Source organism: Calliphora vicina, chromosome 4 (assembly GCF_958450345.1).
Source record: "Calliphora vicina chromosome 4, idCalVici1.1, whole genome shotgun sequence".
NCBI lineage: Eukaryota > Metazoa > Arthropoda > Insecta > Diptera > Calliphoridae > Calliphora > Calliphora vicina.
Window position 1 is genome coordinate 11735334 of NC_088783.1, and position 72089 is coordinate 11807422.

General features: G+C 28.3%; 1 protein-coding gene across 1 annotated transcript; it reads left to right on the plus strand.

The window, feature by feature from the left end:
* The first annotated feature begins 19779 nt into the window (after positions 1–19779).
* oc (ocelliless) lies at positions 19780–56331 on the plus strand. The gene is made up of 4 exons (XM_065507804.1): positions 19780–20069; positions 40242–40480; positions 45253–45407; positions 55076–56331. The coding sequence occupies exons 2-4, from the start codon at positions 40303–40305 to the stop codon at positions 56222–56224; spliced, it is 1482 nt and encodes a 493-aa protein (XP_065363876.1). The 5' UTR covers positions 19780–20069; positions 40242–40302; the 3' UTR covers positions 56225–56331.
* The last annotated feature ends 15758 nt before the right edge of the window (positions 56332–72089 follow it).

A 72089-nucleotide genomic window follows, 5' to 3' on the forward strand; every position in this document is an offset into this window, starting at 1 on the left:
TGTGACGCTTCTTATATAGCCTTCACTAAAGTATACTTTAAGATAAAGATTGAAAATATTTTTGGAAATAAATTTTTTTTTGTGAAAATATATTTTTTTTTTAATTTTTTCTCTGAACAAAAAATTTGTAGTTGAATAAAATATGGTTTAAAAAAATGTTATGGTTAAAATTTTTTTGTTAAAAATATTTTCCACGATTTTGACCCGAATTACTAAGTCTTTAAAATATCTATCATTCGATATCCATATTGTCTATATTAATGACTAAGTAATGCAGAAGATATAGTTAAAAAAATTGAGGTAGTCGTTGTTGTTTTCTTATATCTCAGATATTTGAGAGCTGCTTTTATCGATTTTAAATAGCATCCGAATCGTGACTATTGGGGATTACGGAAAGTTGATTTCAACATTCAGACGGATAGACTGATATGTAACAACAATGTGACAATGTTGAAAACAATAATCGGGGCACGATTTGCCTTATCATTTAGATTTTTCAACGATGTTGGTATAATTTGGCAAACGTAGGAACGACGTTTCAATAATTTCAAATGTTAAATGCTTGATAATCTTTTTCGAATTAAATGAATTCAATTATTTCCGAATAAAAACAATCTATAACTTGATTTTTATTTTTTTGATTTTTGGCAAATATATTTTAGTTTAAAATAATTCAAAGTTTTCGAAATGGTTTCGAAAGTAGTTTTTTAAATGGTCTTTGATCTACAGTAAGAGTGGGAAAACTGATCTGCGATATGACACCTACGATCTTTTCGTAGATTATAGCCAACCAATTTCTTCGACTGAATTCTAAGCAGAGTGCAACTCATGCATTGGCTGAAATTTGTTTAAAATAGACTAATTTCTGAATAGTTTTTTAGAAATTCCCGGCACATTTTTGTCGGGAAATTTATAAAGTTTTATTTCTCCATAGATAAAATAAATTCGTTGTGATTTGTTGCCAATCGAATGATTCGATCATATCCATAAACAGAAAATCATTTCATTAACTAAAATTTGTCAGCCACAACAGATAAATTTAGTAATTTCATTAGCAATAAATTCAGTTATCACCAGTTAACTGTTGGTGAAATTTTAAGTTCTAAAAGTAATTATTAAGATGATTCATTGAAATCTCTAAGGGTATTCGTTTTTACCATAACGTAATCTTAGTTATTAAGACCCCGTTCACATGTCACATGTCTATCTCACACCTTTGTCTATTGTGATTTCCAAAGTGCTCTCTCTTTTGAACCGAACTTTTCACATGGAGGCACGATTAAGCTGTTTAATTAGAGTAATGCTTGTATAAGAAAATCCTATATTACGACCAATAACACGGTGCTACGATGGAAAAAAACATGGAAAGTACGTTACAAATTGTGTCTACAAATTTCAGAAACACCCTCAAATTCAGAAGTTATTCTAAAAAAAACCGTTTTCATTGATGTTCGTCAACTTATCGACCTTAACTCAGTCAGTTTTTGTCCGACTTTAAATGTTATAACGGGTTTGGAAAGAAAACCGATCACGCTAAAAAATTACGTGCATTTTTTGATATATTTGTAAGTTATAAGTATTGTTTTTGTTAAGAATATCTAAAAGAAAAACAAAATTTATCAACTTTTTTGATTTTAGTCGCTTTTCATTGCTTATTTTAATATGAAAGCTTATAAAACTTTATAAAAATTTAGTTCTTAACAAAACATGGTTTTAATTATTCAAATCGGATGAAAATTGTAAAGGTTATTCAGCTTTTCATTAACACCTTTTTTAGTATTTTCTTCCCCAGCGCATATTAATATAAAAAAACTATACATAAAAAATAATATTTGTAAAATTTTGAATTTACAAGATAAATTTTTTCGAACTTTTTTCGAAAAAGTTTAATAACTTTTGCAAATATAAACCGATTTTAACAAGTAATAATCATGTTTGTCTATATAAAATAGGTTTTCATAGAAAAAAATTTAAATAACTATTGTTGAATTTGCAAAATTACGAAAAAAAATATAAAATAAACTTTTTATAAAAAAAATTTTCGGATACATTTTATGAAAGCTTAATTCTTTGCCTGTCCACAATTGTTTAAAATTTTTAAATCGGTATAAAAATGTGTGAGTTAGACCTACCCTAAAACGGTTTTTTCAAAATATCTCAAAATCTTTGAAAACGGTTTTAGTATGTCCTCACCTAGGCCTACAACTCCAAGGTGAGGACATCATTTTGTAGCAGAGTTTAAGTAAATTTATTATATGTTTATCATCATATCTTTTGAAATTTATAAATAAAAATCATTCTGCCAATTGTTCGTTCTATTGGTTCTTATTAAATACATATATTATGTACTCAGAATAATGATCAAGATTATTAAAATAAGAAATCCTATATGTGACAAAAACACCCACAATAATTAAAGAAAAATCTTACCAAATTCACATAAATAAAGATACATATTTGAAGATAACTCCCTAAAAAAGACAATACATTGTCTCTGACAGTTAGTAGCCATCCTTTTACTCCTTTTATTTTTTATTTTTTTTAAAAATCCATTAAATTGATTTTTATCTTCCGAAAACCTTTTTTGTTAAATAATCAATAGAATTGTGCTCATAAATTTATCATATCACATCGATCAAAGTTGCTCATTGATTCTGTAGATACTTTGCGGTCAATTATGATGCCCATTAGTTTGTTGATGTTAATGTACCTCCTCCTTCTTATTCTTCAAAAATTATTTTAAAAGACTTTAAGTGAACAATGAGACATTGAAAACATTTTAATTACTAATGGAGGGTTTAGTGTAATCGATACTTTTTTTTTGTTCATTTAGTATTTTAGATCTAGATTTACTTGGTATTGTGTGTTTTTTCTTTTTTTTTCTTAAATAAAATTTTTAACAAATAGAGTGTTTTCATTGGAAAACTGTTAAAAAGAAAGGCAAGAGTCAGTCACAGTCATTAAGTTGTAGCTAATGTGTGAAGAAAGAAATTCTAGCTGTATAATTTGGGGTAAAGGTTAGAAGAAATGATTTAATGGATTTTAAAACTAGGAGTACAATTAAAAGAATTCGATTTTGTGAAGAAACCAAGTTAAATTATGGAGTTGCACTAATAATTTTGGATTTTTGGGATGTATATGTTCACAAATGCTTACTAATGTACTTACTAGTAACTAAAAAGTAAGAGTATACATAGCTATAAAACAGTTAAGAAATTAAACAATTTAATTTAATTTCCTCAACAACTTATAAACTTTAATTGAATTTTAATTTCAATTTCATTTTCTTACAAATACTATACATATTTCTTCATTACTTTAATATTTAATTTCTGCCAAATATGGGTGACAACTATTCAAAAGAAAAATAGACATTTTATTATATACGACAGATTATAAGTCTACATGTAATTGAAAATTATTTAAGTTTGTACAAGAAAATGTACAGCGTATATTTGTTTGCCCATTTCTTGAAGTTGAGAAATAAATTCAATATTTTTTGTTAAATTTTCAAAATACAAACTCATACACAAATACACATTCATATATAAATAAGTATTTGTTATTTGTTTGCACTCTTTTGTCTTTATTGAAAGGTACCATTTTAATATTTACTACTATATATTCATATATATTTTTATTTATTTATTTAAGGTTTTTTTTTGCTGTTTTTTGCAAAATAAAAAAAAAATTTGATATTTTGTGCGCATGAATATTTTATGAGTTTTATATAAAAGAAATACAAACATCATATAAATATTGTGATACAGACTTAAATACATACATATAGTTACACTCAGAAAGTATAAATAGATGAAATATAAAAAAACTAAATTTTGGTACACTTCAGTTTGAATTTTATTTTAAATAAATTCTTAAATATAGATAAATAATTATATATTTTATGATTATTATTTCTTTCTTTCAAAGACAGATAATGCCTATAATAATTATACACTTTATTTTGATTTTCTAAATATGTCGCGTTCGCTATTGTAAGTGTTATTTTTTATCAAAAACAAATGTTTTTATTAATTTAACATAATTATTTATATGTGTACAACGTGTGGCGAATGATGGTGGAAGGCAAAATTGCGGTTCTATTTAATTAATATTGACGCCATGAAGAGCTAACGAAATTGGCAAAAACAAATAGCAAGCTGCTGAAATAAGGCAAAAAAAAAGTTAATCGAAAGGGAAAAGCAGTAAAATAAGCAGAAAATGCGTATTCAAGCACTATATAAAAAGTATATTGAACCACTAACACTCTGCTACAAAATGACTCTTTTTGTCAGAACTTGAAAAGCCACCTACACGCAGAGAAAAAATATAATTGGGCATGGTTACTGTAACCATTTATATAGTGTTACAAGTTTTTTAACTATATTATAGTCACAGTAACCATTTACATGATTGTGGTAACCATAATATGGTTAACTTACGATTCACATAATTGTCTCAACCATATATATGGTTACAGTAAACAAATATATGTTTGTGGCAACCATATTTATGATGAATAATTTTATCATAATATGTTGTTCTCAGATTATGATAAGCCTTAAGCCGAGAGCACCATAATATGATAAGTCCTTCATCATATAAATGGTTGTCACAAACATATATATGTTTACTGTAACCATATATATGGTTGAGACAATCATGTGAATCGTAAGTTAACCATATTATGGTTACCACAATCATGTAAATGGTTACTGTGACTATAATATAGTTAAAAAACTTGTAACAATATTGAAATGGTTACAGTAACCATGCCCAACTATATTTTTTCTCTGCGTGTAGTGGAGGTTGTAGGCCTAGGTGAGGACATACTAAAACCGTTTTCATAGATTTTGAAACACCCTCAAAATTTTTAGTTATTTTGAAAAAACTGTTTTAGGGTAGGTCGTAGTACTTTAGTACCTCTAACTCACACATTTTTAGACCGATTTCAAAATTTTAAATTAAAATTAAGCTTTCATAAAATGTATGTATAAGATCTATATTCCTAGAAATTGATTAAGTTTTTATAAATAGTTTGGCTTTCTTTTTTATTTTTTTCCTAATTTTTCAAATTCAACAATAGTTATTTTAAATTTTGTCTATAAAACCTTATAGTTTAAAGACAATTTTATGTAGATATTAGTTGTTAAAATCGGTTTATATTTGCAAAAGTTATTAAACTTTTTCGAAAAAAGTTGCACAAAATTTACCTCGTAAATTAAAAATTGCAGGGCGAAAATACTAAAAAAGGTGTTAATGAAAAGTTGAATAACTTTTACAATTTTCATCCGATTTGAATAATTAAAACTATGGTTAAGAACTAAATTTCCTTAATACATTGATATAAATTTTTATAAGCTTCCATATCAAAATAAGCAATGAAAAGCGACTAAAATCAAAAAAATTGATAAATTTTGTTTTTCTTTTAGATATTCTTAACAAAAACAATACTTATAAAAAAATGCACGTCATCAGTTTTCTTTTTAAGCCCGTTAAAAAATTTAAAGTCAGACAGAGACTGACTGAGTTACATATCGATAAGTTGACGGACATAACTGAAAACGGTTTTTTCAAAATAACTTCTGAAATTGAGGGTGTTTTGGAAATTTTTTGACACAATTTCTAATGTACTCAGCAAGCCCTGTAACCTACGCTAGGTCGTTTTCCAAGTTTTTTCCATCGTAGCACCGTGTAATTAATAAATACGAAGCTTTTGTTAAAATTACTTGTACAAATTCTTATAACAAACGTGACGGAAAAGTAATGTCGCCTGCATAATCATGCTGTAAAAAACTAATACAAATATTTCAACATAACTATTTTCAATTGAGAGCCACATTATTGTACATTAGTTTAAAAAATTATGTTCAATTTTTGTAGCGTTGTATGAACGTATATTTATCGCTAATATATTGGAAACATCAAAACGGCAAAACCAAGTTTTTAAACTAAACATGGTGCACTAAAATACTATGGAAACAAGAACCAAACATGTTTATGATTTCATTATTATGTCGCGTTAATGTCGTGCGAAATACATAATACTAAATGTTCTAAAGAAAATGAATACAGATAATTCAGCATGACGACGTCAAAGATATAATGTTATACTTTAGTGGAACAAATTATGTTACTATTCGCAGATGTTTCTATTATAGTTGTATTTTTTGCCGCGTTCTTTAATCGCTAAATATAGTGCTATTAGTTGTTAAAACTTTAATAAATAAAAAAAAAATTATATAAAAAAGTGCTAAATATTTATCAATTAAGCTATAATAAAAAGGTCAAATATATTCTACTAAATAATATTACTAATTAAACTATTTTAAGATCTCATTATTATTTTTACATTAAATAAGTACTAATGTCACGTTCTTCATCATGGACATGTCCTTATTTGTAGTGTAATATAAATGACGATTACCCAAATAAATGCCAATATTTAAGACTTTGTTCATAATATTAGGTGTATGACTTAAAAATGCGGGATTTACAATAGATGGCATATCTTTTGAAAGCGGTATTTGTTTTTATTAATTTAATTAAGGGTGCATTGCTGTCATTTATTCTTACTTAGTTATTGAACATTATAGTATAAATAACAACGTTTTTTATGCTTCTAAAATTTCGAATTTTGTGTCAACAAAGCGTCATATGCGGAAAGTTTTGCTTTACTTCATTAATTTGGAATAAAAGTGCTGCTGAAGCACACCGATTGCTCACCAAAGCTTATGGTGAATGTTCTTCAATATGCGAGAGATGCTTTGTGCGGTTTAAAAGTGGAGATTTTGCTAAATATCTAAAGATCGCCCAGGCCAGCCAAAAAAGTTTGAAGACCAAGAATTGGAGGCATTACTCCATGAAGATTGTTGTCAAAATCAACAAGAGCTAGCAAAATCATTGGGAGCTACTCAATCTGCAATCGTTTACAAGCAGCTCGACCTTGATTTTGTATGTCAGAAATGCAGCTTGAACACTATAAAAGAAAATCGTGTTTGCACCGAATCTTTAATTGAGATAAAAAATGGATCCATTGCAATAATCCGAAGCGTAGGAGATCGTATGTGAAGCCCGGTCAACCAACCAAATCGACAAAGCAAAATATCCATGGCGCTAAGGTAATTCTCTGTATTTTCCTATCTCTTATGAGCTGCTGAAATGTGATTAGACCATCCCAGGACCATCATGCCACGTTCGACCACATTATGCAATACATGTTAAAAACTACACGCAGAGAAAAAATATAGTTGTCCATGGTTACTGTAACCATTGGAATAGTGTTTTAAGTTTTTTAACAATATTATAGCCACAGTAACTATTTACATGATTGTGGTAACCATAATATGGTTAATTTACGATTCACATGATTGTGTCAACCATATATATGGTTACAGTAAACAAATATATGTTTGTGACAACCATTTATATGATGAATAATTTTATCATAATATGTTGTCGGGAGCAACATAATATGATAAGTCCTTCATCATATGAATGGTTGTCACAAACATATATTTGTTTACTGTAACCATATATATGGTTGACACAATCATGTGAATCGTAAATTAACCATATTATGGTTACCACAATCATGTAAATAGTTACTGTGACTATAATATTGTTAAAAAACTTAAAACACTATTTAAATGGTTACAGTAACCATGGACAACTATATTTTTTCTCTGCGTGTATTTAGAAAGAAGTGGTTAGGAAGTTTTGCCTCAATCGTCTTATAGTCCAGCCATTGCCCCGTCCGACTACTATTTGTTTTGGTCGATGCAGAACGCTCTCTCTGGGATATGCTTCACTTTGGAACAGAGTATCCGATAATATTGTATAAATAATTAATAAATTGTAACATTTAAATATTGAATTTTTTTTCTTCTATTATTGCAATATATATTATGATTGAGCTACAACTATAATATGTTTATATCATCTACTATGTTTATAAATAATCATAATATTGTGCTATCTTATGCATAATTAATCCAGAGGGGTTGAATTAAGAATTCCCCCCCCCATCAAAATTAAAAAATGAACAAATTTTAATTTAATCACCCCCACCCCAAATAGTTCATCTGGATCCGCACCTGAATTGACAACGAAGCTGAAATATTGTCTTTAGTTTTTAAATTTTATTAGTGAAAATATTGTGATACAACCATAATATGATTATATAATTTACCATGTTTATAAATAATATTTTATTTCCAATAAAAAAAATTATAACGAGGGATTATAATATGGTTAAGTATGATCATATTATACTATTTGAAGATGTTAAATACAATTTGACTGCAACCATAAAATCCAATCATGATATGACCCTATTCGATTATGGTTTTTTGTTAGCTTTTCTTAAATCCATCATATCATCGGAAATTTCCTAAAAAGTTTGTTTAGATGTGGTAAAATAGGTTTTTTTACCAAGTTTTTACCATTATTTTAGCTGAGTGTTTATATTTGCTATATATGAGAGTGTATATAAATATTTATATACATATTTATGTACATATATACACTTTTGTTGTTTAAGTACGGGTAAATAAATATATATGTATGTATATTTATGTATGTGTAGTATTTTATTTATTTATTCATGTATACTTGTATATTCTTTTGTATTTATTTTCAAGTAGTAAGAAAAAATCTTGTTTATTACAAAATATAAAAACACAAGAACAAAAGTAAATAATGAACACAAAAAGGAAAAAAAAAATATAAACTAACCAACCTTCTTTTTATTAACAACAAAAGATAAAATTATTAACAGTCCTCAACGACCAACATAGGTGCTTTAAGGTGCAATGTTGTGTTATAGCAGTCAAAATTTTACACATTTTTTGAAGCATGAAAAAGCGCCTTTTTTTGAAGTGCTGGGATACTTCAAAGATTAGTTGCTCTATAAATTTCTACTATGAGAAAGTCAAGGTTTGTATGTATGTAATTATAGCTAATATTTGATGGCTCAAAACGTTGCCTTAACTTATGGTAACCACTGTAAACAATAACTTTGGTAGGGTATCTATAAAAATCAAGCAAACCACCCACACTATACTCATACACTAGCAACCACAAGCAAATACTTAAACAAAAAAAAATAAAATACATACTTCAATGAACAAAAAGAAAAATATATAAAAAATATGGAGAGAAAATAAAGACATACACGGATCGATAGAGTAGTTACAGAGTATTACATACATTATTAAATACCAGAATAAAATCCAACAATGGAAAATGTCTTCCATCTTCAAACCATCTACATACACCCACCCACCAGCTCTTGCTCGGGCTCAAATGGAACATTTTTAATGGATCATGAAAACTACATGACTTGCATGGTTTTTTCTTCTACTTTTTTTGTTTAATAAAACAAAAAGTTTTAAAGAATTATCTACTATATGTTGGTATAATCACATTGACTTGTCCATGTCTGGTCACAACATTGTTTTTATCTGCAGCAACATCCATACTGTTGGAATAAAACGGAAAACTTTTAAAACAACTTAGTTTTCCTTGATTTTCATACACTTTTACTTTTTGTTGTTGTTGTTGCTGCTGTTGTTTGTAATGTTTTCCATATTAAAAGATTTAAATTTGTTGTATTTTCGTTTTTTTATTTTGTTTATTATTAAAGTTAATGTTGGCAAAAAAGTCTAGGAAATTTTGTTTAGAAGTTTTTGCCAAACAAACTAATGAATACTGTATTTTTTCTAGATAAAATTTCTATGCTTTAAGAGAAGTTTAAGAGGAAAAGCAGTGAGAGAAATTTTAGGGAAATAAGGGAGAAATTACTAAAAAAAAATGTATAATACAGTTAGTGAAATACAAAAATGGGAAATTGCTTACACCAAGTGACATCTCAGACTATCAAATACGATACTTAATAAAAACTCTGAGTCACTGCTTTGTTCTCACATAAAAATCTTATTGAAATTTCCTAAATATATACTTCAAACGTTAGAACTACAAAATCAGCATATTTTTAATATTAATGATGTATTTTCGGCTGGATTTTTTGGCCTATTTCATGTCCTGTTAGAATATCAGAAAACACATTTCAAATTTTTCATATATAGGATCTTTCATTTAAATAAAACAAAGTGTGAATGACATAGAGAATAGACATCAAATACCTAACTCATTAGTAAACAAGTGAGCTATATTCGGCTGTGCCAAATCTTATATAACCTTCACAAAATTATACTTCAAAACAAACAATATTTTTTTTCAAAGTTGTTTTTTTAATTTTTTGGAAAAAAAAGTTTTTCCAATTGCTTTTTTGAATTTTTTTTTATTTTTTATCTGTGGACCGATTTTCTCGATTTTAAATACCAACCGAACCAGAAGAATTCCGGATGTATGAATCGTGTATGTAAGTTATTTGGGGGCTTCGGAAAGTTGATTTCAACAGATAGACAGACAGACGGACATGGCTTAATCGACTCCGCTATCTATAAGGATCCAGAATATATATACTTTATAGGGAATATATGTATATGCTTTATAGGGACGGAAAATTATATTGTGGAAATTACAAACGGAATGACAAACTTATACCCTTCTCACTAAGGTGAAGGTTATAAACATAGAGAATAGACATAGAGCGAAACTCTCCTGTCAAAGACCTAACTCAGTTGTCAAAAACCTAAGTGGTGAGAATGTATTAGTAGAAAAAACTATGTGAAAACAAAAACAACACTCGTATGTGTGATTATTTTGAGTAATTTTTTTGTTTGAGTTTTTTCTTAGTTTCCGCTCTATGTTTCTCTATGGTTATAAAAAGCTATGTGAAAACGAAAACAACACTCGTATGTGTTTTGAGTAATTTTTTGTTACAATAAGAAAACACATGTAAAATTTATACTCAAAGTACACGTTTGTAAGCACATACAATTTTCTGAAAATGAACGAATTCACTTAATTGTGAATAAATTCGAAAAGCATACTTCGATTTTTATGTTTTATATCTCATTTTGTTCCTTTTACATGTGGCTTTGCGGTAAAGAAATAAATCTGAACAATTTCTGACGTTTTAGATTTTTCATGAGTTTTTTAAAACAAGAAAATTTGCTATTTTCATATAAAAAATATATTATTTGCTTCAATTTGTTATTATAACTCCGAAACTACTGAGCCGATTAAAACGCAATATATATGTGAAAATTTGTACATAGCATGGGGAAAATGTTTTCAAAATTCAATCAATCGAAAGAAGAACATTAACTACTCAATTTTATGTATATTAAACAAAAATCTAAAATTTTGTGAAAATGAGCGAATTCACTTAATTGTGAAAAAATTTTAAAAGAATTCAACGATTTTTACGATCGATATTTTATTTTGATAATACTACATGTGGCTTTGCGATAAAGCAATATATCTGAACAATTTCTGTCGTTTTTGAATTTTCATGATTTTTTTAAAACAAAAATATATTTTTTGCATCAATTTGTTATTATAAATCCGAAACTACTGAGCCAATTAAAGCTGCGTTTCCGCATACACCGTAATCGGCACCGAAAACGAAATTCCATACATTTGCACCGCAAAAATGTTCTGAAACGAACTTTTTTTCGGTGCAAATGTATGGAATTTCGTTTTCGGTGCCGATTACGGTGTATGCGGAAACGTAGCTTAAGACGTAATATATAAACGGATTAAAGTATATGTAAATTTAAATTTTTTTAAGTTTACTATATATATTAATAATATCCGACTAACCGTTTTTGAATAATCATTAATTATGTGGAGAAATGTCTAAAAAAATCACAATTTTACTTAAACATTTTTTTTTTAAAAACCTCTCCATAGAATTTATAATTTGGATCATATTTGTACTACTGGAACCAGAAATTTTTAAAAAGCCTCTAAAATTTCTAAAAAAAATATAAAAGCCTCGATTTTGTTGCCCGATGAAATGAGTATTTGAAAAGGGTTCTACGCCAGATTTGACGATTTATCGTCATTTTGACGATTTTTGGTTTCAAAAATAGCAATTTGACGATTTGACGATTTCTTTCTCGAAAATGACGATTTTCTGCATTATGAAAATATGGTACTATTTTATGAAATAGGTAAAGAATTTTCTCATTTTGTTGGTGAATATTTAGATTTTGAATTTTGTCAATTAAATTTTTAGATTTTAAACCAATAAAATAAATTAATTACTGAAATAAAACGGAAAAATTCTAATGCAACTTTTTCTATTTTGACAACATTTATTCAGAATATAATGACATTACCCCATTCAATTGAAGCCGCCAAGCTCGAATTTATGCTTTAATCTCAGGCATTATTACCTTCCGAATTGACCACCTACAGCGTGGTGCTATATTTTAATGAAATTATCTTTAAAAAGTAATGTCAGAGATTGTTCTTTCGGGTTATAATAAAGATTTAGACATTAAATTCTATTTTATGTGTTTTATTTAAAAAAACTTCTGAATGAAATCTTATATTATAATTAAATTGAGCATTACTTTTTTATTTTAGTGATCCCTTATTTATGAACTTCAATTTTAAGAAATTTTTTTGATAAATGTGATGTTTTTGTTCACTTTTTAAGTAGAATTCCTGTTAGAAATCTTGACCTTTTTAATTTTCCGATTTTTTTTGACGATTTTTAAAATTCAAAATGACGATTTTTTTCTTTTTTATCGGGATATTGATTTTTTCCCAAATTCATCTGGCAGCCCTGGTTCTACGCCTTTCAGGTGCCTACTTATGCGTTAGCATAGTTGAAATTTGTGAATAAATGAATAAATAACCTCTAATTCGGCACATGTAGCTTCAAAAATATGACCGATATCAACTGTCAAAGTTTGAAAGTCCCTACTGTAAGATCATTGAAATAATTTTTTGTTACATTAGCTCAGTCGATCACGAATGCGACAATTGGGTCTCAGTTCTATTTAGATGAAAACCATAACTTTTTAAACTCTTGCCAGTGTACTTAAACTTATTTTTTTTCTATTTTTAGCTACAAAAACCCCCAATTTATGACATGCTACTAGTACCTGAATTCAACAATCATCCTGCATACGTTCACATTTACATTCGCATGAATATGAATATTTATGCATACAAACACACAAACAAACAAATTTATATTGTTATGTAGAAATGTATGTATGTATGTTTGAATGTTTGTAAGTATGTCCTAGAAATATGAATAAGTACGTGCTCGCTTCGTATGTATGTTAAACACTTTACTAAAGTTAAATAAAATGGCTAACAATACATATTTGTATGTGTGTGTGGGGGGGCTGTATGTGTGGGTGGGTGTAAAAAGGCATTCCATGACAAGCCATGCGATACCATGCCGTACTTTAACTTAAGTACCCGACTACATGCAAATTCTACAATGCGAAGTAGCAAAACGTCAAAAAGGAAAAAATTAAAAGAAAAAAAATATGTAGAAGGAACAAAATAAAAATGATTATTAAATGAAATAAAAAATTGGTACCTCAATTAGTTTCATTGTATTCATGTGTGTGTATTTGTACATGTGTGTGTGTTGGCAATAAGCTGGAGCGGGTAAGGTAAGTAGTACCTACTACTTCTTTTTAACATGACAGTGGTTTTAATTTTGCTTTTAGATTGTACACTTAAGAAAATACAAGGGTGGGCCAACTGACTGATTTTTACAGCTTTCTATTTTTTTATTGGGTGTATGACTTAAAAATGAGCGATTTTTTCAAATGTTTAGCTGATCTGATCTTCTCTTGAGGCCAAGAACAAATCATGCCAATATCGGATACACTATAAAGTGAAGCGTATTGCAGAGATATCGTTCTGCATCGATCGCAACAAATAGTAGTCGGCCGGGGCAAGGTCTGGACTCTAAGGCGTGTGAGGCAAAACTTCCCAACCACTTTTTTCTAAATAGTTTTTAACAGGTATTGCAACAGGTGGCCTAGTGTTGTCATGATGGAATATTACGGTTTCATGTCTGGCCTCATATTCTGGGCGTTTTTCGGAAAATGCTCGCTTCAAACGAATCAGTTGCGTTCGGTACAGGTTCCATGTGTTGTCTGTCCAGACTACAGGACCTCAAATACAGTTCATTACCTTAGCGACATGTATATTTAGCTTTGGTGTGATTCGGCTGGTTGGCCGGACATCACATACGATCTCTTACGCTTCTAGTTATCGTAATGGATCTATTTGTCACCGCAAAAATGATTCTTTTATAGCGTTGAAGCAGCATTTCAGAAATACAAAATCGTCTTTCGAGGTCTCTCAGCTTCAATTCGTATGATACCCAATTTCCCGGCTTTGGATGAATCCTGCTGCTTGCAAAGGTTTTGAAATTCCAATGATTTTGAAAGCTCTTGTTGAATTTGACAACAAGTCATAGTCCCCATAGAATCGCATCCACCATCTCTAGCACATTTATTATCTGCAAAAAATTAAATTAAAAACTGTAACAATAAAAAAGTTAAAAAGCTTTTCAAATCAGTCGAAGTTGCAAAATAAGGAATAATCTTTAAAAAACATGCTCGTACATATTTTTTGGAGTCATGGCTACTCAAAAGAGAAATTATCCAGATTTGGCAATGGATGGCCAAAGCGGATTGAGATATTGCAGTGAACCCATGCCCCGATTACAACTCCAAAAAATAATAATATCCTTACCCCCATTTACATGAAGTCTGGTTAAGCCTTAACTAATAGTTCTACTGTCGGTTAAAATTATTTTTGTATGAAAACTGTCAGTATAACTATTAGTTAACACATAACCAGACCTCGTGTTAATGGGGGTTAAGCATATAACTATTAAATCTCAGTGTACTATGAATATTAAAGTGCGTGTCTGCCAGTCTCTCTATTGTCGCTCTACAGTGGCACACGCTTCTAGCCAGGCAATTCAAGGTACACATTATACTGGTTTTCTTTTTTTAATGAAACAACAGTGGTGGGCTTTAGGTGTAGATAATGGTGGTAGGGGTAGAGTTTGTTAGGCGAAAATGGCAACAAAAAAATGAAAAAGAAAAAACTTTATTTACTAAACTACTCTGGAGCATAGTGTTAAACAATTTGTCGTAGACATGTTGTAGATTCAGGCAAAGATATTGTATGCTTTTGCACGTTTACTGATGGGCTCCACCAACAAAACAAACAAATAAACACACACTAACACAAACAAAAAGCTCACAAACACAGTCACATAGATACATAGATTCATACAAACATACAATATTAAAAATGTATCCACAAAAAAGACCATGGAAAAAGAGCACAGAAAGCAAAAACGAACACACTGAAAGTGGTTATGGTTAGTGCTTAGTTTTTTTCTCTTATTGTTGGCAGCTTGGTACCAGTAATGCGAAATAAGAATTGTACCAATTGTACCAAGGAAAAATTGTATATTTGCGTACTTTATGGTACCAATACCAGAATTCATTTCACGCAATTATCAAGTCTATTCTATATAGTCCTGTAAATTTGCCTCGAGAAAAATTGTATTTCAAAAAAATACATTAATTCTTTCAGTTACATAAGTATTAACCGAAGCATAATTATATGAGTTTTTAACAGTTGGCTGGCCTTTCTAACTTTGTTAAGGGGTCCAAAAATTAAAAAAAAAAAAATTAAAATCAACAAAATATTGCCATTAGAATTTAGCAACTTATAACATTTTACCATATGTTGATTTAGTAATAACCAGGGTAAGTTTAAATATGCAAGCCGGCGGACATACATACATATGTATGTAGTTAGATCGTTTTTGATTTTAATAAGGACCCAAGATATATATGGGCGATTTCATGTCAAGTGAACCAACTTTTAAAATCGATGTCTTCCGATCAGGATGAAATTTGCACTAAGACACAATTTTTCAACAAGATCGGACAAGAGTTAGAAGGGGTAAAAATTTGACATTTTGGCCAAACATGTGTTCCAAATAGTTTAGATAGCTATTTCTTTAATCTTTCGAAAAACAAATATTTAAAAAAATAAAAAAAAAATTAATATTTTTTTTCAAAAACTATTTTGACTTTTTTTTGAAAAAAAAAATAATTTTGAAAAAAAAACATGGTTCCAAAAAAGTGTTGCATGCATTTTTGACATATGTGAGCAATATTTTACAAAAAAATTAAAATAAATAAATTTTTTTTTTTTAATCTTTTCTGGAATAATTTTAACCCACATTAACACGAAGTCTGGTTATGTGTTAACTAACAGTTATACTGTCGGTTAAAATTATTTCTGTAGGAAGACTGTCAGTATAACTATTATTTAAAACATAACCAGACTTCATGTTAATGGGGGTGAATCATTTACAGGCTTTAAAAAGAAACAAATAACCCATCTAAAAGGCATAGAAGCCTTTTTAAGCACTTGTTACATAGGTTGGTCAATTATCTATCATATACCTTTTAAATTTGTTGATTATCTCATTTGGTTCAAAAGCTATGACTTTTTGGCGCCACTATAGTGGGGAGGATATATTGGGTTAGTGTCGATGTTTGTAATGTCCAAAAATATTTGTCAAACACCCACCCACGATCGACCCAGAATATAAAAATATATTTTTACAAGTTTTTTAACAATATTATAGTCACAGTAATTATTTATATGATTGTGGTAACCATAATATGGTTAACTTACGATTCACATAATTGTGTTAATCATATATATGGTTGCAGTTTGTGAAAACCATTTTTATGATGAATCATTATATCATAATATGTTGTTCTTAGATTCTGATATCTATAAGCCGAGAACAACATTATGATGATCGGTCCATAACACTCTGCTACAAAATGACACTATTTGTCAGAACTTGAAAAGCGACAATTTTTAGATATTTTGAAAAACTGTTTTAGGGTAGGTCGTAGTACTTTAGTACCTCTAACTCACACATTTTTAGACCGATTTAATTTTAAACAATTATGGATAGACAAAGAATTAAGCTTTCATAAAATGTATGCATAAAATGTATATCGAAAAAATTGCGTAAGTTTTTATAAAAAATTTCGCTTTATTTATTATTTTTTTTAATAATTTTTCAAATTCAACAATAGTTATTTTAATTTTTTTCTATAAAAACCTATTCTTTTTTGCACAGAGTTTTAAAGACAACTTTATATGGGAAAAATGAGATATTACTTGTTAAAATGGGTTTATATTTATATAAATTCAAAATTTTACAAATATTTTTTTTTCTACAGTTTTTTTGTTTTTTTATTCATATGCGCTGGGGGAGAAAATACTAAAAATGGTGTTAATTAAAAGTTGAATAACTTTTACAATTTCAATCCGATTTGAATAATTAAAAAAATGTTTTATTAAGAACTAAATTTCCTATATATGTTGGTATAAAGTTTTATAAACTTTTATATCAAAATAAGCAATGAAAAGCAACTAAAATCAAAAAAGTTGATAAATTTTGTTTTTCTTCTAGATATTCTTAAGAAAAACAATTCTTATAACTTACAAATGTATATAAAAACTGCACGTAATTTTAAAGCGTAATCAGTTTTCTTTCCAAACCCGTTAACTAATTTAAAGTCGGACAAAAACTGACTGAGTTACAGATCGATAAGTTGACGAACATCACTGAAAACGGTTTTCTCAGAATAACTTCTGAATTTGAGGGTCTTTTAGAAATTTTTTGACACAATTTGTAATGTACTCAGCAAGTCCTATAACCCACACTAGGTCGTTTTCCAAGTTTTTTTCCATCGTAGCACCGTGTAATTAGTCATGGCTCCCATATAAGGCCTTCTACAGAAAATCACTTTAACGACCATAAATCTCTTAAAAATATTGGTATAGACATAAAATTCAACAGAAAATAACTTTCATATAGACATAAATCACACGACCTAATTTCATGGCGATCGGTCTATAATTAATCATAGCTCCCATATAAGGCCCTCTTCCGAAAATCATTCATGAAACTAAATTACTGGAGTTTTAAAAGATAAATATTTTTGCTCATTTACTTAGTGTAGGGTATTATAGAGTTTGAAATAAGTAGAATATGGTAAAATCAATATTATTGCGCCATGGTCGATAATTCAGCATAGATTATGATTCCGTTATTACTAAAAGTGTGTTAACATTATCCGATTTTAATTTAAAATTTTTTTTTTTAAATTATCAAAATTTTCAAATAAGCTTTTTTATGCTTTTGTGAAACAAATTATTTTCTGAAAATATATTTTGTTAGATTTCTTATCCAGAAAAAGAATTAAAGTTATGGACCTTTTATTCAGCAATAGGTCCCACCATGAAAATCTTACTATAAGTACTAAAAAGTACAAAACAAGTTGTCAATTGCCCCCCAAAAAAGTACATTCTCGTATCCACATTATGGCATTTCTGGTTGCGGTGTGTATGCCCGAGCACGAGTAACATTTTTATTTTAGATGGCTGGATGGATGGAAGTTGTTGAACCGCTGTCAACAAAGCAATATTTGTTTCTTTATTTTGGTTTCGTTTATTTGGGGGAGTGGTTTAAGCACATCCTAAAGAAGTATACGAACCAAAATATTCAAAACAAAAAAAGTTTTGTATGGGTGCGAATACTTTTTTTAAATTTTTTTTTGTTTTTATTTCTGCGTTGCTTTGAGTAAAACAGTGCAAGAGTGTGAGTGCTTGTTTGTTTATTGTGGCCGAGAGCATTTCACAAATGGTTAGGGAAGAGGAAGCTAAAAAAAAATACATTTTTATGCACACTTATGGCAACACATACACATATAACACATATATGAGTTAAATAAAACTAACGGTTTACTAGGCTTTACTCTTTTTAGCAAGAGCTTAAATAACTGTGAAACAGAAAGAGAGAACGTGAGTTTACTTTGTTTTGTTATGTTTTTCACCATTTCTGGTATTGCTTTGTTTATTTACTTACTTGCTGGGAGAAAATCATACGTGCTCTTTTCAGCATTAGTAATTGAGTATACGCCTAGTATGTTGTTGGTTGAGTATAGCTGTTGTTGTCACTCGTTGTTTTAACAGTTTTTTCTTGCTTGTTTTTTTGTTTTCATTTCCACCCTACCTTTGCTCAGTGTTTTTTGGCCGTTCGTTCGTTTCGTCTTTCGTTTGTTGTTGGTAGTGGTTAGTAGTTGTTGCTGTTGTTTCTGTTTCGTTGTACTACTGCTACGTTTCGTCTGTGGCAAAAGGTGTTTTGTTCATAGAATTACAATCAGTTCCAAAGTAACGTTCGTACGAATTCGTAGTGTCTTGTGTAACTGTGGTGTTTTTTTCTGTCGTTTATTATTATTATTATTGTTAACATTCTCATATTGAATCGTAACGCAAAGAAGAAGAAAACAAAAAAATAAAATATTGTTTTTAAAAGCAAACGTTTCTTAAACAAACTAAAAAAACGCCGCCGCCGTCGCTGCATTTAGTCACCACTGATTTTTATACACGTTGGAAAAAATAATACGGTTTTATTATAATTTTGTTGTGTGTGTGTGCATATCTTAAGCATTATTACAATTTCCGTTTGATTTTTAATTACATTTCAATAAATTTTTGGCAAATAAACCGTTAAATCGTTAAGCGAAAAAAAATAAACAAAAACAAGAAAACACGTGAAATCAAAACAAACATCAATAGAAAAGCTAAAAATATAAAGAAAACAAACAAAAATAAGTAAAGCTTTTAAAATAAAAACAAAATAAAATAAATTTTAACGTTATTTTTATTTAGTTTTATTAAATTTGCAAAGTTTTTAAAGCATTTTATAAATAAACCCAAACTAAAGAAAAATATTTATTCAAAAAGTTTGAAAAATTTAAAAAAAAATAAAAAATACTGTGCCAGTGTATTTATTACCAAGCCTAAAATACATATAACAAATAATTTAATAAACAATTAGTGCTTTTGCGTGCTAATTGAATGCAACTAATAAAATTTATTTCAAAAAAATAAATTACAACCAGCCCAGGCAGCCACCTCTCTTTTTGGAATATAAATATTTTGTTTACACGCTACGCTAAACTTTCAGTTGGCTTATCGTCCCACAAACCCAGCAAACAATTTTGCTGTTTGTTAGTGCCAGCAAGCAGTAACGTGCTTTTTTAATTTATTCGGTAAGTATTTTAATAAGAAAAGAAAACAACTCAACACAGAGAGATTTATGGATTTTTAAACTACATAGAAACATAAATATTTACAACTTGAAACAATTGTCGTTGTTTATACTGTAAATAAAACTAAAAGTCATTGAACATATTGATTAGTATTAATCAATTATTATGTTAATTGTGCTTTTGTTAAATATGTAATTCTAAATAGAGTGTTAATGCAAATGGATTTAAAGTTAAGTGTTTTCTTTAAACATTTTAGGAAATGAAAGCAATTTAACAAAAACTATATAGTTTTAATATAAACTAAAGCGTTTTATATTAAATATTTTTATTGATTTCATATCGTTATAGAATTGTTTAATAGTTTAGAATAGTTTAGACTGCTAAACAATTTATTTGCTAAATTAAACATGACAGATATTTAGTTTGATTCGATTGATTACTAGCCGTAATGGAACAGTATGTCTCCAAAAATTTTGAAGGTTTATAGCTTTAACATATTCTTTAACATCAAATACATAGAAGCACACGCAATTTAGCACATGTGACAGTTCAGTTTTTCACTCCGCGAACAAGTTGGTGTCCTCACATGAATTTTACGCGTTTGGACACCTCTTGTCAATGTTATGGTCCTGTCCACACAAGAAAAATGCATGTGTGTGCAAGAAATTGTCTGCTGATTGAACAAATTGATGGCTCATCAAGACGTGTGGTTAACAACAATTGGAATTAATCTTTATTAAGTTAATTTTTAGAGCTAAAACCCAAAAATTCTATGTTTACAATTGAATTATATGATCGGCAAAAATTTGGTTGCCACAACGAATCAGTTTTGTCTGGTTTATTTAAGCTTTATTGATATCAATATAAAAAAGCTCAAGCATATAATTGATGCAAATCAAAAGATTTGAAACTAGGTGATCAAATATTGAAATCCAATTTAAAATTCATGTCTTCAATATGTTTTTGCGGTTTAACACTAAAACATAGAAATTTGTCCACTTCCTAAACAAATGTTTATTAATTTAAATAATAACATAATGAATTATTTTCATTGGAAATATGAAATAAATATACCGCACAAAGTTAAAAGTTGACAAATTTCAGATTTTTTAGAACAACCATTTATAAATCCCATTTTATGCAATAATGGAATGCAGCAGTCTATTTTCAATTTCGACCAAGTCTTTTTAGGTTAAATTTAAGATGATTATAAAATATACGAAATTATTTGGTCAATTTCAATATTGGAATTTCCCTGTTTAATTTAAAGCTTGATTAATTTTAAATAATAATTTTAATTTTTGAGTTACAAGTTAATATTGATTTATTTTAAATTTACTTTTAAATTTTAATTTAAAAGAAATTTCTAAATTAGTTCCTATCGTCATAATTTTTAATAAATATAGCTTATTTTCAAAATAAATTATTTCCGACTAATTGAACTGTTGCTTAAAGATGAATGCGTTTTTAATTATTAACTATTTAGGAAGTAATTAAACGTTTTAATCTTAAAATATTCAGCTCTATTCAAGAAAAAGTTTTCGGAATGATAAACCACTTAAACAAATTGATAATAATATAGTCAAACACTTACAAACTTATAAGGATTTGTTGTTTGAATGCTTATTTCGTTCTAATCTTGGAATGGTAAACCACTTAAACATAATGATAATAATATAGTTAAACACTTAGGGATTAGTAAAACTTATGTTTATATTCATGTTAAGATCAATTGTAATATTAATAAAAAAAGATTTGAAAAAATAAAGATTTTCATAAAATTTTTCAAAAAACACGGATGTTTAAATGTCACATTTGAATTCAGTTTGGGATGATTTGAGAACAAAAAATTTGAAAATGTTAGTTTATCCTTTTTATATCAAATGTTATTCTCAAATCGTTCTCAAACTCAATTTAATTTGGTTTAAACTTTGTTGTAGTTTTTTGTAATATTAATTACAAGAATTATTTCGTGTCACTTTTAGCTCCTCATTTAATTCTTCTTTAAGTTTTTGATAAACAATTTCATGCTGAAATATTTGGTTTCTTCCCAAAGTTCCATCCCATCAAATACGAAGTTTTGATCATAAATCTAACAGAAATATTAAAGATTTCAATTCAACTTAGATTTGGGAAACCATTAAGATTTACGTTTGATATTTAATGAAAATATTATCATTTTTCAAACGTTCAACTTTGTATTTGTTGAGATTTAGCATTTAGTTTAACTTAAACGGGGATTTTTATTTCAATTTAAACCCAAGACTATTTATGTCAGAAACTTTTCCATTCCAAACTGGGGAATTCTAGAAACAAAATTTAAATAAGAAATTCACTCGAGAGGAAAAATAATGTATTACGACGACTTTGCTTCTGGTTTAAATTAATACATCAATGTAAATCTCTTTACATTTGACATGACAAGTAATCTAAGAGTATTAGTTATAGGGGAAGCACATGTAAGCGGTAATCTTGACTATAAAAGTTTAGCTTAAATATTGTAATTATTTATGTTTATTTTGAAACATTTGTACAATAAAAATTTATTCTAAGTATTGACCATTGTTAGCTATGACCATTTCCCATCTTTTTGGCATACTCTTTCTTTCGAATAATCTTTTCCAAAACGTACGCTTCACTTTGGAAAAAAAGAAAGCGTTCTGTAGCGTTCGAAACAAGTAGTAGTCGAATGAGGTACGATCTGGACTATAAATCGGTTGAGGCACAACTTCGCATGTCATTAAGGTTAAATATATTTTAACCTTAATGTTCCTAAACCTTGCTTTAAACTCTAACAAAATAATTTAAGTCATTTTATAATATCTTCTCTACTAAGGATTGTATTCGAAACTTTAGTTATCAGGGGATATTTGAAAAATTGTGACTAGAAGAAGTTCTTATAAGGAAATCTTATGAAATATTAACGATTTTAGTAAACACTGATTTTAGATTCCAATTTAAATTTTGCTATTTATATTTTCTTAAAAAAACTAACAGTCCACATTTGATCTCAAGAGAAAATATAACTCATTTTATTAATCAATTACAAATTACGAATTAGAAACATTTAGGAACATAGATCGAAAACTCTCCCGTCAAAGACCTAACCAAGTTGTCAAAAACCTAAGTGGTGAGAATCTATTAGTAAAAAAACCATGTGAAAACAAAAACAACTCTCGTATGTGTGATTATTTTGAGTTTTTTTCTAGTTTCCGCTCTATGTAGATAATTTCGGTAGTGGTAACGGTATTTGTTGACATTTCGGTTAATTATTGAGTTGAAAATGTTAAAAACAATTATTTAACGGTATTTTAGCAGTAACGGTTTTCGCTGCTACATATTTCGGTAACGATAATTAAGTGACTTAAATTATTGAAAAAAAGCTACAAATATTTGAAAAAATATTACAAAACTACCAGTATTTTAATGCCAACGGTAACGTTTTTTGTGTTAAATAAATGGTATTACTTGATAAAACAGTTTTTGAAACTTTAATCAATTACAAATTACTGATTAGAAACGGTTGGGAACACTAATCTTATATATAAATAGGCCACACGTTTTTTTGTGATACACTTTTAAGTATGTTATTGTCCACCAATATTGATGAAACATATATGGTTTAAAAAGCTTTTTTCTCTAGATGTGCACAATATAAAAAATATTTTAAAATTCTTTCCATACTAGTGGTAAAAAGCGTTTTAAAAGTGGTCGAATTTCGGCCACCAGGCGATCCTAGTTTATATAAATTCGTTTCGATAACGGAAAATTTCAAAAATGTAAAATATTCCAAAGCCTTTTTAATGTCAATGTTATTTTAGCAGTTTCAGTAATTGCAGTTATTTTTTAACGGGAGTACATGGTAACGGTTGTCGATATTTTCGGCATAACGGTAGCTTAACGATTACGGTATTCAAAATTGATATTAATTCAAAAAGAATCATTTAAATGGCTGCATTAAACGGATGATTATTGATTATTTTATAATTAATATTAAGTTTTGATACTGTAAACGTTAAGCTACCTTTATACCTGAATAAATAACATACTTCGTTTATTTTGCTGCATTTCACTCGAAATCATTATAATTCCCACATTCTAATTTGCTTTCAGTATGAGTTAAACACGAGTCTTCTTTCTTTTAAATAATTTCAAACATTTTCTGCTGTTTTTATCAAATATTCATTTATTTTCTAAATGTGCATTGGGTTATCTTCAACTACTGCTGGCTGCTTGAGCATTAGAACATATAATAAAAATCAAACGTATGCAATTTCTAATATAAAGTGACAAGTCTACAATTTAAATTAGTATTTAAATATAAGTAATACCATAAACATACAATACAACTAATAATATTGTAAATAAATAATAAAAATCAGAAAAAACATAAACACAACGCTAAAATAGGTCAATTAAAATTAGTAAACCGTGTGAAAAGCTACAAATTATTAACACAGGAAATAATTCTTATATAAATGAAACCGAAAAGAAATTGAGAAAAAAAAACAAATTATAAAATTTATAATAAACATGTCTAACAAACGAAAACCTTTAGACATTTCAAAGATAACCTTGATTAAGAGAAATTTCGGCTGGAAAAAAGGTTCAGTCACGACGACATTATTATTATTATTATTAATATTTAAACTACTAAGCTAACCAAGTTAGTTACATACTAATGCTACTACTACTGGTTAAGAATTATCAAAAGATAACCGACACATTATTCACACATTTGGAACATTTCCATATTTTTTAGATACAAACCAAATCAATGGGTGTAGAATTGAATGTTTAAATAAAAACTATGAACAAATTATAGTTTCTAGTTATTTGTGTATCTATGAAGTTGAATGCATGTGTAGAGTGTAGCTACAAAATCCATAACTATAGCAGCTCTAATGGAGAGTAATAAATTATAATGATGTTGCTGCCCAAGTTATTATTACTTACGATTATTAATCAGAAGCACATTTACATATTGAATATTGTATAAATTATTTCAACAGAATTGAGTCTGACAAAAAAAAAAAAAAAAAAAATCCGAAACAAACTAGATACATTTGTTTTCAAAAAAGGGGTTTCCTAAAAGATACCAACTCAAAGGCGCGCTCACACACAGTGTTGGAGCTGAAAAAAATAACAAAAAACTCAAAACAAAAACAGTTTTTTTGTTGTAGTTATTTCCATTTATTTTTGTATAGATAGATCTTGGCCAGAAACAAGTTTCTTTTCAGTTCAATCTGCTGGATAAACATTGAAAAATGACTGGTTATAGAGAACAAACAACATGCTGCATATGAATTTTTGTTTTTCCTCTTCAGCTCGTCTTCTCTGCTTCATTGAGAGTCGAGTCGAGCCGTACAAGTATTAATGATACGGGAGGTTGGTTGTGTTGTGTATTGTATTGTATATTTATTGACCAAAAAAGGAATATTTAATTAGCTTATTATTTCATAATTTTAATAAAAATAAATTAATAATAATATTTTGTGTTGTATTTGTTTTTTGTTCATTTCTTTTGCTCTCTTAAACAAAGATTTATTAAAAATGCAAAAATAAAAGTCGTAAAAATTGTTGTTTGATGAGAAACCATAAAAATTTGTCTTTTTATTGGTATTTTTTAATAAATAAATGTGGTTTTTAAAATATTAAACATACGTATTTGTATTTCGGGAATTTTGTGAATTATTCGCATAATAAAACGGTATAAGCAATTTGGAGACAGATGTTTGAGTTCGGAATTTATACAAAATAAATGTTTTTAACACATTCTAAATTATTATATGAGAAATGTCAACTTATTTTGTATTTTTATAGATAAAAGTTTAGCTTTAAAGCTAGTTAAGCTTGTGTGAAATGGATTGTAATTTAAAAGAGCTTAAAATCAGAGATTACTAGACCTCATACAAGTTATGAACAATTCTTTGTGATAACAAGGCATCAATTCTGGTTACAAGTCTTGATTTCTATTTTCTCAAGTTTGTGTACTAAGTAAGATAACAAGAAATATGCTGGTAATGATTATAGCAGACAGTATAGTTTCAAAGTACTTCATTTTATCAGGATTGCCGCATAATCAACATATAATCAAACAGTATTCCGCAGAGTCTAGCCAGCTAGCTTCTTTCGTTTGGTCCCTATCGTGTTTTCAACAGACAAACAAACGGACGGTTATAACAAGATCGTCTTAGAATCCTGTGAGGACCCAGAATATATATACTAATGTGGTTCTGTTACACACACTTTAATGTGTTACAATCGTAATGACAATATCAATATCTTGTTTGATAGCGGGTATAAAAATTGTTTATGAAATACCTTTTTCATTTTCTTTATGTTTATATGTAAATATTACTTTTAAACAGTTATTTATGTGAATCTTTTAATTATTTTGATTGTACTAACAAAATATTATTAATTACTGTATTTCCGTACTTGTCGGACTTAACGGCTCTAGTCAGCTTAAAAAGTAAAGTCAGAAATATTCTAGAATAACAATTAGTTATGAAGAAATGTTGAGAACTGTAAATATTTACTAAGAAAATAAAAACATTCCTTTATTGTACTTTTCATATATTAGCTTTTGTTTTTTTTTTTGTACAATTTTGAAGCTATTCTGTGAGACATAAAGTCAAGATTTGGCGCCAAAGCTTTAATCGAGTTAATGTTTAACAGTTTTTTACAAAATAATTTCCTTTCTTTTATTATTATATTTTCATTTCAACTTTGTTTAAAGTTTTGCAGTGGCAGCTTTCTTAAACTCGCTTAGTGTGTCTTACAGAGTAGCTTTTCGGTTAAAAGTTTAGGCGGCAGTATTGATATTAAAAAACCTCATTTAAAGCAATAGATAACAAAATTTTCTTTAATTTTATATTTTCATTTAAAACTTTTAATTTTATACGTTGGTAAAGACTTTTTAAATTTCACAAATAAATGTAATTTCCCTTCTTTCTATAAAATCTTTAAGAAACTGCTAGATAAAGTATTCCTAATTGTGAAGAAAGCTTTCATTAGCGCCAAATCTTTAATTATGCTTTATGAACAGCTTTTATTTTTATTGTTCTGATAATTACAAAATAATTTTCTTATTTATATTTTCATTTAAACTCTGATTAAAGTTTTGCAGGTTATTTAAACTTTTCTTTGTGGGTATTTAAAATTAGATTTAACCTCAAAGTTTAAGCGGCAGCAATAGAGCTAAAAAGCGTAATTCAATGTACTACTAACATCTTTAAAGTAATGAATAACAAATGTTTATTTATTTTGATTTAAAACTTTGAACTTTATTTATCAAACTTTTGGAAGCTGATGGTTTTTCTCATGTAATTCAAAATCATTAAGAGCCTGATACAGAAATACGAACAGAAATTTTATTTTACAAATTTGTATGAAAAATTATTATTTAGCTTATTTTGTAGCTTCTGGGTCAAAGTTTGAGCATCAGTATTAGTGCTTTAAAGCAGTTTTCCAATAATTTTCATTTCTAAAACTTTACAAAGTCATACGATTGAAAAATGAAGGCTTTTCCAACTAATATTAATTGTATTATAAAACATTTAGATTAACTTTGGCCAGTACAAAACAGTACTGGCCATTCGAAAAAAAGAGCTTTCAGTGAGTTCAAATATTTTTACAGCAATAAATCCATTCCTATGATAAATATGTGTAAGATTTGTCTAAAAGTTTCTTTAACTTTGTTAAAAATTTAATAAATCCATTCCTATGATAAATATGAATAGGAATTGTATAAAAGTTTTTTTTAATTTTGTTAAAAATTGCGGAAATTTTAGAAAAAGTTAAGGGAAAAAGCTGAATGCAAAATCACAATCAAACAGATTTAACAGTAGATTTCATTAGATTTAATGGTAAAACAAATCTTATATGAACAATATATTTCCGTATTGAATTTTCTAATAACTAATTTCCTAAATACAAAATTAAATAAAAAAATCAAAGGAATTTTTCAAATATTTGGACAAAATTTAGAGGAACGACTAAGTTAAATCTGCATAAAAAGCATAAGTTATTTCGAAAACAAATTTAAACAAATATAAATATCATTATTTTGTTTAAATATGAATATCCTTGAAAATTTTAATGTTAAGCAGCTGAATAATTCCCTTAAGAACTAAACATATTAAGTAGACCAATTAGAAATGTTAATTTTATTGTTTCAAATAAAAATTTATCGGTTTTGGTTGTGGTAACCTAAATGTACGAATTTTTCTGTTCTGGCTGGAAAATTTTATTTATGGTGACAAAAATTCGGTTAATTTTAACATGAAAATGTAAAAAAATAAAGCAAGGAGAAAAAAAATTAACTAAACTAACAAAATATTACAAATTTTTAACAAAATATGCTCTAAAATATGCATTAATAATAAAATATAGAGTTTCGTGTTCAGTTTTAACCGAAAATTATTCTTCGGATTTCGTTTTTTTTTAGAAATGAAACTTTTTATAATAAGATTTCAGATCCTGATTCAACAAATTTCTCTAAAGTCAGATCGATGTAAAAATATCAATGGATTTCTTTAATTTTTTAAACTATATTACAATAGTTGCTTCAGATGATGTGGCATACTGCATTTCGTAGGCTAGGCAAGCAACATTCCAATACATTTTTTGGAAACCATGAAATAAAGTATGTATTCATTAAAAAAAATCATCATATATCCTGAAAATTAAATTTAAAATTTTAAAGACAATGTTTGAGCCATGACAACAATATAAGGTACACTCAGTAAAAAATAATTTCTCAATTATACAATTCTTGTAACGTCAAACAAAAGAAAATATAAAAAATATGAAAAAAAATCAAAATTTGACGTTATAGGGCAAAATATTGAAAACTCTCCCTAGTGATTCTACCTTCTACAATTATTGTATCATGGTTTTAGCTATTTTTAATATCCGATAAAGTATGGATTATTATCGAGTACACAAATGAACATTTTCTAGTTGTATCAAATAATTAAGAATAGTAGTATGCCAGCAATAGGAAACGTTATATTACTACTTGTACAACACACTAGTTCGCTTTGGGTGCTAAAGTTATAGTTAAATGGTTAACATTTGCACTACTTTTCACCAGAGATATTGGACTTAATTTTTTTAATAGATAGCAGTACAAATAAAAGCTATGTGGCTTAGTGATTAGCGCATTAGACTACAAAACGAGAACTTATGAATTCAAATTTTTTTTTTTTATTTTTTTTTTTCTCAAATTTAATTTAATAGTGAAGTGTTATGTAGAGTTAGCCAATTCGCCACCTTCAATGGCATCCCCATGTTAAATTCACCAGTTAATAACGTTGCTCGTGGGTTGGAAATTCCCTAGTAGTAGTTCTTTGTGGCTAATTATTTAGATGTGGCGGAACTAGTTCAATGAACTGCAGGGATTTGACAGCACTACTACACAGTGTAGTATTTATATGTATTTTATAGCATTTTTCTTATGATCAACTGATTTTGTTTCTATAATATCTTAATCTATCTTCTATCTACATATATATATAAAAAATAAATGGTCCATGTATGTAATGGCATCACGTGAGAACGGCTGAAGCGATTTGGCTGATTTTTTTATTCGATTTCAGCAGATGGTTTGTAAGGAAAAAAATTCAAAAATTCCGGGTAAAACTCGGAAATTTAATTTTTTTGTGTCCAGTCATCTGTAATAAAAAAGCTCCCTAAAGTATGCAGTACAAATATAGATATTTTATTTGCAAATAAATAAGAACAGGCAGGTGTGTGTGGGTCGGAAAAACTTAGAGAACTAACTTTAGTAAATGCTACCGAGCGAATAATAAATTATCTCAAATTATCAAATTTGAAATCAGAGTTTGGAAACTCTAGTAAAATATGCATTAACAAATCAAAGCCTTTTCATTGCTTAAAGATTCCAGCCCTATTCACTACTAAGTAATGCACAAGGTAATGAGTACAGTACAAAACTAACAATAAATATGTAGGTATTATGTACAAACAAATATAAAATTATGTTGGGAATTCAAGTTATAAACAAGACATTTTTAAATAATTTTTGTTAAAATCAATAACTTAAGGCAACACTTTCATTAACAATAATAATATAAACACCTACACTTTAAAATTAATTTAAAAATTAAGCAAAGAAAAAAGAAACTCATTCATTCATACATACATATATTTGTATGTAGATGTATTACCATTTTTGACAAATTTCAATTTCTTGAAATGAGAAATCAAATTCACAATAATAAATTCATTCATACAAAGTTAAAATTTTTTTTAGATTTTTTTGGTCTTTTAAAGTTTGTATGTACTTTCAAGCTACAAATTCATGGCTTACATCCGCTTATTATTATTTTATTTTATCTATTTTGGAGACAAGGAAAAAGTCAGACAGTTGGTGGTGAGAAAGTCAGCAACGACTTTACGACAATCAAATTGACAGTTTTTGTTGGTTGGTTGGTTACCCCCTTCTTTTATTGAAATGTACAGGTTTTTTTTTCTTTACATTTTACCAGAGTATGTATCTGGCAAATGATTCGATCTGAGTTTATGTGTTTTTGTTTATGAATGATTTTTATTCCTGTTTATTTGTTGTTGTTTTTCAGAGATTTCTTAAGAGAAACAAAGTAAAACAGAGATATTTGGAGTCTGATATTACAATAACATCAACATTATTGTTGCTTTCCAAGTTGAATTGCTATTGTTATTAATGTTTTTGTAAATTTATTTTTATTTGGTTTTAAAGATTGAATTGAAATTTCATTTGTGTGCACAAGGTTGGAGGAGTTTTGAGTTGTTTTTTTTTTAGATATTTGTGTCTGTTTTTTTAATGATAAAAGGACGCACCTCTTTTTGTTATGTGTCTGTGTACACAGAAAATACAGCTCGTAGTTAGGTTGACAAAGCCATTTAAATAGAATCATTCAGGTGTGAGCGTTAAAATTAAATCAAGTTATAAATGAAATATAAAAAAATTAATTTAAAAGAGGGCCTTAGCCAGTAAGTAAAGTAACATGACGTAATGTCACTTATTTTTCGAAACAATTGTATAGAATTATCAAGAATTTAGATTAAACAAATTTTGTTTGTTTTCTTTTTAACCAAATCAATTTTAAGAAAAATCTGTTTTTGTTACTGTTGACGGCACCTTAATTGATCTTGTATTGTATGGCAGACAAGATTTATTTTTTTCTTCTAAAACCATTAAATTAGAAATCCATTGAGGAAAGCTTTAATTTCATAGATGACAAGTTTATAAAAAGTGATGTTTCTATCATGGATTTAAAAATAATAATATATGAAAAAAACCAAGCCATGTTAATTGCATTTTGATTTATGAGAAATCTAATTAAAATAAACAAATTGAAATTTCAATTAAAATCTGATCTTACATATACATATGATCGTGTGTGTGTATAAAAAAAACATGTTTAAGCAATAACACTCGTAATATAAATTAAATATGATTAACAGCCAACAAAATAAAAAAAACCAAAACAACAAAATCATCTAATGTAATTCTAGGCCATTCATTCATATTATATTTTTATTTAATATTTTACGAAAACTGTTGGTTTTTCACAGTGTATGTATGTTTGTTTGTTTGTATGTATGAGGAGAGTATTAAACTTGTCAAATTTTCACACATTTTTAAGTTTTTGGCACAAAACTTAATTAAACTTCAAAATAGATTTTAAACAGATTCATCAACATTCACAAGCGGAAAATGCCTACAAACAAGTTTAAATCTCAACAACATCATCTAAAAAAAAACAAACAAAAAAACTGCTGCTCAAAAAACAGTTGCTAAATAAACAGCTAAACATTTTGCAAACTGCTAGAGCTTGATGTTGACAGCCACGCATGCGTGTCATGATGATGATGATGATTATGATGATATTTATGATGTGGCCCCAACTAATGCATAATTTTTCAAATGCCTATTTCAATATGTTTTTTTTCACTCTTTCTTTACTTTTCAAATAACAAACACATTTCATACATATTATACTTTGAAATTTAAAAAAACAAATAAAAAAAAAATTAAATAGAAATCCACTACTTCCACTTGTCAAAATGCATTTAACACCATAGCAAACATGTAACAAACTAACTTGAACGAAACAACTACAAATATTGCTTCAAATGGTGAAAAAATTTCCACGCAAATCCACGCGTTTTCCTAAAGCAAAACCCAGCCAACCATTAATAAAGTTTTGCTGTGAACAAAAAAAATATACGCTAACAACTGCAACTACTACTGCTAAATGTAAAAATCATCATAATATGTAACGCAAAAATAAAAGTGAGCATAAAACAGGTAGTTCCAAAACTGTTGGAGATTTAAAATCTTGTAAAAGAATTAATACAATACATTTTCCCATATGTACTTTATGTTTTAGCTTAATCTGTTTATGCTCTTTAACATATGTTTTACAATTCATTACCTATTGCATTACTCTGATGTCATAAGTAATAACTCGAAAGCCTTTTGAGCTATTCACAGAAAAAACTATTTCTTAAACCGTTTCAATTCAAATATTTATCACATATAGAACTGGTTTCAATTATTTCATAATTAAATCAAGTATTCATTTGCTCAAAAACAAAATTTTTTGATATTTTCTATTGAATTTTGAGTTTTGAATTTGATTACTTTGACAATTGAATATACAATTTTCGTTATTGGTTGAATTTCAAATACATTAAACTGTTTTATCTATATTAACATATGTTTAAAAAATAATATAAAGCTTCTGAAATAAACAACCATCACTATTGTAAATTGTATAAGAAATATTCTAATTTTATTAGGAACTTTAAAAATTAAATGGCAAATTAACTTTTTAAAGAGTTTAGCATCATATTCATATTTGTTCTGAAATAACTATTCGAAACTCATTCTATAGTGCATTCTACTTCCGTTATGGGCCATTGAAAAATATTCCCATAAAACTTTTCATATCCAACCAAGTAAGGGTCAAAGCTGTAAATTTTCGTTTATGAAATCGCCAGACAAACGCTTATTAAACACGGATTATCGGCTTTGCTTTACCATAGTAGGAATTTTTTTTTGTACTAAACAATGCATTTACCTTTACAAAACCGTAATCGCTTAATAACTCAATTTTGGATTTTTTGGTTCTATAAAAAAAAATTCAGTTGATAAATAAGAATTTCGGCTGAAGCAACCAGACTTCTGCAAATTTTGTACCCACAACTGTAAAATTCGATTCATTCGATTGGCTACAAATTCAGTTGCTGCCACGAATCTGTTTTATCCGTGTACTCATAGACTTATTTAGGTTCTAGCAGAACAGAAATTTTAAGCTCTCAACTGAAAAATTCGAGCTGAATTGATCGATTCTCAACAACTTTCTTATTTTGTTTATCATGGCTTCAGCAAGTTACTATCAGAACCTGGGAAAAATCAATAATTTGCATCATCTGTTCAAATTTCATAGAATTTGTACTTAAAATTATTCGAAAAATTAAGTAAAAATAATAATTTTTGTTCAGTTAAAAATAAAAAAAGTATTTGATCAATAATGGTATTGAATCCATCAGTATTGAATCCATCGAATAAATTATAAATAAACATTTATGCCACCAACATTGAACTCGAATAATTAACAACCCTATTTGTAATCGTCTATTGTGTTATTTTCTCAAGAGTTTGAATTACTCGGTTTAATATATTTGACTATTTTAGCAGTGCCAATTCAATTTGTAATAGCGCTATAGCATTATTCGAATAAAAATGATTTGAATAATCGTGTGGAAATAATTTTTATTCAGAAGAAAACAATTTTTTAGTTTAGAATAAATTTGAATCGTCATAAGTTCTGTAATCTAGGAAAGTATAAACATTTCGAACAAATTATAAAAATTTATTCGATTAATTTTAAACTCGAATAATTAACAAACTTTTTTTTGTAATCGTCTATTGAGTTGCAAAAATTTTAAAAATTTTCTCAAGAGTTTGAAGTAATCGCCTTAATTTATTTGATTATTCGAATAAAAATTATTCGAATAATCGATATATTAAATTATTCGAATAAAAATTATTCGAATAATCGATGAGAAAAATAATTTTTAATTCGAATAAAACAATTTTTCAGTTTCTATTAGTTCTATATCTAGAATAGTATAAACATTTCGAATAAATTTGAAACATTTATTCGATTAACTTTAAACTCGAATAATTGATAAGCCCATTTGTAATCCTGTATGAATATTTTTTGAAAAATTAGTGATTTTCATACAAAAATTGGTTCGGCTCCTGTTTCTGAATCAGTTTGTTAAAAACACAGAGCGAAAAAGAGAAAAAAAAACTTAAACAAACAAATTACTCAAAATAATCAGACAGTTTCACATAGTTTTTTTTACTAATACATTCTCACCACTTAGGTTTTTTACAACTGAGTTAGGTCTTTGCAAGGTCTCTCAGGATTAATCAATTTTGTAAATTACTCTTTTGTCAACTTTGCATAGTTCTCCAGTTCTCTTTTAAATCGTTGAAAGTTGATCTTGTCAGCAACCCAGCAACATAAACAGTTTTTATCGCTACCTGTTAAACTCACTAGATAATTTTATTGGCCATTAAATTCTCTTAATTACCCTCTTTGCTTCAGTTTTGTGGAGGTTTCCAAAGGCCAAAATAAACGGATTTTAAAGAAGCTTTAAGGAAATATTTAATCACTGAAATTCTGTCAATTTGTTGGTTGCTCAATCTTCCAGCTTAGTTAATGCACCTGATCCCGCAGAAGACTAAGATTAAATACGGTAGCTAGTAAGGTTTAATCCCTCCAAATCCCCTTTTTAATTCCCAACTGTAATCTTAGTAACATAATCTGGTTTTAGCTGAGCGATATTTTAGCGCCTTTAGCTAAGATTTGCGTACCTTTTTCCACCCAACTGAGTTTTCATTTGAACACTTGTTACTTTTAGAAAGTGCTATAAACTATAACTGATCCTATATATCGTGTTGATCAAACTCTGCTTGAGAACCCATGTTACACCAACTTTTCCGTTTAAAATCAACAATCGTAATAAACAAAGCTGCCATGGAATATGCTTATGGTTTTATGCATTTTAGCAGATATTTTTACAGTAGCTTTTTCTTTTTTTTCACACAAACAAACAAATAAATAAATAAAAGAAAAAAGGAAAACTGGTTGCACATACGAGTATAATGCACGTTACAAAGTGTTTATTAACTTTGGCAGCAGGAGCAACAGCAAAAAGATGTATCTGTCTAGATGGCCTGGCTAAATAAAACAATTTTTGCTGATAAGCTTTTGGCTTCTGCTAAAAAGTCTTAAGCAACATATTTGTATGAGTTACTACATGGTTTTCATATCAACTTACCACCACCACCACCACTTTTTCTTGGTTATTTATTTATTTATGTATTATTTGTAGTTTTATTTAAATTTTATGACTAATAACATTTATACTTTTTACGCTTAAAAACAACTTGGCTAACAGTGGGTGACATTGTTAAGACAACGTTTGTTTGTCTGTTTGTTTACAAGCTGCATTTTTTTTTATTTTAATTTTAATTAACATATTTGAAATGTAATTAAAATATCAAAAAAAAAAGTCATAATTATATTTGAGTTTATTAAAGTCGTAAGTTCAACTAGTTTTATTTGCACCAACAAAAAAAATACTAAAAACTAGTTAAATGTCTTAATTTGTTTTCGACTCATTCTAGCTGAAAATTTTTAATTACTACAGTGAGTTAGTTGTATTTGTATGATTGTGATAAATGTATTGCTTAAATATTGAATTATTAAAGTAGCTGGGATTTTATAAGGAATACATTTTAATGTTTGCTTTTGTGATGGCATTATAAATAATCAGCCGGTGCGTTTACCTGCTTGGTTTTTTTACTTTTCAATATTTTGTTTAGTTTTTGTATTAATAAATTTCCAAAATTAGTAAAAATTTTAAAAACTAGCTATGTTTGTTTGGCAAATTTTCAGTTTTTCATAACTGTTCTTATAGTTTTATCTTAAAGTGTTTGTTGCAGCAATGATCACAGCAAGTGGTAGCAATTTAATTCAGTGAATTTTAGCTCCCTCATATCGTTAACTAGACCTGTCTTATAACAACAACAAAATCAGAAACAAAATTTTATTAACGCTTACCAGGCATGTTGAATTTAGAACAAAGTTATGATTAAGTTCATGACCATTAGCTTAGTTACTTATGGAGTAAAAATATTTGGTAATTTTTATTCGATACTGATTTTAAATTAATTTCAAGTTACCTTTTCCATCGTAGATATCTATTTGTTGAAATTACGGGTATCAATTGACATAAAATTGTGTCAATTGTGTTATCCAATAACTTTAGATTTTCATTGGCTGATGTTGCTCTTGGATCTATATTTATTTGATAAAACAAATTTTAATTTATAAATTATCACGGGAGAACTTCTGATTTATATTGTTTGACATTGCACATTGGTTTAGAAACTTTTTGTTTTGGAAATAATTCGGTAGCTCGGGAACTATTGGAGATATTATTATAAAATTTCACATGGTTAGAGCTGAGGTTTTTTCGAGTTTATTTGTATTTGTTCAGCTTCCTATGGCTAATGAGGGCCAGTGGGCCACCCACTGGCCCTCAAAGATGGTCCGAATGGTCCGAATGAGCTGAAATTTAAAATATAAATGGTCCTTAAGAATGTCTACAAAATTTTCTACTTACATGTGTAGGTTATCTCTATTAGTTAAAGAGATATTTATGTTTATTTATTTTTAATTTTGATTTTTTAAATTTTATGTTTTTTTTGGATATGGCGGCCCTACGGAGGCTCAATATTTATTTTTAAAATATCACCTATATTGGCGATAAAATTCTAAATAAAATAAAAAAATTTAATAACAGTTATCTTGTCCCTATAAAAAGTTACATGCATCCAAAGTTGGAACATGTAAAAAGAGCCAGTTTTTTTAGTTTTTCTTTTGTAGAAAAAAATTTTCTTCAGGACTAAATAAAAATGGTTAATGATCCGGAAAGACAACTTAATGCAAAAGCGGTTAAAGTAAAATTTGGCTCATTTTAGCGGACACAACACCCCCTAAATCTATCCAAACTTGGCCAATTTTTTAAAAAAAAATTAAGTTTGAGTAAAAAATTCTAAAAAGGCAAAGTACAGATCCTCGAAAAAGCTCCTTATTAGTAGAACCCTATATGTTTCTTAAATACTTATAAAGTTTTTTTTACTAACACACTGTAAATAACGTCACAGTAGACACTTTTCTAAAAAAAACTCAGTTTTTGGAATAAATTTTCCCCGGTTTAGGAATTTCCGCACTTGAAAATAAAAAATTGTCAAAAATTATAATGGCATTAATTTAAGAATATTTGAGTCTATATTATTTCCAAATTCTGTTGTGATATCTTTAACTGTTAAAATTTTACATTAATTCAAATTTTATATTTTTCTTCATGGAAAATCAGCATATTGTAATTTTTTAGTTTTTAAGATAAATTTCGTCCGAAAAATTTATAAAATTTTTTAATTTTACTAAAATATCATTCTTCAAATCCTAAGGTTTTCACCAATATCAAATACTTATATAAAAAGCCTTTGTTTAGACCTGAGAAATTCCACAAACCTTGCCATCTTTGAACAATTTTCACGTTTTTTCATATAAATATTTTAGCATTTCATGATATTTGGGGTATTAACATGGTCTGCTATTAGTCATATTGTCATAATGTCCTAATATATTATAATTGTTGTTGTTGTGTTTTAAACAAAAAAAGTATTATTTTATGACAAAACCATAAATATTGTTCAAATAGTTATATTAGTTTAGAACTCTTTTGTTTTAAACACAACAGAAATTTGTTTAAACTATCAATATATATTAGGACATTATGACAATATGACCAAATATTATACCGTGTGAATACCCCAATTCTTTATTTGTTTTTTATACTATTTGAATAGACTGTTCAATATTTTTATAGACTTTAAATAGACTTTTAAATTTCTCTTGCAGACATTGACTATAACAAGCTCTTTTACTGTATAATTTTAGCCTTAATTATACCTTTTTATACAGTACAAATTTTTCTTTAATCCATGGTTCAAATATAACATTTTGGAATAGATAAAAATTTGCTTGAATAACGTGAGTATTGTTTTTAGTAACCACTTTATTAATTTTTCAAATTTTGAGTTGTGACATTTTTAAACTAATTGTTAAACATTTCTATAAAAAACTTGCAGACTAGACTTTTAAAATTTCTCTAGCAGTTTTTTTTCTTTAGCCTTTTTTTCATTCAATCATCATTTGTTATAAAAATATTTCCCCAAAGAAAACATGACCAGTAGTTCCCACCAAAATTGTACAATTCCAATTTGGCTTAAGGTTATATTTTATGTAGTAGTACCCATCTATATACCTTAAAACAGCAGCTACTGTGTAAAATATGAACCAACTCAATAAAAATCAATTGAATAGAAAATAGAAAAAATATTATTTTGACCGTAATTGCTAAGAGTATGTTGAAATAATATACACACTCTTAAACTGTAATAGAAATCATCAAATCACATCATTAAAGCTGATTTCAAAATATGACTTTGAATATTTTCCTAACGGTGGTAAGTGCGGGTGCACAAATCTTTAAAAACAAACAAACTATTCCCAAAAAAACAAATGAAAAAAAAATCTCAAAATGTTGCATGATGATCATTAAATAAATAAATGAATTTGTTTGTTTGTTATTTCTTTTAAAAAGATGAGTCCAGTTTTTTTTATTGTTTTGTTTTGATTTTTCAACCGGAAATAGCAAGTAATGTAAAGGAGAGACACTTTTTACTATACTTGAACGTGCTAAAAGGCCCGGAAAATGATTTAGAAAAACATTAATGTTTTATTAAATGCTTTGTCATACAAAATTCTTTAAAGAATTATTAAATAAAATGTTGTGAATTTTTGTATGATTGTCTGTGACATGATTACACCACAGGATTTCGTAAAAGAATTTCATTTGCCAAGCACGTTTGCTAAGAAAAGAAAATTTTCAAAATTTTTGTTGGAATTTTTTGTTACAAATTTATGTCTTAACAAAATATTGAAAATTTCGGTTTAATACGTTTGATCTTACCTTAAACAAACAAAAAGTTTGTAGTAAGCAGAATAACCTAAGAGATTTAAATAATTTTAATGTTTCTTAGACCACAAATAAAATAAAGCCTGGCTTTAAAGTGTGTTTTTAATCTGGGGGGATTTAAAACCAGACTTAAAGGGACACACACATGCACGCACGCTCATCTAGAACATGCAGACAAATTAGTCTACTTCTAGGCCAAAACAATAACAACAACAATAAAAGTTCACATACTACCTAATGTGCGTGTGTGTGTGTGTGCAGAAAATTTGGCAACAATAGTTTAAAGGACTCAAAAGAGGTACTAAAAGGGATCTCTAGCAAATCCTTATGCTAGGGATTAAAATCATCTATATCCTCCTGCAAAATAGTCCGCCAAAAATACAAAGAGCAAAGAGTAGCGCACCATTTTGAAAGCTATCTCTTTCTAGCCTACAATAGAGTGCTCTTCAGTATGTCCACACCTAGAATGCAGGCAGTAGGTAGCCTTGGGTTATTTGTCATTTAACGCTATGCCACAGCTATTTAGACAGTCATTTACAAATCATCATTGGTCTACCGCATATCATACCGTAACACAGATAAGAGCGCAAGCAGCAGCAGCATTTTATAAATTTAAACAAAAAAGTGCTCTTAAATAAAAGATACCTCATACGTTTTTGCGATAATTATCACTCAGTCAGTCACCCCAACTTGGAATATCGTGTGTGCAACAAGAACTGTGAAAAAAATATTACAAACAAAAAAAATAAAAGAAACGTAAAATTTAAACAGACCCTAAATTACATGCTTGCCTTGGCACATAAATTAATAACGCATCTGTCTGGAAAACAAACTCTCTAAATATTGTGATTCAGTTGCCATCAAAACCAACCCTTTTTGCAACACTCTTCTACTTGCCACTTAACAAATCCAACTAGAAAAAAAAGTACGCCATTTTTTTAAATTGAATAATTACTACTTAATAATAATAATGATACTGATAAATTTAAATTAATTAATATTTTATATTTTTTCTCTCTTTTACAGTTTTTTTGTTTACCTTTGTGTAAACGGCTTCACAGTGGCTCTTCACTCAACAGAAGCCTTAATGGCTGCCGGTTTCTTAAAATCGGGGGATTTGGGACCCCACCCACACAGTTATGGTGGTCCCCATTCCCATCATGGACCACATGGACCTTTGCCGCCTGGCATGCCGATGCCGTCATTGGGACCCTTTGGTTTACCCCACGGCTTAGAGGCCGTTGGGTTCTCCCAAGGTATGTGGGGTAAATATCACAACAATTTTGGTTAAAACTATATTTTTTTTTTTTAAGAAAAACTTTTAAATGTGGTGAAATTTTTAGGGATTTTTAAAAGGATTTCTAGGGAAAAAAAGGTTAATTTGAATTTCGGTTTAAGTTTCGAAAATAAGTTTAAAACATTTAACTTATAAAATGTTTTCAAAGAAAAGTCTGCAATATTAGGAAACGAATATATAACATTTCTTATTCAAAGAAAAATCTTACAGATTTTTAAAGTAAACACTTTTGATTATCACTCTATTAAGTTTTATTAATATTTTGGAACAAAATTCACGGAATATAAACAAACATTTTTGAAAAGTAGTTATTATTTTAAAACACCGCTTAGTACTTTTGTGGTACTTTTTAGTACACTTTTTTTAACTATTTTAATATAAAAATGTTTAAGCCAAATTTTTGCTAGTTTTTTCCCAATCAATGGTTGTTAAAAATTTATAACTTATTAAAAGCATATTTGGTACTTTTTAGAACCCTCTTCGTAACTACAAGTTTTCGTTTTTAAATTGTTTTATATTAGTTTTTGAAATATTTCACTTTTTATAAAAATTCTAAAAAATAATTCTTTAATACAAAAATCATTAAATTCTATACATAATTCTGTCCGTATTAAGAGCAGTTTTGGTACTTTTTTGCACAATTTTTAAATGTGTTTGTTTAACTTTTATGATTTAAAGCAATTGTTTTTATTATTTAAACTATTTTTAATAGTAGACCATTTGTTTCCAAATTTCTTTTCTCAAGTGATAAATTGTTAAATGTGTTTAGTACTTTTTTTGGTACTTTTTGGAATTCTCTTCGTAACTACAAGTTTTCCTTTTTAGATTTTTTTATATTAGTTTTTGAAATATTTCACGTTTTATAAAAATTCTAAAAAATAATTCTATATTACACAAATCATTAAAATCTGTACATAAATCTGTCCGTATACCAGTTTTGGTACTTTTTTTGCACAATTTTTAAATGTTCAAGTGATTGTTTAACTTTTAAGTTTAAAATCCTAAATTTTTTATTATTAAAACTGTTTTTAAATGCAGAGTATTTTAATTTAATATTACAAAACCGAAACAAAATATTTTGTTCATAATTTCCCCATTTTAAATTCAGTTTGGTACCTTTTTTCCTCAATATTAACATTTGCCGGAAATTGGTAAATGTTTATTTAAATTTCTAACCTACAAATTGCTTAATTCAATATGTTTTATAAAGCTGGACGAAAAAGTAAATATTGATTTTAAATTTAGATCGAATAACGAATTTTTAAAACTAATTGTGTTGCTTGTATTCCAAAGCTGTATATTTAGTATTTTCTTGGTACTTTTTAGTACATTAATAAGTTAAACAAGTGGATTTCTACAAAAATGCCAATTAAACTCAAAACAAGTGAAAAACTGTCATAGTATTCCAAAAATATATATTTAGTACTTTTTTTTTGGTACTTTTTAGTAATTTAATAGGTTAAACAAGTGAAAAATGTCAATGGATCTAAAGACAAGTGAACAACAGTCAGTTTTTTGGTACTTTTGGTACAGCAATGCCAATAGATCTAAATATGTGATAAACATTCATAGTATTCAATACCAAAAATAGTAAATTATGAAATATGTAGTTTTTTTTTAACAACTGTCATTGATTTTGTGATTTTTTTTTTTTCATTTTAACCTCAACCACAATTTTCCATTAATTATTAATTTTTTTTATTTCAACTTATTTGTCATTTATTGTTTACAAAACTGCCAAAGTATATGAAATGACAAAACTTACAAAACAAAAATAATATAAAAAAAACCAACCAAAGAAATGACACCATTTGTAACCAAGATTTCACTTTGGTTACTGGATAATAATGGCTAGAAGTTGTCTGTTAACTTGTCATTTGCTACGTCACTGTATTTGTCAAGTCAGTGCACGCAAGCGCTCATTATTCATTATGACAATATTATTGATAATGATGCAATATGCGTTCGAAAATAAACTGGAAATGTATTTTGAAAAAATATTTTGAAGAAAAAAAAAATTCTCAAAGATACAAATCCACTTGATGCACAGGATGTTTCAGGCTTTGTTTTATTATTTTCATTTTTGTTTGTAAGGTTATACCAGTTTTGATTTTGTTTTTGTTTGGTTTGTGAAACCCTAAGTGCCAAGATAAAAAACTGAAATATTCCCAGAGGTTTGTTGTCATTTTTCCAAGTGAAATCACCTTGTCATCTTTAGTTAAAATTGAGTTATCAGTGAAGTTTATTTCTGGTTGCGTTTGTCTTTTGCTCGTGTATTTTAAAAAAAAAAAAAAAACAGAGAGCAAGCAACATTTTGTTTTGTCATGACAAATCATTTGTCATTTTTTTGTGGTAAAATCTTGAGTTGATAAGAAACTATTTTAAAATTAATGATTTTTAGTGGGGTTTTAAAAACAATATTGAATTCACACTGAAAAATTAAAAAAAAGACTAATTCCAAACTTTTTCATTAAAAACTGAATACTTTTTATAATTTTATGAAATTTGTAGGAGTGTTTTAAATTTCGGTTTTCACACTCTAATTTTAATATTAAAATTATGCAAATTCTCCTCAATTTCGTTTTCAATTCAATTCCTATTTTAATAAATCCATTTAAATTCTTTTGTTAATATTTGGAAATTCCATTTCAAAACTAAAACAATATTGAAAATCTTAAAGAAAAGAATATGTCTATTTTTGGGTTTTAAACAATTTTATGGTTTTTAAATTACAATTTTAATCGCATGTGTTTAATTAAATAAAAGAAATTCATAACCAGCCTAACTCAATTTAACATATTAATTGCTTTTGTTTAGTCGTTAAATAAAAAACGCATATTTTTGCATATAAATTAATAAATTTATGCTTTAAATTATGACAAGTTATACAAATTAAACAACAATAGTTTTAAAAATAAAATTTCCATATAAATTATATGTTTTAAGGAGATTGAATCTGAAATAAGAGTTTACAAATTCTAGTTTTTTGAAGTCAGAACAACAGAATGTTTGGTACTTTTTTTTGTACTTTATTTGTAATAGATGCCTAATTTTTCTTTAATACTTAAATTTTACTTTAGAAACAAATGTTTAACGGGCTGTTGTTGCTCTTGTCGGGTTTCAGGTTTGGTACTTTTTATATCTATTATATAAATTGAATAATTCTGTTAATAATTCTAATTTTATTTACCAGTTTTTGGTATAATTTTAATGGACTCTTGTCAGCCTTGCAAAAAAGTTTATGTTAAGTACTTTTTTGGTACACTTGGTGCAGAAATGTTATGTTAGGTACTTTTTGGTACATTTTTTAGTACTTTATTGACAATTTAAGCCTAATTTTCTTAAATTTGTTACTCAGATTTTATTTTTTCTTTAAAGTAGCATTTTTAAAAAGAAACAAATAAAATAATTTTCATTTAATGGCCTGCTTTTGGTACCTTTTTGGAAAATGTTCACAACTCTAAGAAATCTGAAAATTTTGAGATTAGATTTTTATATTTTATTGGTTTTGAGACCAATTACTTACATTTTAACTTCCAGTAAGTAGTAATGTAAGCATACAGGTTTAAAATAGTCTATTAAACTTAATTAGTTAATTTGATTAAATCACCTTTTCCTGTACTCTAATGTACTCTTCAGTTCTTTCCATTCTAGTTATCTAAAGCACAGTGTAACGCTTAACACTTTAATTTATAAAACCTCTTACATTTAGCTTAAAAAATCAAAAGTCCTTAAACTAATGCCATCATCATCATAATCATTATTATCACCATACAAAAAGCAGCATCAAAAAATATTTAAAAATTAAAGCAGCTGTTAAATCTTTAAAATTCATTTATTTTAAAGGCACGTACGTTTCAATGATTTCAACAAAAAAACCAACTTTTTGCCAGGGCCATATACAAACTATACAAATACTTAACTGGGATCATATAACATTATTACAAAAAAAATCCATATACCCTTTCAAACAATAGCAATAGATAAAAAAAATAGAAAAAAAGAATGAATAAAAAACATAACATTAAAAAACTATTTTCCGACGGCTCTGCAAGCTGAAAATATAAAAGAAAAATTATATGCATATAAACATTATAAAGAAGAGAAGGGTGACAAAACAATAAAGTCGTGCTAGGATTAAAAATATACAATAATAATAGTATATACTGCAGTATATACTTTAGTATATAGTAATTGAAAAATGTTTGCCAACACCAAACCAATGGGTATTAGACAAACAGCCAACAAGGGTGGAATTGAAAAAAAAAGAAATCTTTAATAAAATTGGGGATGGTTGTTTATTGAGAGAAATTTTTTTGTGATAATAGAATGGCGTTTTAGAAAATTCAACTAAGAGTTTAGGGATGTATTTTAGGTTTATTTAAATAAAACACCTTTTTTAAAGCACTATTTTTTCCTACGCCATTTCTTTTCTATTTTATTAGTTTCTAAAAGTTATTTTTTTTTTTCAAATATTGTCCTTTTTAGTTGATGTTTAATAAACAGCAGGATATTTATGGCCTTTTTTAATAATCTCTTAATTAATTAGGTTTTTTTCATTACTATAATTTAATAAAGGACTTTGCCTTTTCTAATAAGCTAAAGTTAATAATATATTTGTTGACTTCTGTAGGTTTTCAAATAAAATACTTTAACAGTTTCACCACATTGTTTAGGCATTATTTATATTATTGTTCACATTTTTTTATTAATTATTTTTTTTATATCTTCCCCCTCCAGGTGTTAATACCCGCAAACAGAGACGTGAACGCACCACATTTACCCGAGCCCAGCTGGATGTTTTGGAAGCCTTGTTTGGCAAGACACGTTATCCCGATATATTTATGCGCGAAGAAGTGGCTTTAAAAATCAATCTGCCAGAATCTAGAGTACAGGTAATTACAACAATTATTATTTAATAGCTTTTAATTATTTATTATAAAATCAAGGGAATTGAAAGCTCAGTTGTTGACAAAAACAAATGGAATAGTTATACAGGGATTCACTTTTAAAGGTGTTTTCTTAAAAATAATTGAAATTTTATTAAAATTTTCCACAATTTTTCTTAAAACTTTTAAAACTTTTTGATAAATTTCAATATTTTATCAAATTTCTAAAGTTTTCTAAAACTTTTCTAAAACCAATTTAAATTTATAGAAAATTCCATTTTTTCAAGTTTTGCTTAAAACTATTTAAAATTCAATATTTTTTTTAAAAAAAAATTTTCAATAAATTTCAATATTTCAGATTTTTCTACAAAAACAAATTAAAATTAAAAAACTTTTTAGTAATTTTTAAAAGTCATGGAAAGTTTTCTAAAACAATTTAAATGTATAGAAAATTTAATTTCTATCAAGGGTTTTTCATAAAAATATTTCAAATTAAAACAATTTTTATTAAAATTGGTCTTAACTTTCTCTCAAAACATTTGAAATGAAAAAAGTTCTTAAAAGTTTTCAATAAATTTCAATATTTTATCAGATGGTTTTGTAAAAACAAATTAAAATTAAATTTTGAATTATTTAAGAAGTGAAACTTTTAGTAATTCTTAAGTGGAATTTGAAAACTATTTTTTGGTACTTCTGCCCAAGTATTGAACTAAGCTTTACAGATAGAGTTTTTTTCGGCAACATTTTATAAGCGATAGACAACAATTTATGCATTAAAAAGCTTGCACAATTAGCTTTTGTATAAAAAAGCTCGTTATCAGTTAAACAGAAGGACCATATTAACTATATTTATTCTTATAAATAAATGTTTCTTCCGTCTAACTGTCAAAAGTATTAAAAATTATTTAAATCTGTACAACTGAAACAAAATTTTTAAAAGAACAGAAAAAATTTTGAATTTTGAAAATAAGAAATTTGTCGCCCCAAAAAATTTGTTAAAGAAAATTAAAAACAAAAAATCCAACAAGTTTAGCAATCTTGCAAATCAATTTAAAAATCAGTCTTTTTCATGAAATAATCTTTAGAATATTAGAGAACTTTCTTGAATATTTTTTATTTGGTGGAATAGTTATAAAATAATATTGACACTGAAATTAAATCATGGAATTGTAATGGAACCTAAGAAAAGTTTTTTAAATATTATTTTTTTTAATGTTTTGCCTAAATGTTATTGTATTAAATTAAATCGATTTAGAGGCTGATTCAGAAAACATTTTTCATATTTTTTTATGAAAAACTTATTTGAAAACTGAGTGATTTTAATACAACAATTTTAAAATTGTTTTCCGGTTGTATTTCTGAATCAGAGTTTTACAAACAAGTCATATCCAATCATTAAAAAAAAGAATACTCCCACTAGATTGAAAACCTGAAAAGCTAAAAACAATCCTCTCAGAACGGCTTTGTTAAAACTCCAATAAAGCTTTACTCCTAGAACTGAGGTGGGCAGAAAGGGCAGAAAAAGGGCAACATTTTGTTTGCCAGTTAGAAATACAAATTGTGATTTATTTTTAATTAAATTAATTTCCTTTTAATGAAAATTTCTTCATGTAATAGTTTTCTCTACCTTAAATATAACTTGTTTTCTATTACACTTAAACATAATATGTCTCCACAGCAAAACTCTGAACTATTTAAATGTCAATTACCTTTAATGAAATACAAAAAAAAAAAGAAAAAAAAAACTGTAAGGTTTTTCCACCTACATAGACACCTACTAAGAATTTCGTGTAAATTACAATGTACTCGTATGCAATTTTCAGACACTAAAAGAAATTCAATACATTTATATTATTTGTTTAAACACGTACCAGCAGCAGCAACCAAGGATACCATAGGAAAGCAAAATAACCTGAGACATATAGACCAGACCAAAAGCAAAAAAAAAACTACATTTGTAGACGGACGACGACGACACATGACAAATCTACAAAAATAAACAATAAAATAAATGTACTCTAGTTGTACATATAACAAAAAAATAATTTAGGCCTTCTTTGTAAGCAAATACATGTGTTATTTCAGTTAAAATGTTTTTAAAATTTTGTAAAGAAATTGTAACATGACAAGAAGACACACGTACATTTGACTACATAGACGACAGAGACAACTTGCAACGTGTCAATTTTCACGAGTGGTCAATTGCTAAAAAAAAATAAATACCAAGGGCTTCCCTCTAAAACATTAAACTCAAATGTACTTTAAAACACACACACTAATTTACATACATACATTAGAAGAACACAGGGACAAATGTTGCAACATGCCCAGAGTAGCAACATGTTTTATTTTAGTTTTTATTTTCCAATACAATGCAAATGTGCAAGGCATGCATTTTTGTTTTGTTTTATTTTTTAAAACAAACAACAAAAGGTATTCAGTGTCACGTCCTTAAATTACAAATAATCGATTTCTTTTTTGCAATTTTGCATCAAGGGACAATTGCTAGCCAAAGAAAAAAAATATCCTTTTTTTTTAGAAATGTTCAATATTTGTTTGTTTATTATCACAGTTGCTGCTTACAACGGCTGTGTTTGTTTAACTAGTTGATAAATGCTCTCTATGGCTATGTTGCAACATCCCTTTAACCTAAAATACGTACCACATCTACTATGTAAACAAACATTGCTAGCAAAACCATGGTATCAACCAATCATTACTATTATTGTAAACCTTACAAAAAAAAATGACATCTCAATTTGTTTTTGCCGTAACAGATCTTTTAATTCAACAAATTCTCAAATAAACCTAAAGGCATATTAAGGGTTTCTGTTGCAGGGTTTGAGCATGATAAGGACATTATTTTTATTGTTATTGTCTGGGTGTGTTTGTTTTTATTTCATTTCAATGTATGTTTTATTAAAGATTGGTCTTTTTCCAGCTACAAATGTTCAAATGTTGCAACATAATTATGTCATTTGCTTTATTTCCTTAAATAAACAATAGAATTTTTTGGCAAAAAAATAAAACGTAAAATCATCAGTTTGTACATGATCCTAAGTAAACAGAAAAAATTGTGTTTCGAGTTTAAATAATTTCTACTTATTTACACAAATTATCACTTTGTTTAACAGGGCTAGAACATTTAATAAGGACATTACACTTTTCACAAATTAAACCTTAAACGTGCAACAATTTTGAATAATTTCTTAACCCTCTAACCCGCAAGAGTGTCTCAAGGCATGCATTACAAAACACCAATTATCTCAAAAAGTAATCTGAGACATGTTAATGAATATCTAAATGACATTATTTGACCACTTGCAAGTTAAAGTAACAGGTCTTCTTCATATGAAGTATTGTATCTAAAAACCGCATCCAAGGATGCAGTTAAGCAACTAGTTACTTTCACCTATAGATAAATTCCAAAACTAATGCTAATTCATCATAAAAATCTTATTATAATTTTCAATTCCAGACGATTTTATTTTTTTGCACAATTTTCAACAATTAAAATTTTGAAATTTCGCATCTTTGCTCTATTTAGGCCCATTTTCTCAATCTCTAGTTTTTCATAACGATATACTTCCAATTAATATAATTTTAGCAAGATCACACGATATTGAGAAAATGCTTTTAACCAATTTATACTTCCTAGCCTTTATAGGGTTAATTTTCTAGCAAACAAATTACAAAAACCCATAAATATGATTAATTTAATGCCGGGGAAAATTTGTCAATTTAATGTCTCTTAAACAAACAACAAATCAAACTCCACAAGCAAACTAAATGGCTTTTGGGCAACGAGGGTTAAAAAAAATATCCAAAATCTAAGGCAAACACATAAAATTAATGTTTGCCAAATGTATTAAGGATAGATTTCTATGAAAAATTTACACATGATGTTGGCAAGCAAACAAAAAAAAATTTCTCTTTCATTCAGGAAAATTTCAATTTATACAGTTTTCGGCTGAGTGTAAGTATTTACATGTTTGTTGTGTTTTGAACATGAGGCAAATGTTTTATGGCTTCTTTAATGGTCTTTAAACCAAAGTCACAAAACCCATACGATGGCTGTAACTCTTGTCAGCCAAACAGCTACTGACTGCCTTTAATGTTGCAACAAAATTTTCTAACGTTGACGTCTACTATTTAACCATAATAATAATGTTGTATTGTATGTATATGCTACCCAGAAATGTTGTTTACTTTAAAGATTTATTTATTTATTTATTTTATTTTTGTTAGTGATTTGTGTAATTGTTTATTTTTGGCCTGCAGAAAAACAAAAAATGTCTGTATTAAATTTTTGGGTTTCCCTGCTGCTGCTATTGCTAGTGTTGGTGATGGCGGTGTTGGTTTGTTTGGTGTCATAATCATTTATAGTTACATGAACAATTTAAATGATTTAATATAATCATATGTTATATGTGGCCTTAACAGATTTAATCATTAAGATAAATATCCTTAGATGAAATGTCATTTTATTGATAACCAACGCCCACACATATGCTACAGTTAACAAATTACTGGTTGTTAAAGTTAAACTACATTTACAGTTAACTAGAGTAATAAGGAGTATTAAAAACGAGTCTCTTTAAAATATTTAAGAGTTTTAAGGGCTATAATAAGAAGAAAATCTAAAATTAAACAGATTCTGGGCAAGAAATCAAGAAATGTTTATGAAGAAGTTAATGTTGCATACTTTTCTGAGTAAAAATAAGGACTTTTCAAATAAGTTATTAAATAGCTCAGAATTAAATAATTCAATTCATGTTTTCTTTAACATTTTAAAAATTTAAATTCAAAGTTTTTAAAACCCAAAAATCTTAAACAGTTTCTTTAAAAATTGTCTTTTAGTTTTGTTCAAATTAACAAAATTGTTTAATTTATTTAATATATATTGCCCCACCCCAAACATTTGAACACACATAAATAAAAGACCTTATATTTGTGGCAATTTCAGACAAGAATATGAACAATTTCAAAAATACCACAAACACATACAAACATATCTAAAAACTTATACATTTATGTACATACATATGTATAGTATATATGACATATAAAATGTATAATGTAATGATTTTCCACAGCTTATCTGTACCAGAACAGAACAAACATTGACGCCCTAATAAATGCTGCTACTGGGTTTCTGTTGTTTTTCTAGCCCACATGCTCAGCCAGCCAGCCAGCCAGCCATTCACAGCCTCGCCATCGTCATCAAATATTGTTTGGTACATAGTGTGGTTGTTGTTGGTTTTATTTTTGTTTGCCAATATCATCTGAATGAGAGAAACTTCAGACAAACATTACAAACGTTACTTAGACTTAACGAGATGGTTACCGGGTATATTGGTGTAACATTTGCCAACCCACCAGTTTATAATGGTGATAATGATGATGTTGTTGTTGTTGTTGTTGGCTGTTTAGAATTGTTATATTTGAGGGTTAGAGGAGGGAGTTTAGAAGAGTATTCTTGATTTGATGTTGTTGTAAGCATAATGAAATATAAATCATAAATCAAAAAGTTTTATTATTCATGTTGATAACCTTGCTAAGCGCTTCCGTTTATTCACACTCAACTCATATTTACACATACACACATACACATGGTTACACACACACTTACAGTTAAAATTTTAGGCCTAAAATATACAGTAACGTACAAAAATAAGAAAAAGTACTTTTTGGTATTTTGGTATTTTGAGATTTTTTCATATTTTTTAAATATTTTTCAAAATTTTTATTAAATTTACCTAGAATTTATAAGAAAATTCAAGAATTCTTCAAATTCAAAAAGTACTTTTCAAAAATTATTTTAGTACCATAAAAAAATCGCCATTCCAAATCCTAAATAATGCTTAAAAGGACAATTGAACAACAATTGGTATTTTGAGATTTTTTTAAAATATTTTTCAAAATTTACCCAGAATTTATAAGAAAATTTTAAAATTCTTCAAATTCAAAAAGTACTTTTCAAAAAATATTTTAGTACCACAAAAAAATCGCCATTCCAAATGCTAAATAAATCTTAATAGGACAAATAAACAAATTAATAGCAAATAATAAAATTAAAAATTTCTATTTTGATACAATTATAACTAAATACTAAAAGGTACTTTTTGTTCTTTGGTACTTTTTTAGTACCTTAGTTTTTTTTTTAATTTTCATAAAATTGTTACTGGATCTATAAAGAAAAAAACAAGTCATAGAAGCATAAAAGTACTTTTTGAAAATTATTTTAGTACCACATAAACATCCCTATTAAAACCCCTAAATAATGTTTTAGGACAAATAAACACATTATTTGCAAATAATATAATAAAAAATTTAAATATTTGTTAAATTGAAACCATATAAGAAAAGGTACCTTTTTGTAGTTTGGTACTATTTTAAACTTCCTTTAATATTTTTTTAAATACACAGACATTTTAAAAAAATTACAAATCTTAAAATCAAAAAAGTACTTTTCCAAACCAAACTAGAAAAGGTACTTTTTTTGTACCTTTTTTTGGTACAATTGAAAACCTAAAAAGTACTATTTTCCAAAGTACCAAACACAATTCATAATATCTATCCAACCCTCTTCAAAAAAAAACTCCCATATATAACAATAAGAGAACATAGATACAGCCTGTATATACAAAAATCAGCATTCGTGTATGTATGAGTAAACATAATTTGTCATTAATTTGAAATATTACGAAGGACCAATTTAATTAAGGGTTGCAGCTTAAACCTTCAAAAAAAGAAACTAGTTTTTCAAAGTCTACATTTAGGGAGTTTTGTTTGTTTTTTCCAGCATTTAGGGGATATTTTGACAATATATGTAACCAAACTAACTCTTTTCCTGCAGTTGGTGACAATATTCATAATAACGTTAGAGATTTAAATTCAAATAGCAGAATGTTAACAGATTCCTTATGTATGTATGTATGTTGGTGGTGTTTATACCCTATTCCTAGCTCACTCTGTCAATAATGCGTAAACATTATTTGATTTAATACAACAGCTGTAGTATTGTTGGAAATTTCCCATTGCAGATTAAAACATTTTTTTTGTTTATCTGTCTTTCAATTTGGTGACTGTTACAATAATGTAATTTTGATTTGATTTAATGAAAAGAAAAAAACTTTTATTTGTCAAACATCATATTCAATCATTGGCAAATCAACACATTTTTGTTAACGCTTGAATTGTTTAAAATTCAATTTGAATTGTATATTTATTACTTCAACACACTTTTTACTAGTTTATTTATAATTCTTCTCTCCATTTGTGTTTGTTGTCATGAAATGAAAGTGAAAAGTCTTACATTATATTTTTTTTTGTATTGTAATATTTCTGGAAATTGTTAATTCAATTGAAATTAAGAAAAAAATTCAAGTTATTATTTAAACATTGTTACAAAATTTGTTAGATTTTGTAATCAAAATGAAAGTGAAAATGTTTAAACAGGGTTAGTTAAACGTGGTTTAAAGTAAAAAATAAAAATTATAAAAGCTTGAGATTTTTAACAGGTTTCTTTTAATGGATTTTCTAGGAATTTTAGTTGATTTTAGTTAAACTAAGTTTAACCTTCAATTAAATTTCAATATCAGCTGTGAAAACTTAAAATTTTTTAACAACTTTGGGGTTTTACATCTCTTTAGCTTTAATGACAGGCTTAGTTAAACTTAGTTTAAAGCCAAATGTCAAAAATAAGTAAACTTGAGATTTGTAATAGGTTTCTTTTTAAAAGATTTGCTTGTAATTTCTTGTTGATTTTAGTTAAACTAAGTTTAACCTTCAATCAAATTCTAATTTTGCCTGTGAAAACTTAAAATGTTTTAATAATTTTGGGGTTTTATATCTCTCAAGCTTTAATGAAGTTTAATTAAACTTAGTTTAAATTCATTTTACTTGACAAATTATTAATTCAATTTCAAATGCCTCGTTTTTTAAACCTACAAGCTTGTAGAATAATATTTTGTTTGAATTCATGTTCATATTTTAGTTTACTTTACAAACTTCAATATTCATTTTCTTATTAGTTTAAACTTTCTTTTTGAAAACTTCTTTTAATCAAAAACTTTTTATTTGAATTCAAACACAAATTTTTGTTTACCTTACAAATACAACAATATTTATTTCTTCATAAGTTTAGTTAAACTCAAGTTAAACTTTATTTATGTTAAACATCCCTTTAACCAAACTTCAGCGCCTTTTCTTATGATTTCTAACACCATAACGCATTTTTCCCACAACAATTACAATAATTTACAATTTCAACAATTCTTTGGGTAAATTTTTATGTGTTGTTTATTTGTTTGTTTAACTTGAGTGTGTTCGAGCACAGGCAAGTAAGTGGCTTTTCAGGCGGAGAGTTGGAAGGAAGGAAGACAAGTATCAATGAATAAATTATAGTTGTTGTTAATATTATTGTTACTGCCTGCCATAAAACAAGAAACAAGTGTTAAAAGTCACGCGCCCATTTCAAAGATGCTGCACATTATACAATTTAGCCCAAAGCATTTGCTGGCTGCCACCAACGAACGAACGATACACAACAAATAAACAAAAACAAACACAAACATCTCTGAAATGTTTATCCAAAGCGTACAGTTGCAAATTGACTCGATTATATTGTCAAATAGAAAAGCAAACCTCATGCCACCCAGCCATCAACACACTCCCCCTTTTATCTTACAATAACAAGTGCAAGGACTATTTCCCAAAAAACCAAAAAAATAAAGAAGAAGATAAATAGCAGTAGATGGGGTAGAATTTTATACAAACACTTCATTCATTCAGTCATGTTCACATTATCCTTGTTTGTTATGCTTAAGGGGACCCAGCTAACAATCCGCAAAGTGCTTAGGAAGGCATTTATAGATGTGTGTGAACATTCTCATCATCTCATCAGAGTACAACTCATTCGTACAAGTGGAATTTCTTTTTTAAAGAATTTGTTTTTACAGTGATTTGAAAAGCTCTTGACGGTCCATAAACGAAAAATGAAGAGGTGGGCCTGTTAATGGTTTCAAGTTGCCACCCTAAACAAGCAACGTATACACACTGCAAACATATTTGCCTTGATATTAATGCCACACGCCACAATCTATAATGTTACCACACACTTTTAACGCCCCTGTTGTTAAACAGCTCCCCAAGTCAAAAAAAATCCCATCCATTCATTCATTCATGACCAAAAAAAATATTCATTAGAGGGTAAGGACTTTATTTGCGTTATATTGCCGTTTTTTTTTTTTTGTTATCAGGACAAAAAGAGCATTAAACAAGGCGTATCAGATTTCATTATATTTCTCAATTTGTCCTCCTTCTTTAGTATATTTTGCTTGCAAACAGTTTTTTTTATTTGTGTGTGTTTCGGTTTGATAAAGTTAAGATTTGTAATCAAAGTTGTTGGGCAGGGGGTAAAGGACATATTTTTAAATTAATATCACTAATTTCAATAACAATTTTTGCTTGTTAAAGGAAATTTTTTTTATTTCTTGAATTTAAAAGAGAAATTCAAGTTTAATAATATTAAAATTTTCTGTTTGATATCAGTTAATGAGCTGGAAAAATGTGTTAAATGCTGAGCTTTTAATTTTAAGGAAATCAAAGAAAGATTTCACTTTGAAAACAAATTACTAACATTTTATTTTCTATTTTATTTTTATTTGCAGGTCTGGTTTAAAAATCGTCGCGCCAAATGCCGCCAACAATTGCAACAGCAACAACAGTCGAATAGCTTAAGCAACTCGAAATCGGTTAATTCGGGTTCGGGTTCCGCCTCGTGTTCATCCTCCTCCTCACGCAATACATCGAATAATGGCAGCAGCAATTCCAGTTCAACGAATTCTTCCAAATCCAACAGTCATCATTCCTCGTCCGCCAACAACAATAACAACCACAACAACAACAATAATAACAACAAATCAAATAACAATTCATCGAATAATAATTCCTCCTCACAGAGCTCATCGTCGGCCGCAGCGGCTGCAGCAGCCGTGGCACAATCCATGAAATCACATCACAGTTCCTTCCACAATTCCTCCTCGTCCGCCTCCGCCGTTACACCCAGCAGCTCTTCAGCCGTCTCACATTTACATCACATGGCCGGCAGCAGTGTGGCCTCGGGATCGGGCGGTGGTCTCAATACCTCGGGCGGTGCCAATCATCAGAATTCTTCACCTTTATTACCCACACCTGCCACCTCGGTCAGTCCGGTTAGTATTGTGTGCAAAAAGGAGCACATGGGTGGTTCCGGCTATCCGGGCTCCAATGTGGATGCCTTGCGTGGCTCCTCTTATGATACACTCAAGGAATCGGGTGGTGACATCAGCTCCAGTTCACATCATCATAGTATTTATGGCACGGCCGCTTCGGCGAATCCCCGTCTTTTGCAACCCGGCGGCAATATAACGCCCATGGATTCCAACTCCAGCATCACCACACCCTCACCTCCCATTACACCCATGTCACCACAGTCGGCGGCCGCAGCCCATGCTGCCCAATCCGCCCAATCGGCTCATCATTCTGCCGCCCATTCGGCCGCCTACATGTCCAATCATGACTCTTACAACTTCTGGCATAATCAATATCAACAATATCCCAACAACTATGCCCAGGCGCCGAGCTATTACTCGCAAATGGAATATTTCAGCAATCAAAATCAAGTCAACTATAACATGGGCCATTCGGGCTATTCGGCTGCCACCAATTTCGGTCTCTCGCCCAGTCCCTCATTCACGGGCACCGTTTCGGCTCAGGCTTTTTCGCAAAACAGTCTAGACTACATGACGCCTCAGGACAAGTATGTCAATATGGTGTAGAATCTGCTGATACAGTATTGCGGCAGTAAATCGGACGATGATTCAGCCAGTGGTTCATATGTCTCGACCAAAACGCCGTTTGAGTATGCATAAATAATGTAACAAACAGAAAATCGTTTAAGAGTGAATATTTTTATTAACGGAAATTCACACGCAAACCTTTTTTTAAAACATATCGATCGTACGGAAAAAAAGAGCAACAGTTTTGTTTTTTCGTTAAAAGTAAGAGTAACAGACAAAAAAAAATAAAAAATTAAGAGGAGAAATCAAATTTTAGCGTAAAGTAAAGAGATTTTTAAAGATAACAACAGGGTTAACAAAGTTTAAACAGTTTCAAATTAAAACTGGACGATTTAAGCAATTGCTTTAATGAAAAAAACAAACTATTAATTTCGAAAAAATCTTTTAATAAAATTCCTAAATTTATGTTAAATCTTGTTGTAATCTTCTGTTTACCTTTTGATTTTGATTGGAAACTATTTTTATTTTAGCATTTAAACTCAATTCCTTTTCAAAACCCTGTTGCTTTCTTTTCAAATTAAAACTTTATTAAGGAAAATCTAAAAAAAAAACTTGTAAATATCTATGATTATTTTTATCATTTAACAGCCAAGATCAACGAAAATCGAGTGATAAAAAAAATAATTTAACTCATAATAAGTATACAATCTAAAAAACCCTTTATTTGTTCTCAAATACAACAAAAAAAATTACAAAAAAATCGTAAGAAAAAAAACCCAAATAAACTTGTCTCATGTTTAAAACATTTTCTTTTTTAAATAAATAATTTACAGTATTTTTTAACAATTTTTTTTTTACTAAATTAAGTTTTCAAACTAAATACCCCCAAAACCATTCCTCAAGTATTATACAAACAAAAAAAAACAATTGTAAATGATGATAAAATCTATCAGAAAAACAAAACAAAAATCTAGATTTAAAAATATTATTAAAGCAAGCAAAACTATATAAAAAAATGTCCTTTTAATTGTATTTCATATCACTATTATTAAAAAACAAAACAAAAAACATAAACTAAATTTAATAAAAAAAACCCTTAAAAATAATAATAATAACATTTTGTAAAAAGTAATAACAATTAAAAAAATTTCTAATAAATGTAAAAATAATTAAAAAAAATCAACAAAAAAAAAACTTATTATAAATAGAAAATAAAAGTTCAAATCTTAAAAAAAAAAAACATAAAAAAGAGGGAAAAATTCTTAACAAATTAAAGAAAAATAATTCTAAATATATATACATATATAAAAAAACAAGTTTATAAACCACAACTTCTTACATATTTTTAGCAACTAGTAAATTTTATTTAGACGTTGTATAATAAAATCATAAAAAAATCTCTCCCTTTGAAAACCCCACCCCAAACCCCCTTAAAAAAAAACTATGTAATTGTATTCTCTAAATAATAAAACAAAAACCAACCACTAATAGTTAATAATCTGTGTACAAAAACAAAAAAAATTATATACCTACATATAACAAAAAAAAAAACAAATATTATTATAAAAATTATTATAATAATAACAATGTTCTCTCATACACTAAATTAAATTTCCTTTTATAATTTTTTTAAATTAAACATTTTTATTTTTTTTTCATTTCAATTATTATTTTCCTTATTATTTTCCCTTAAATTTATAAAATGCTCTTACCTAAACATTCCTTTTAATAAAATTTTTATAGATTTTACCAATTTGATTTGTTTTAAACAATTACCTACTATTATTATTTAATATATAATAAATTACATGAATAAAAAACAAAACATTACAATAAATATACATATTAGTTAATAATTTTAGTTTATCTTTTTTTTGTCTTGAGTTTTTTCTCTCCCCTTTCTTCTTTACTCCCCTTTTCTACGCCTTTTTGTGTAGCAGTTTCTCTTTTTGTAAGTTAGTTTCATATTTTTATTATTCCTTAAAATTTAAGTGAAAATTTATTTTTATTATAAAAAAAAGACAAAAGCAAAAACTAAATAAATGTAAAAAAATTATATATAAATATATATAAAGAAAAATACAAAAATAATAATAAAAAAAAATATAAATTATGGTTTTTTTATTTCGAAACAAGCAAGGATGGGTGAAGAATGGTCTACTAACTTCCAATTATTAAAAATTTGTATAGAAGGCTCGTTTTATACCCTTCACCTTCGTGAGAAGGGTATATATAAGTTTTTCATTCCGTTTGTAATTTCCACAATATAATTTTCCTACCCTATAAAGTATATATATTCTGGATCCTTATAGATATCGGAGTCGATTAAGCCATGTCCGTATGTCTGTCTGTTGAAATCAATTTTCCGAAGACCCCAGATATCTTCGGGATCAAAATCTTCAATAATTCTGTAAGCCATACTTTCGAGAAGTTTCCTGTTTAAAATCAGCGAAATCGGTCCGCAAATGGCTGAGATATGAGGAAAAAACCAGGACAACCTCGATTTTTTACCTATATCTGGTTTACTAAGTCATTAATATAGACAATATGGATATCTAATGATAGATATTTCAAAGACCTTTGCAACGAAGCACGGTGGCTCATATCTCAATTTCATCGGCCAAAAGTCCAACTTTTTGTTAACTCCGTCATTCAATAGTAAACACATTGAAACTAAGGTAGCCAAAAAATTAGATAAAAATATTAAGGGTCCTCATGTAAACGCTTAAATGCCTCGCAAACTGTGCAATCTGTGCATTTTTACACTCTCGCAAATGAACTGTCAAAAAATGTATGGAAATTCGTTTGCACAACCCCGATAAGTTTGCGCGACAATTTAGACTCGCAAACTTGAATTTATTGTGCATTTGATGAATCAGCTGCTTTTGTTTACTTTAATTAATAAGAAATAAAAATAAAATAAAATATAAAAATGTTGTGCATGTGGAAATTGTGTAACTTTGGAACAGAATGATTGTATTAAATGGCATTGTGTATGAAAACATTAACCAACAGCTAGAATATAAACAAAATCTTGCAAACTCTGTATATCACCGTTTGTTCCAAAGATTTAACTTTCATTCAACATTTTTAAAATTAAAATTTATACAATTTGAAAAATTTGTTAAGGCTTTTGTTGAATTTATTTTTATTTGACATTTATATCAAATAGAGAGAAATTTAATGTATAAACTTGCACAACATTGATAAGGTGGGTTCATGAAACACGTCGCGCAAATTTGCACAATTGAACAAATGGCAAACATAAGCGTTTAAATGAGTACCCTTATTATCAATTGTGTGCGTGGTATGCTGTTAAAGTCAAATATTTTATGTCATTTTATAAAAATGTGATTTTTGTAAATTTGATCAGAAGTAAATTATCATTACTCGCAAACTATTACAGATAATTGGATGATTTTTCTTTTGTTATGTTGGTAGGATAATAGTCTTTAAGAGCTGATATGATTTGTCATTGTACCGTTTATAGCTGATGTGTTATTAATTTTTTTCTCAGGTACTATATTTTAGCCAAATTTGAATTTCAGTGGAGTAAAAGTGCTTAGGGTCAAAAGGGGTTAAACAAATTTTACAACCAGGAGAAAGTCCAAAGTGTCCTCTTTAAGCCTATATATACTTTTTGACCTGTTTTGACCTGTTTGTTGAACACTTTTTTCATTTGAATGAAATTACTCCCAAATTTTTGTTCTATTTTTATTTTATTTGTTCATATGACTGGCGCAAAGTACAAGTCGCAATTTTGAAGATATTGCGATAAAATTTATATTCGGCCCGAGGACGAAGTTTAATTTATATATGTATCTACACAAATTTTGCTCCAAATAAGTTTTATATAAACTGAATTAATGTCACCTAATTTTATGGTGATTGGTCCATTATTAGTCATAGCTCCCATATAAGACCCGCTTCCGAAAATCACTTTAACGAGCATAAATCTCTTAAAAATGTTGGTATAAACACAAAATTCAATAGAAATAATTTCCATATAGACATAAATCATACGATCTAATTTCATGGCGATAGGTCCACAATACGTGGCCGAGCGTTACCAACAACATGTAGCAGAGCATTACCATAGCGCCATGGATATTTGGCTTTGGTGTCGATTCGGCTGGCCTAGTCGATCTTTGTCTTCCGTGTCAAAATCACCATTTCTGAACCACACTAACCATCTCTCGCACGTTGAAACCGATGAAACACATTGTGCATAGAGCTCCATGCACTTAGTCCAAGTTTGGTCCAAAACTTTGGGATGTTTTATACCCAAAAATGTACAGCAAGGAGGTGCGTTATCAAGGTTAATGGGATTCTCATAAGATATCTGACTAATATTGGATCCTAATGCGCCATGTTCCCAAGTCAAATGCATTGAAACAGGAAAATTCAAGAGTTTTAAGTTCGTACTCCTCTGTACAGATCATATTATTTGTGGGACAATGTAAACTGGGTTATAACTGCAATCAAGCAGATATTGGAATAAAACAACGATGGGTATACGAGTAATGTCGAATATGCAGATGATACAACTCTGATCTTAAATATTTACTGAATGGAATTAATGGCTATAGTAATAACTTTGGACTTAAAATTTACATCAAAATTATATTGATATTAAGTCAAATATTTAATCGAAAAATTTCGCACAAGCTCGAAAGTTTTTAACCCTCAAATGCATGATTTTTACTTTTATTTTTCTATAAAGTATCAAATTTTTTACTTCAGATTTAGAATTTCTTTAGCTGAAGCTTATCGTACTCCATTTGAGTTTTCTGAATTAGTATCAAGCTTATATTAGTCTAAAATTAAGTGGAACTGGAATGTATTAAAGGCAACAATATGCATTAAAGGTTTAAATAACTCGAATCTCAAAAAATATAAGAAATACAATTTAAGGTCATTAATGAACATACTGTCATCGGTTAGGAAAATATTATCGAATCTCATATACTTTTAGTTTTGCTTCTACACATGATATGCAATAAAAGTATTCGGTTTCTTTAATACTAGCAACAGATAGTCGGTTCATCTAAAATTTTGCAACCAAACCTATAAAATTCAACCATTGATCATTCGATTTGCAACTAATTCCATTTATAACACTGATGTGCTTATATAACGCGAGAATTCTTCGGTTCTATACATAGATTTATTTGGTTCTACCTAAACAAAAGTCGGGTTATTTAACATTTTGTTCTTAAAACTGTAAAATTCAGGCATTTATCATTGAATTTGCAACAAATTCGTTTTGAAACCATGTCCTGAAAAACCTCAAATATCCGAACAGATTTAATAGTATTTTTCTATAACAGTAGTTCCAAAGCAATACCTTATACTATACTTTCATAAATTCTGCTACAATTCTGCATAAACGTTTTTTTAGAATATTCAATATTAAATAATCAAGATCGAGGTCCTTTTTGTTAAATTTCTTTTATTTATTTCCATATTTCATTATCCTTCGGATAACATCTTCCGGAAATATGGTAATGAGTTACAATTTTTCAAAATATGATATTTTTAAATGTATAGAATATATTTTTGTACTTTTATTTATTGCATATTTGAGAATATAAAAAAGTAAGATTATTTGCCTTCCAGCTAGACCGAAGTCTGTTAAGCCTACACGCAGAGAAAAAATATAGTTGGGCATGGTTACTGTAACCATTTCAATATTGTTACAAGTTTTTTAACAATATTATAGTCACAGTAACCATTTACATGATTGTGGTTACCATAATATGGTTAATTTACGATTCACATGATTGTATCAACCATATATATGGTTACAGTAAACAAATATATGTTTGTGACAACCATTCATATGATGAAGGACTTATCATATTATGGTGCTCTCGGCTTAAGGCTTATCATAATCAGAAAACAACATATTATGATAAATTATTCATCATAAATATGGTTGCCACAAACATATATTTGTTTACTGTAACCATATATATGGTTGATACAATCATGTGAATCGTAAATTAACCATATTATGGTTACCACAATCATGTAAATAGTTACTGTGACTATAATATTGTTAAAAATCTTGTAACACTATTTAAATGGTTACAGTAACCATGCCCAATTATATTTTTTCTCTGCGTGTACCGCAGTACGCACCAAATTAAAAGGAAAATTATCTATTGCCTGGATAAAGGCAGACTATAGGGATTCTAAATTTAGTTGATGAGTAGTGCAGGCCATGATCATTAAAACAGATCACAATTTATAATCCAGATCAATCTTCAGGTCAGCCTTCAGTACACCGAAAAAACATATTCGTAGTAGCAGTAGTAGGTAGTAGGTTCTATCAAAATATAGTCAGTTGATAAAGAAGAATTTCGGTTGAAGCACCCAAACTTTTGTTACCACTTCCAAAATTCGTTCACATAATCATTCGATTGGCTATAAATTCAGTTGCTTCCATGAATCTGTTTTATCTGTGTAGAAATAAAAAGGATTTTTAATGAGGATTGTATTGTTTTTATCTTATATGCTGGGACAGTGTCCGGTTAAAGGGTCCATGGTTAATTTTTAAACATCTGTCTATAAATTTGTACACAATTCCTAATGTTTTTCTCCTTTTCCGGAGAAATTCCGCTTTGTTACCCTAAAATATGTAGTGGGCTAAAAGGCAAAATGAGTTCGTGTATTAGTGTGCTATAGCAGAGGCAATGGGTGTTCGGTCCAGGCATTCTTCAACTTTATATAAGGCTTTTCTACTAGATTTATGATCTTATGATGCACTTTCTTGCCCAAGTGTTTGAGGCAGAGCAGTAATTAATATTCAAATTCACTACTAAATTTTTACATAAAAATGCAATATTAAAATAATTATTAAATGACTTCTGATTTCAATTTAAATTATTCATCCACATTGTTTTTCTCTGTTTATAAAAGAAAAATAAACATTTGTTTCGTTTCGTTTTTATTTTTTCAACATTATGCTGTGATGCATTAAATGTGTAAAAAAAAATTCCATTAACATACTTAATACCTTTTTCATTTATATAAATATTTAAACCCAATTTATTTGCTGAAATAAAAAAAGGCCCATACACTTCCCACGCATTTTGCTGGAATGAAAACAATAACAACAACAATAGCAAATGAAGTTCTTTAACGGAAAAAAAAGAAAAAATAAAAAGGGGGAAAACTAAAACAGGACGCGTGTTGCTTATAGAATTACCAACTAATTTCATATTTATGAGGCTTCGACTTTTGCTACTCGTACCTTATAATCATCATTATCATCATCGAGCATCCGCATTTGTCAGAGAGAGAAAGAGTGTGCTGGAGTGTATCTATGTGTGTTTATAATGTGCATTTCAATTTATATGTTTGGATGGATGGATGTTGGTGTTTTGTTTTCGCAGTGTGACCCACAAGTAGCTGAAGATAAATGCTGAAATATTTTCCAGCATTTTTTTTTTTCTTCTTTTACAATTTTTTGCTAATGAAGCTAAAAATGTGTGAGTGCGTTAAAGTAAATTGATTTTAATCTATTACCCAAAGAACGTATGCATGCTCATATTCCGACCCAACAAAAAGATGAAAATAAAAGAAAGAGAATAAAAACAAAAACTTAATTCTATGTACTAATACACCACTCACTTTTGCCAGATGATATCTGACATTTCGACAGCCAACTGCTGTGGCACGTGTCTTTTCTGGTCACAAGGACCAACGCACAAAAATACAAACAACCAAAAACACATCCCAGGAACACTCAAATGAACGTAGTAATTTGAAGAAGTTCTAAAAGTGTCATTGTACTACATTCGTATTCGTATATTTATTTGTCAACATCACTTTGATTATCCTTTTTACAGAAGCACTATCCCCCCTCAACTACTCCCCTATCCAGCCTTTACAAATCTATTTTGTGGCATTTATTTGCGGCTGACTGCGACGACGTTGTCATTTGTTTGGCATTTTGCACCGGCTAATTAAATGGCCATAAATGTGTAGGATAACAAACAACAAACGTTCAGTTATTTCAAACTATTAATCAGGAAAATCCTTTAGTTTCATTTCAATATAATCTGTGTTGCTATATATTAATCATAATCGATAATTAAATGGGCTTCTACGAATAATAATGTTTTACGTTTATATGAATTTAATGAGCATGAGAATTATGAATTGTATGTCATTTGAGGGACAAAATTAATTAAATTTTAAACCAAATGGTTTGTTAATTACAATTTTATAGAGTTATTATTATAATTAACATTCTTTAAGCCTTTCTAATGGAAAAAACCATTTAACAATTTGCAGAAAACTTATCAAAAACCCTTATGGCTGCATAATAGATTTATAATTTTTAACTTTTAAACACAGCTTTTTGCTTGTCTGCAGATACACCCAGAGTTTCTTACAGGAATCGAACTCGCTATCCCCAGATTGATAGCCCAGCTCACTATCGTCTAGTCTATCGGGGCATCAACTCGATACTATCTGAGCCATAGAGAATTATACATAGAGACGAGACACTCCGATTTGTCAAACAAAAAAACAACAACAAATATTATTTCTGATACAACAACAAAATACATTGTCTAGCATGTATTTTGTTGTTGCAAGAGATAGGTTTTTGACAACAGACTTAGGTTTTTGACAATTCCGTCTCGTCTCTATGTTACCCTATGATCTGAGCTTTCACACATTTTGAATTTGTTTTATTCCTTTTGATTTTGTTAATTGAGAAAATAAGCAAGTAAGATAGCTATATTCGGCTGTGCCGAATCTTATATACCCTTCACCAAATTATACTTCAAAATAAAAATTTTAAATATTTTTAGGAATTGTTTTTTTTAAATTTTTTTTTTTTTTTTCATTTTTTTTTTAATATTTAGCGAAAAAAAACATTTGGTGAAAAAAAAATTCGGGTTAAAAAATATTTTTTCAGATTTTGACCCATTGTAGGTCAAACTTATTATATTCTTATATACGTCGTTGCAAAGGTCTTTGAAATATCTATAATTAGATATCCATATTGTCTATATCAATGACTTAGTAATCCAGATATAGGTCAAAAATCTACGTTGTACTGGGTTTTTCCTCATATCTCAGCCATTTGAGGACCGATTTTGCTGATTTTAAATAGAAATCTTCTCGAAAGCATGTCTGACAGAATTATTGAAGATATCCCGAAGATATCTGGGGTCTTCAGAAAATTGATTTCAACAGACTGACAAACCGCTATATATAAGAATAAGGTCGGAAATGAAAAATGTAGAAATTACAAACGGAATGACAAACTTATATATACCCTTCTCACGAAGGTATAGATTTGTATAGATTTGAATAAAAATTCTTTTGAATTAATGATTTCATTAGTAAAATATCTACTTAAACTTTTCGAAGGTATATCTACATACGTTGTTATAAATGGGAGGAGTATATCCATACTCTTTCTCCTACTCCATTTCTTATCAGTATGATGATATTCGATGTGTAAGAAATAACTTCTCCCGATTTCTTACTGATATTTCTCTATATTGATGGAATCTAATAAAACTAGTTCTACATTTCAGTTCTGAATTCGTTCACAAAACACAATAAAATCTAGTAGGCAATTCAAGAGAAATAAATTTTCTCTTTTACTACTTTTTTCTTGAAAAAATATTTCTAGCATGACACAACAATACATACAAGGTAAACTCATTAGAAAATAAATTCTCAATTATACAATTCTTGTAACGTCAAACAAATGAAAATATAAAAAAAAAATCAAAGTTTGACGTTATAGGACAAAATACTGATTCCACCTTCTACAATTATTGTATCACGATTCTTAGTAAAAAATAATAAAATAAAGAAAATGTTAGGTTTTGAATTTGTTTGGAAAAACTTTAATACAATTTGTTTTTTATTTTTTCAAATAATGACAATAAATCAAAAATTTGCTTGGATTTCGTTCGTTAACTTTTTATATTTCTTTTATTTTACTAGTTTTACCAGAAATGTATTCGAACAAAGCTTATACAGATATGGATCAGCTGGTTCCAGTAGTATGGCAATAGAAAACAAACAAAAGAAAATGGCAAAATGGTTGTAGTTTGGAGAGAGGGACAAATAGATATCACACTCATTGCTTATTCAAAATTTAATTTTTTTGTAGTCGTTTGTGTTGGGAATCGGAGCTCTAGACTCAAGAGCTTAAGGTCATTCTTAATACAACGACATGTATTTTTCTACAGCTACTTCGGATGAAAGTTCCCGTGAATTGTCATGAATAAACAAGAATTGTTTTTTATATTCCTTGAGGGAAGGTAACTGACTCAGAACTATATACGATGCTTGGTAGGGGAGGGTTAAGACGGGCTTATATTAAATAACTTTGTCATTTAAGAAGGAATTTATATCCTTCATTATTCATTCTTTAATATTATAATTAAATATTCATTTAATTTTTAATCATATTTTTCTTTGAAAAATTACTTTATTGGTTTTAAAGCATCCCAATCAAGACCAAAAACTTAATGTTGCAAAAACATGGTTTTGAAGCATATTCGTTGTTTTGAGTGCCCAAAATCTCTAGTATTCGCCGAGCAGAATTTGTCTTTCCATTTTTACTGGAATTCAAGTAGAAGTGTAATTCAAGCCTTGAATTATAGTCAAGCTATTGTATTACAGCTGTATTACACTCCATTAAAAAGAAAACATAAATTTTGATTTTTTTTAAATATTTTTCAAGTTTAAAATATAATTAATTACATTTGCAATCAACTCAAATTCCAATGAAATGTTCAAGTGCTTGAATATTTGGGGTTTTGGTGCAAACAAATATATGAGAAATATTCTGAAGCGCAGGTTCAATGTAGCTCTAAAATTTATTAGAAAAACATTCCTTTTATAACAACAAAGAACCTTTGATTTGTATCCGATCGCGACATATTGAACCAATTGCGTCAAAAAGTTAAAAAAGTGACATTACGATATAGAAATAAAAGTATTTTTGGCACAATAAAGGATTATGGACGACCATCAACAAATTCGTCTGAGAGCGATCGAAAACATTTTTGCATTTGAAAAATCGGAAAAACACTAATTCCATGAGTGAATTTTTTAAATCTCTTTAGATTAACAAAAAGTTCGTAAAAAAACGAGTACATTCGTTTTAATGTCCATTATACTAATTTTGACATTTTCAAAATTAATTTTTTTAACGATCGCTGGACTTTCTGGACGTTATGCAACATCGGTTGAATATAAAAGATTGAAATAGAATTTTGTAATCGATTGTTGGTATTGAATGTTTTCTTACGATTTTAAATAGAGTAGCATAGACAATTTTCTTTAAATTCTATTTGAACGGCTTGCTACTGTAACTCGATAAGCCAAGCGAATTCGAAAAGTGATTTTATGTGTTAATTTTATTACTACATGCCTTGGCTACCATCACCAAATATATTTTCATTTATTTTACATATAGATTACTTTCCTAAAATCCATATATTTTTTACAATTTCGTATAACTTTGAAGTCATTTTTTAAAAAGTTTAATTTTGTGTCTTTTCGAGTTAATATATCAAGTTCTTTAATTCTAAACAATTATCAGGCAAAAGTGGCCATATGTAATGAAACGAGAATGGTTTCAATTCCTTTGTTTTTATTCCAATCGATTTCGTTTTAGGTTCTTCAGATTCCGTGTAATTTATTAATTCCAATTAATTCGTTTTCTATATTAAAAAAAATTTGAAATTTTTGGTACAAAAATTTATTGAAAATTTTTAGTAAAACAAATAATTACCAACAAATATCAATTCTACTTTGAAAACAGAAAGTGGTTTCATTCCGAAAGAAATTTTCGTTTTAATTTTTCTGAAGAAGCAAAATTTGGAATTCATTCCAAATGGAATTCTGTGACAGGCCTGTATATTTAAACTATTTTATTTATCATTTGAGTTAAATATTAAAAAATCGGATTCATTTACGATATTCGCTTTTAATTACATCTACGAAACTATTTTCAATACAGATGATAAATAAAACAGCTATTCAACTCAGATATAAACTTAAAAAGTTTGATTGGAATAAATCAATTCGATCAGAAATCAATGAACTAAAACTACATACAATGCACATGCATTTACACAAATACTTTTACTATGAAAATATAAGCTTTAAAATAATTTCATATGCTAATTTCCTTGGCAGACACCAACAAAAAAAAACACACAAATTAATCAATAAAAACTACTATTTCGAGACATAAACAAGAAAATCCTGCAGAATACTTTTGTTTATTTTTCTTATGTAATCCATTTGATTTGCAGCAGCAGCAACAACAAGAACACAAAATAACTAAAAACAATTTGTTTAATTACATTTATACCTACAAAATACTCAGCTTTAATGGTATTTCAGGCAATTTACTTTTAAATTAAATTTTGTCAAACAACAAAAAAAAAAAAACCCATCTCATTACAACATAGAAATTTAATGTATTTCTCTCTCTCTAAATAGGTACATATACTATAAATATGAAGGTATGTACAATATCGTTGTACAACAATAACAACTGAATATAAAACTCAACAGTATTTGATATAAAATATGAAATTCCTAATAAATTGAATAGTTAACTAAGGACAATATTTTAAATTTAATTAAATGTACCAACATCATCTTACCCAATACATACACCTAAAACCCACACAACTACATAAATACCAACTCATATACACAAATTCATACATACATCCTCGTAGTTTGCTGCCTGCCTGCTGCTCTAAACAAATCGATTTCAAAACAGAAGTGGTAAATTTGTAATGAATTTAAAAAAAAACTGTACCCACAGTAAGAAAAACTGTTCCCACATGTTCCCTATCAAACCTACTATATGTTAGAGAGAGATGCAGTGTATTGTTTAAACGAGCCAAGCATGTATAACACTCTCTTTCTCTTAACAGGAAGAGGCGTTGTTTATTTTTTGTATCATTTTGCGCCATTGCTGTTGTATTTTTACAGTTACATGAGGAAGAAACGAGAAAGAGCTAAAGCACTAACTACTATGCATGATTTCCGTTTTTATTTTTGTTCTATGCTGGTAAACTGGTATTTATTTGTTGTTGTTTTGGGTTCGTCATGAAAACGAATAACAACAAAAAAACACAACAACCAAATGATAGTTTAACCGTTGCCAGATATAATTTGAATTTACATTATCCAATTTTATCATTAAAAATCTCTTTTGAAGGGGAAAAATATTCAAATAGGATATTTTATTATATCTAATTTGTTTATAAGGGAGATACTTGAAGAAAAAAAATGAATGCATATAAAGAGTCTTTCTTTAGGCGCTTCCTATCTTTAAATTAAAATAAAACAAAGTGTGTGTGAGATATCATCAAAATTTGTTATTCGTTTGAAAGGCCTATCGATGCCATTATGTATGGTTGGTTTATGTGTCAGTTTCTTGCGCGCGAACAGTCAAGTATATTTGAAAGGGCCCCGTTTTGGCAAGACCGCACCACTCATTAGATGTAGTGACATTTACATTGTAATGTAGGTCATTAAGTTTACACCCATATACCTCACCAAGGTTGGTTAATATGTAGCTGCCCAGAAATTTGTTGCCTTTTGACACTCTGGACATTCGCAGAGAAGATGGAAAATCGTTTCCTCTTTTTCCCTATCCTTAAAGCTAGGACAATGATCGTTAAAGAGGATCACTTCCACCCTCAAATCGCTCGTGCAGAATGTCAAATGTGGCATGAGCGGTGTGAAACGTAACACCGTCCTGTTGAAACCATATGTCGTTTGGTGTCCATATAATCCAATTCAGACCAAAAGAAGTTGGTAATCATGACGGTTATGGCCTGGCCGACGTCGTTCTCAAAGAAATAATGACCGATGACGCCACCAGTTCAAAATACACAAAACAATGACTTTTTCGGAATGCATTGGACGTTCTTGGATTTCATGTGAATTGGATTTCACGAGAATCATCCAAAATTCGACAATTTTGTTTGTTGACTATTTATCCAGTAATGGAACCATCGCTGAAGATGATTTGTTTTATGAAAATTTGAAATTGTATATAAAATCATTTCCACTCCACAATTTTATAACTGCAACTGCCATTACCGCTCAAAAAAATATCATTAATTTAATAATTTAAATTAGCGTTACTTTTTAAACGTTATGGATGTTCAAAAACCATACATCTAAGAAATTGAACGTCAGTAAGTAAATATCGCCAGTTTCTCATCTTCTAAGCGACCTTTCAGGCCCCAAGTGATACCCTTACGTTCAGAGTTGGCATGTTTCATTACATTATCGAAGATAAAGTTAAATAGGAGAGAATATTGACTAAATCCGATGTTTATATTTATTTGTATTTTTATTAGCTTTTAATTTTTTTGGTATGCTCTTGAATTTGTCGAATGTAAGGTGTACGATGGATCTTCATTCGCAGCATTGTTCTGTTATTATTCGTAGACTATTGATATAATCAATGTAAGATTTGTTGTGGTAAAAGTTGGCTTGTTATAAATATGAAGTGCATAATGCATATTATTTAAGATATTTCAATGATTTTATGTAACTTGGAGAAGATAGTTATTTCCTTATATTTTTTGAACTCAGGCATTTAATAATGTTAATGATTATTTACTCTCTTAGCTCGACAAATATAATTGATCTTATATGATCTAAAGGTTAGGCACGTCGACCATAGGAAGGTCGGTGGACATGTTGTATAATCAAGGTACCTTTTTTAAAAACCATTGATGACTTTTCTTATCTCATTAATATCTGGACACTTGATTGTTACATAGTGTATGGGACAATATGTTTAATTGTTTTAAATAGTGTTCCATCCAGATATTATGCTATTCGATTTTCAATATTTCAAAATCTCCTTTTACAATTTTAATGACAGCAGTCTTTCTTTTCTCATTGTGAGTTTTGATCTGATTTGTTTTATTTTATGGTTGTACTTTGCCTTCCATTCAGGGCTATTGGTGTCCTCTATGACCTAGTTCTGAGATGCTGCTAACTAGTGAAGCTCCGATTTGAAATGATTTCTAGTCTTGATTATTGTGAATTAGTATTGGTCGTATGGTGGTTGGGTTATTATTGAATTTATTTGTATTATTATGACAATTAGCAAATGCTGGTAAATTTTGTAATAAATATTTTGTAGCAAATCTGCTTTTTAGCTGGTTTGCCATTTTCTGTCATTCTTGTTAATACATGTCTTCGCATGATACTCAATCATTATGTGTCCTCGGTTGATAGAAGACATCACACATCTATGTTGATGTTGAGCCTTCTTGTTTTCAGTGGGCTCTGCTTCTAAATCTTTAGTTTCCCATTTATAGTCCATTGTACTTTTCTACTCAGGAAGAATCCAACTCCACATGAAGGAGGCTGAAATATAATAGGATAAACCCACATGCGATTTTAAACACTCCCAACTCAGCCCAACATTATATAGCGATTGTACTTTTCATGATCTAAACTCTGTCTGTTGGATCATGGAATTGATCAATTGTGTATCATTAATTTTAATATATCTAATCGTTTGAGATCAACCCGATTTAGGATCTAGTAAGCCTCTGAAGTGAATATTTACGCTCCACCTATATAAGACAGCCTTCTTATGGGACTAGTTGAAAAATTATGAGCTGAGTTGGGGGACTATATGTTTATATTTCAGCCTCGATCAAGTGGATTTGGATTCTGGCAGACTAGAAAAGCACAATGGACCAAAGATGTCGAACCTGAGCCACTGAACTATACATACAATGCAATATTTCCACTAAGGAGACAGGTACGAGCTCGTACGGTTTTCTGATGACGTGGAAATCGTGTGGAGTTCTGTATCTGAGCAAACGCAAATTTTATCTGCCATGGTGGCCAGTTT

Coding starts and splice junctions, on each gene's coding strand:
- oc (XM_065507804.1), top strand. CDS start 40,303: ATGGCTGCCGGTTTCTTAAAATCGGGGGATTTGGGACCCCACCCACAC. Junction 40,481..45,252: donor GTTCTCCCAAGGTATGTGGG/GTAAATATCACA, acceptor TTCCCCCTCCAG/GTGTTAATACCCGCAAACAG. Junction 45,408..55,075: donor TGCCAGAATCTAGAGTACAG/GTAATTACAACA, acceptor TTTTATTTGCAG/GTCTGGTTTAAAAATCGTCG.